Source organism: Erigeron canadensis, chromosome 5 (genome assembly GCF_010389155.1).
Source record: "Erigeron canadensis isolate Cc75 chromosome 5, C_canadensis_v1, whole genome shotgun sequence".
Lineage (NCBI taxonomy): Eukaryota > Viridiplantae > Streptophyta > Magnoliopsida > Asterales > Asteraceae > Erigeron > Erigeron canadensis.
The window spans coordinates 25,188,344-25,260,432 of NC_057765.1; the positions used below are offsets into that span (position 1 = coordinate 25,188,344).

The following is a 72,089-nucleotide window of genomic DNA, read 5'->3' on the forward strand; positions in this document are numbered from 1 at the left end:
GGTTCACTTCGTGTAGTGTTATAAACTGTTGGTTGAACCATTAAGAGATTTTATTACTGAAAACACAAGGAACATATTAATTGCTTATAAGAAAAAAACTTGATAACAATACGAATATGACCTTTGTTGACTTGCCATCATCTTCAGTTCTCTTAAGCATCACATGATCATCTTGTGGTTGTTGCACGTCATCCTTGTTTGAGTTTGATTTCAGGGATTGTTGAACATTTTCAGTAGTTTCAGTTTCTTCATGTTTCACCTGTTCAAAAGAAGACTTGTTATTAAAAAAAACAAAAAACATGAAATTGTGAAAGTAGAGAGTATTTTCAAGCTTACACTGTGAATGACTCGAAATTCAAGACCTTCAACATAGATGGCACCACTTCCACAATAGTATTGCGAAAAGCTCTCTAGAAGAGCCTCAAACTTGGTGTTTTTCTTGTTATTCAAAAATCGGAACAATTCAATTGTCATCCACTCTTCATCTCTCCATGTTGCAAAATATGCATGGAAGGTTTCATTCCCCATTTTATATGTTAAGTTCACATACAAAAATTTACTCAAAAATTTTCTCGGGCCACAAATTTTAAAGACTAGATGAACTCCATACTTGACACCCGGAGATAAAAACTGAGATCTTACTTTGATTTTGATATTCAAACTTGAAACATTCGACATCTCTGCTACCTTCTGAAATCTGCACTTCTCACATTAATATAGCTTTATTCACTCGAACAGAAATTTTATTTGTCCATACTTACTTTTAAATAACGTAAAGAAACTTTTTAATTTTTTTCATATTTAAATTTGTAAATAAAGAATGCCCATTTAAAAATGTGAAAAATATTAAAAATTTTAGTTTTATCACACTTATATATGTTGAAAAAAAAGTTCACACTTTTAAGTGTGTTAAAATATATTAATTGTTCACATTTAAATGTGTGAAAATTCAAATTGTAAAACCAATTTCTTCGCGCGAGGGGAGCGTGAAAAAGTTAGGTATTACAAATTAACTTTTACACATATAAGTGTAAAAATGTTTGAAATTTCTTCACACTTTTAAGTGTGAACAATTTGTTAATACACTATAAATGTATAAAAATTATGATTTTTAAAAATTATTCAAACTTCTAAATTTGAGATTTTTCTACACAATTCAAAATGAGAATAAATTAACAAGTTTTCAAACACTTCAATAAAAATGTGAAATAATATGTGTAAATAAATAACATTTTTGTATTGTGATCGGATGATCACACGTGTTTCCAGTAACTACAAAATAGGAGCATTACATTTTTACATAGGTAAATTAAAGTCAAAAGGAGCACTCTTGGGATAGTATTTTTCTACCAAAAAAGTTAAAGTATATTTTAATGCTTAAAGCCATTTATATTTGGAATCCTTGCGAAAAACAAGTTTATTAAAAAATAAAAGCCGGGAAAATCCAAGTAAATTTGGAGGGAAAATGGTCAGTGATTATGATTTAATTTGGATACGTATGAATGAGAAAAGAAAATTTTACTGAAATGTCCAAAATTGAAGATCAACTTTTAAAATTAATTTTCATGAAATTGCAAAGCTTAAACTTAATAGTAAACAACTCAAGTCAAAATATAAACAACTCAAAAATGAACTTACATGGAAAATCTCCAAAAGGAATATGATAATTTGCAAACAAAGCTTATTAAGTTAACAAATGATTTGGAAAAATTTAGTAACAAGCTTAATAAAAAGAGTAATTCTAGACCTACAAACATTTTACAAACAAATTTTTACAAACATAATTTCTACCAATCTAATCATGTTTATGTAACCTCTCTCTTCTTTCTCTCTCTTTGTTGATTGGACCAACTTCATACCACATGTGTTTGTAGATTTTTTGTTTGTAAAAAATTTGTCACCCTAACATTGCTTAAATAAAAAAGCATCAAGACATACTTCAAAAGAACTTATTTTGCATCAAAATATTAAGAAACGCGTCATGAAATAAAAAATAAGTCCATATTTTTGTAGTTAGAGCGAAACGGTTTTTGAAATTCATTAATTAAAAACAAGATTACATTTCTTTTTTATAATTTAAACTTGTCAAGTAATCTACTCTTATTTTTAAAATGAAATATATCTATTGAGTCCACCATTTCTTTTCTAGATTTAAATGTTTTAGTACTTGTCTCAAAAACTCAACAAAAAATAAAATCCCTTGAATTAATTTGTAATCATTAACATGTACATTATACAAATTCATCAAGGAATAAAGAAAAAAATTTAAACGACTGATAGATAGAATGCAAAGTTTTAAGTAGAGTTTGGTTAATGATTAAGGGATAAATGCGCTTATGGTTTTGTATGGTTACTTTAGAAGTTGTTGTTGAAAGATGAATATTGTGGCTACAAATAAAATATTCAAGATGATTTTAGTCTTTGAAAATTTGTTGTTATTTGTAGTTTGAGAAGTGAAAAGAATGATACTAAAGATTTTTTTTGCTTTGAAAGATACTTTGAGAAAGATAAATATGGAATTTATGAAAGTTTTAGTAAAAAAAATGGTATGTAATTGAATCAATGAACGTTGAAGATGTTTAATGGAGTACTTGAAAGAGATTGTTACATCAAGGGAAAAAATGATTAAGAAAAGGGGAGGTTGACTATAGTTAATGCTTCAAAGAAGATAAATTAAAATTGATGCTCAAGTTTCTTTTTAAATGTGTTTGATTGAAATTAAAGATTGATCAAGGTTTCATACTGATTACTTCGATAGTTGGATATCCGGACGTTTGTCCGTGAGGTCTCAGGTTCGATACTCTCGGGCGTGAGATTTACAGGCTTTAAGTTTCCTGGGCCTTCGTGGAGCATTTACCGGGTGGGGCGGGCAGGGGGACGAAAACGGGTCTTAGGTCCACAGTAACCAGTCCGGATACCCGTGGGCCGACCCTTGTTGTTCTAAAAAAAAAAAAGTTTAATAATGAGCAAAGATATCAAGAATTTTTGCCTCTAACAAGTTTTGTTAATTGTAGTTGTAAAAGACTTCAAGCAACGTTGGATTGAAATCTACAAATGCGTAAAAAAAGCCAAATACATGGAAAATGGAGCAAAATTTTTAAAAAAATTGTGAAGAGCGAGAGAGCGTCTAAAAAGGTTAGCGAGCAAGAGCAACATAGAGGTGCCAACGAGAAACAAGTGCACAATGTCGCTTATAAGTTGCACACAAGACAAACAAGTGGAAAAAAGTATTTATACGAGGAATGTTTTTAAATTCTCAAAGGTATGGGCGTATGACAAAGTTTTGGAATAACCACGGTGCATGTCATGAGAAAGCGGTTAGTTCCAGCAATTAATTTGTGTAAATCCCAAAAAAGATGGTTAAATCCGACTAGCAAGCATTTCCAATCTAGAATAACAAGTTCAGAATGCGATCTAGATGTGGATATAAACATTAAAGTAAATAACTGAAAGTAAATTGCAGGAAACAAAAGTGGTGAAACTATATAAATAATATATATAAGTCATGTATTTGATATTGAGACACGATGTACTTTTCAATGTATTTTATTTATTGATATAAACAAAAAACAAAGGTTGCTACGAAACAAAGATAAACACACAAGTGTAATATCTAAACAACCTTAAAATACAATTTTTCTAATAACTTAGAAATACTCTTAAGAATTACTTAGAGTATATCTCAAAAGTTGCAATGTCAAAGTTTTGAGCATTATGCAAGTTGTGAGAAGTCTTGTATTTATAGGCAAAGTCCATGATGAAGTGGACAAGGCCGTACAAATACGGTTGGGAACATTTAAGGATATGAATGACAAATTCTTAACATGCTTTAAGGTTAAGTGTGAAAGTCACTTGATGTGATTTGACATTTCTATTCCCAACCTTTTACTCAATCTATTACTTTACCAGGTATAATATTATTAACCGAGTAAAGAGAGATAAAGTCAAAAAGGTTTCCTCGTAATCAGTGTAAAGTGTTGTAAGTACTTTACACTGAGATGCTTCAGTCTTCGATCAGATAGAATCTTCTCTGGGCTCTACTTCTGAGATTATTCTCTTTCTTTGGTCTTCAGTCTTGACTTCAGAATGAATGCTTTCAGTTTGTGCTGATCTGAACTGAAGTGAAGCTTCAGTGAACTTATTCTAAAGTAGTTCAAAATTTTGTACAAGTATTCTACACTGAACTTCAACTAATTTTGAACAAATTATACTTGGTCGATTTTCGACCCAACAATTTGACTGCTGAAGAGTCGACACCAGGCGTTACTCCAGTCTGGTATAAGGAGGCTTTATTTCAATACATCATCGGGTTGCAACTTTGATGCGACATCCAGACGATCAACTGGTTCGAAAGCGACCAAAATTATTACGAGCTTTGTCAAACAACAATTCTAGGCGTTGGCGCGATTTAAAACTAAGGATGTCGTGAAGTTTCGAACGGAAAATCGAAAAAAATTTGTATAACGAGTTAGAGAAAGGCTTTTAAGTTACCGTAATGTCGTTGTTTTAGTACTGTAATGTTTTTTTAGGAACGTTGCTTTTTTAGTAGTGTAATGTTTTTTTCTATTAATGTAATGTTTTAATTTTTTTATAAAAATAGTTTTATTTAATTTTGTGTTAACAGAAAAAGGAAATAAAAAAAAGTAGAATATGAGGTGCAGATGAAGGCTTCTTTTAAGATAAAGAAACCGATGTGTGCACTAGTGAAGATAGGAAAGTTGTTGGAAGAGGTCTAAGTACCCTTGTCAACACTATGTGATTAAGCCTGGTAACCTTTAAAACCTCTAATCACATTTCACACACTACATCTTTTACAACACTTGAGCTTAATTTGTAAGTTTTAGCTTATAACAACCATCACATCTAAATGTGTACTCCCTGTAACTATTCTTTTTCCAGTTTTTTATGATGCATGAATATAGTCCTAAGTTAGACATAAAAATAGGGGTTAATATAATCATTAATTTATGTTGTCCCTATAAATAAGTCATAAAACCAAAAAGAAAAGAAATTTAGCATATAGCATTCAATTATATGTGTGCGGATGAGTATAGATCAAGGTAAATAATAGAAGAGAACCTTGACTGCGGAATAGATCGCCATGTATGTGCCCGTTTATTTTTGTATGACAATTTTTTTGAAGATATCATTTCATTTCTTTCTCCATTACTCCCGAGTAAAAACCACTGTAAAATAAACAAATCAAACCAGATTTTATTATGTGCAAATGCATGAACAAATCTTTCTGTGACGTATTTGGTGATTTTATATGAGATTTATTACCTATATATGTTTATTATTAAGTTCAACGTTATCGAGAAAATGATACAAACACTTAAACATTAACTTTGTAAGATCAAATAAAATAAGTATTATTTTGGTTTAGTTAAATAAGTAATTAAGTAAAACAAATAAAATAATCATACATAATCATATATACTTTATCAAAAATCATTGTGAATCATGAAAATCTTTCTAAATTAATATTTAAACTTGTTATCTATAAATCTTTATGCATCAGTTTTATTATTATCTAATGATCAAGATTTTAATCTTATTTTTTTTATTTTAATACTTATTCTATAATAAGCAATTTCTATATATATATATATATATATATATAAATTGCTTATATATATACCAATAAACTAAAATAGGATTAAAATATTTTTGAAACGACACGTGACGTAATCCTTGATCGACACATGTCCTTTTAATTTGAGTTTACGATCCGAAATCACAAGACTATTTTTCGTCATTCACTATACTTAGAGGTTCCAATTTTGATGTGATTCTAAAAATTTAAGGTAAATTTAAAAGTCTAACTAAAGATATGTTATATTTATCATTACTGTTTATTATAATTTAGTTTCGATTATCGGTTTACTTTAACCACAATTTATTTCATACTCACAAATCATGTATGAGGGATATTCGGATTTCTTATGATACAATCTATATAGCTACCGTACATCGTACGGGTATTAGAACTAGTATATATATATATATTATGTGTATAGATAAGGTTAATGTGAAAATCATTCACATATGACCACCAAGCTATAATTTAAAAGTTATAATGTTTGTTTTAATTCAAATAATTCTCATATATCAATAGTTATGGTGCCACTTGTGTTAAATTTTTATAATCTAGAGAAGAATAATTCTCATATATGAAAGATAGCCGATTTTGAATTTAGTATTTTTGAAAGAGCAAATTAAAGCAAACATTATTCCATGCAAAATACACAAAATAAAAGTGACCAGAGAGCAAGGTAATCACCAGCTTGCCTTCTTGAAGGAGGATTCCTTTGTTGAGAACGTCGTATATATCCTTTTTCTTTCCACCAAAATAAATCTCTGGATTTTTTGACATTGAGATTATTTCTTTGTAGTCTTTAGGCAATTTCGGCTCCCATATCTCATAATCCTCCTATTTTATAAAAGAAAGAAATCATTTTATGAGTTTTCACCTTTAGTTAAGTTAGCTTCAATTAAGATACATGATTACATGTAAGAAATAAGATAACTTTTTGGCTTTTGGTAATAACAATGGGTCGCGCATATAACTGTTGTACTTTTATTATAAAATTTAAAGAGTAAGCTTTTTATATAAAATGTAAAACTTTTTTATGCATATTATTGGCGGTCATTATAAAAATCCTAATTTCTTTGAAACAAATTAAAGAGTTTCTATAGATATGCATTGAAAGGATACCAAATCTTGTTTGAGAATACTTACTTGGAATTCGAGTGCCCGCTTTAGTTGTTTTACCACCATACTAGTTTCTAGTTTATAATGGTTGTTTAAGCATTTATAGGCAATCTGTTGGAATATAGAGAATGATTGGATACTAATTTGTTCCTTTATGCCCTGAAACACTATGTCATTAAGCTTATCTTCTTTACAGCACCTTGTAGCCAAAAGACCTAAAGACTCGCGACCCTTGCCTCCGTCAGTCCACGCTAAAATCCCACATAATATCTCAAACAACACCACCCCTAATGAATATATATCTGATGCCGCTCTTAAGTAACCATTAACTTTGTACTTTGGATCGACGTAGCACATCGATCTATAAGCATTATCAGTGATATGATCAGTTTCCCCAGCTTCCCAAAGTAAGGAACACAACTCCAAATTAGAAATTCTTGCAATCCAATCACCATCTAGTACAATGCTAGAACTTTTGATGTCTCTATGCATCATCCGAGTCCCTTCTTTTAAACCACCACTATGAAGAGATTCCAATCCTCTTGCAATATCAACGCATACGTTGAGGCGTTTCATCCATGTAAGATTAATATTGTCCAAATGCTTATCAAGTCTTCCATTCAATGCATACTCATAAACAATGATTTTTTCACCCTTTTCATTACAATAGCCTACTAGACTAACGATATTCTCGTATGTATGCTCAAAAAGAACTTTAAGCTCCACAACGAATTGTTGATTTCCTTTATCAGACTTGCTATCGAACCGCTTTGCAACAACATCAATACATCCATTAGCATTTGGAATTTTCCCTTCATATTGCTTCCAATATCTTCCTTCTTCGATGCACTTGGTATCACTGAAGTTTTGTGTCGCTAACTTAATCTCTTCAAGTGAAATTTGGAGGTTGTCTTTGCTATTTTTCTGTAAACAAAGACACTCACAACTTTGTAATTCAAAATATAGTTAACTTCTTGTCTAAAGTTTCATTAAATTGGAATGTTCATTAGTTATATACCAGTCCCAGATCCATGCCAACTTTTTTTTTTTTGGTAAACTGAACTGCATTATAAATATGACACAACTCAGCCATGGGTGGAAATGCAAAAAAATTGTAGGGATAGGAACTTTTTAATCCGAATGGTGTTTTTAGTGTTTTTTGGTAATACTTTTGTAAAACTAGGAACCTTTGGCGTTTAAAACGCCAGACTTCAATTACTTTTATGTACTAATAGAAATCTGATAAAATGTATGATTTTTTAGTTTATAACCATGTAATAGAATACCGGTGTCTAAGACGTCTCTCTTGCCTTAAAAAGTAAAGTTCGTTGTTTCAAACGCCGGGGTTCCTAGTTTTATAAATTGTTCCTTCCAAAAACACTAAAAACACAATTAGAACTCAAAAAGTTTTATTAGTACAATTTTGTCGTGGAAATGCAGCCGTATTACCTGATGCAAAAAAGCATCCTTAAGTATATATTGTGGGACCCCATAGCTAAACATTGAAATGGCGAAAAATTTGTACATATGGGACTAATTTCCCCTCAAATGGTGTAACTAGGAACTTCAACCAATATATTTGTAAACATAGGAAATTCGGTGTCTATACCACCGAACTTGGCCACGTGCACTGAAGTGCGGTATCTACACCACCAAACTTTGCCACGTACATTGAAGTCCGGTGGTGTAGACACCGAACTTGGTTGATTCTCCACACTCTTTGTCCTCATTATAATTTGTTTATCCATAAAATAGAGTAAATTAATGCACTGCAACAACAAGTACAGCCAAGGAAAAGGAAGTGCGGTATTGAAGATACCGAACTTAGGCTTTTTTATTGGACATGCCAAAATGTTCATGCTGTAGAAGTGCTACAATGTGGAAAAAAATAAAAAAAATAAATCAAGAACGGTATCCAAGTCACCGGACTTAATGTAACTCATGCCAAGTCCGGTGTTTATACAACCGAACTTCAAAATTCATAGACTAGTTCGGTTCCTCCACTACCGGACATGGTTTCTGACTGCCACCTAGACCAAGTTCGGTGGTGTAGATACCGCACTTCAGTGCACGTGGCCAAGTTCGGTGGTGTAGACACCAGACTTCCTATGTTTGCAAATATAATTGTTGAAGTTCCGAGTTACACAATTGGAGGGGAAATTAGTCCCATCCATACAAATTTTTCTTGAAATGGCATATACACACTAATATACATTAAATACAAACCGGATCAAACTTATAATACTAGTTACATGATTAATTTTTTTTATGGAAAGACATTAATATATTTTATACTTCTAAAATTTCAAATAACTTACGTTAGACGCGTTTTTATACATATATATACGATTAAGCTTATATAGTACCATTAAATCCATACTTATTACAGTACTAACTCATCAAACCTAAATTTTGCAGTATAGAAGTATGAGTTATGACTTACTTTATTATATGTCATTTTAAATACAAATCCTTAATTTAGTTTTTACAAATTTCAATAACATGGACATAAATATTGTTTCGGTTATAAAATGGTAATAGAGGATCATACTAGTCACTAGCAAAAATCATAAAAAAAAAGTTGCGTTGCTCGAAAATAGTTACTTACTTGAAAATTAAATGCTTTTGTCAGTTCTTTGATGATGATTTCGGTTGTTGGACGCTTTACTTGAGTTTCTGCCAAACATTGATACGCAATGTTGCAAAATGTGTCCAAAGAATCTTGATTGAGACCTCCATCAAGCCTAAAAATGTCCTCATCAGCTTCCCTTAATTTTGGATCTATAATTTCCTCCAATGTTCTATCATTGAAGCATCTTCTTGCTATTGATGGGAGCCCTTTTTCATTGTTGGCGAAGTAAATATTGTCATATGCCATCCTCCCACACATGATTTCACATAACACCACTCCAAAAGAGTATATATCTGATTCCTTTTTCAACTTACCTGTATTCATATATTCCGGATCCAAATACACTTCTGTCCCGGCAATATTGGAGGTAACGAGGGTGCTACCTTTTTGATCCACATGGTGTATTTTGGAGAGCCCAAAATCCCCAATCTTTGCCACCCAATTATCATCCAATAGAATGTTTGCGCTTTTAATATCACGGTGTACTATCATCTCTTTGCCCTTGGTACTAGAGTGGAGGTAATCTAGTCCATGGGCAATATCAAGGCATATTTGTATACGCTCAGCCCAACTAAGATTGGTCATCTTATCATAGTTCCCTAAATAGTCATCAAGGCTTCCATTAGAGACATACTCATAGACAAGTATCATTTCAGGACCCTCAACGCAAAATCCAAGAAGTGAGACAATATTTCGATGCTTACAATTACTAAGCATTTCAATTTCTGCAAAGAACCCTTGTTCTCCTTTCCCATCTAGTCTACTAGAAATGCGTTTAATAGCGACAGTGCTGTTTTTCTTAGGAAATTCACCATTATTCTTTTTTTCAATCGCCGATGAATTGTTTCCATCAAAATGATCAAGTTTTGCTTTATATACCATACCATATCCGCCTGACCCAATGCACTGATCAGCAGAAAACTTATTGGTGGCAAACTCTATATCGTTCCATTGTATTTTCAAATGATCCAAGTTTTTCCCCTAAAATGAAATGTGTCAAAAGAGAAAAAGAGAGTACTGTAGCATGTACATGCTAGTAAAGATGAGCATGCAATAATGAAACAAACTGCATCTTTGTTAATTTAATTACCTTCAAGTGGTCGTAGTTTGTAGCTTCAATTTCGGCTGTTGAATGTTCCTTTATTTTTAATTTCAACAATAAGAATTAAATTAACAAATTTATTGGCAATAAATGACAAAAAAAGATATGATAAAAGATTAAAAAGACAAGAAAAATTAAAGGAATGACAGGCTTACATGAATTTTGTCATGTTTTTGTTGAAGTTCCAACGCTCTCTCAAGTGTTTTAACAATCTGATCCATACTTGGACGTTGTGCTCGTAGCTCCTTCAAGCACCAATATGCTGTTTTTGAGAAAACGTTTAATGATTCCAAATCCATTTGTTTCAATAGATCAGGATCTATCATATCATCTAGTGTTCTGGCTTCATAATGTACTCTAGCCAATCGACTAAAATTACAATTATCGTCGTTGCCTTGAATATGATCAGATGCTTTTCTTCCGAATAGGACTTCAAATAAAACAACTCCAAAGGAGAACACGTCCGACTTAGTGGTCAGACCTCCCGTCTTTTCATATGCTGGATCCATATACTCTAATGTGCCACTATATTTACTAGTAAGATGAAGTTGATTCCTTTTAGCTCTCATAGCAAATCCAAAACCACATAACTTGGGTTCCCAGTTATGATCTAATAATATTTTGGAGCTCTTGATATTACCATGTATGACACTATGATTGACTTCTGCACCGTAATGAATGTAATGCAATGCATGCGCAACACCAACACATATCTTCAATCTTTGAATCCATGTGAGGGTTGAGCCACTTAGATGTTTGTCTAGACTTTCATTAGCCTGATGCTTGGTTACGTGAAATGCTTCATATGGAGTGTCATTTACCTTAAAAATAGAAACGATATTTTTGTGCTCTAGTATTTTGGACATTAACATCTCGTTGATTGCACCATTTACTTGTAGACATTCATGTACTACAACATTGATCGGCTCTCCGTGATGCAAGAGTTTTCCTTTGAACACCTTTGAATAAGTATCTTGTGAGATAAGATTTTCAATAGCGAAGTTGTTGGTGGCTGATGCTATCTCTTCCATTGGGATTGATAGGGTTTTAGCATAACGAGCTAGAGATGAATAACTTATGTCTTGGGAAGACGAAGCCATGATATTGGCGTTGATCAAGTAATTAGACTTGGCACCTTCGCACCTAAATTAAAAGAAAGGGGATTGGAAAAAGATAACAGAGTAAAAGAGAAGGTTCACTCAAGCAAGCAAAAAAGTAGTCTGTCATGTCATACACGACCTATACAACTTTGAAAGCTATTTCAAAAGAACCAAATTGCATGAGGTATAATCAACAAATTACAAATCGCTCGAACCAAAATCGTATTAGAAAGAGAAGCTTTGTCTAAAGAATCTCAATAGTCTTAAGAGCCGCTTATGGAAGCTCGAGCTTCATAAGATTTACCTGAGGGATGTGTCGTAAAAGTAGTCTTGACGTACGGCCTATTAATGGCCGCCTAGGAGCTTTGGTAAGACGTTTACACAATAAGCTACATTTACTTTTTGACAGGTGTACATTGCTTAAAAATGTCGACGCACTCATACCGTACTTAGCAAATGGGTGGTCGTTTGTTTGAACCGGATCCCAGTACATCATACTGGGTATCATGGAAAAAACCCGCCCCCCTTTGGCCACTGGAATTAATAAGGGCCGATCGTGCAAAGGCCCCTCCAGTGGATTTCAAATTGGGCCCTTTTAACATTAAAAGTAATCATTAATCTCAAAAAAGATAATGAGTATATAAAAAGGGATAAAAAACCCTAGCAGGGCTCTTAGACTCATATATTTAAATACATTAAAATTTGGGCTTTGTATGGTGCCAATCTTGATTTTGCAACTTAAAAAGTATATCTTCTGAAATTCTTAAACAACCAAATGTATCTATTAAATGTATAACTTAAATTAACTTAACCATATTCCTAGTCATGATATATCTCATTAGAGTCTTATTCATGAAATTTACCAGATTTAGTGTTCCTTATTGAAGATCTATAGAGCCTTCATTATATTAGCAATAAACATAAGAAGTCACAATCAAGATATGGTGTCTAACTCTAAAGAGATATATTAAGATTAGGATAGGATTAGGTTATATCGTATCAATATTTAAATTAACAGATTAACAACATTATTATTCTTAAAACACCAAAATACAATTATATATATGAAACTGAATAAACTATAAAAAGTGAGAAACTTAATATTAGTAATAGAAATTAAAAGACGTAAAGGTGTTAACCGGAAATATGTAACTACCAAGAAAAATGATTAAATAAAAATAGTTTGATTTATCTATACTTATATTATAAATAAAGCAAAATCTCATTTTCAACTCTCTAACATTAAACAGTTCATCAAAACCAAATTATATCAATAAACTACACTATTCGTCGTCGCCGTCACATCCACTAATCACCACCGCGCCGCCACCACCACCGCTATCGCAACCACCACCCATCGTCGTTGTCACTACCACCACGCCGCTACCGACATGCGCCACCAACACCCATCACCGTCACCACATCCCTAACAACCGCGGCCATTAAATCGCTACCTTCGGTGCCATTGCCACCATCGATACTACCACCACCCGACACCACAATCTGTCACCGTCACCACCACCGTATTACGCGTACATAACTATAGTTATTAACTGTGTGTAAGAATATAAAGCATAACAAACTAGTTGGGCACCAGTGTGTTTAGAGTCATTTAGAGAGGAGGTTTTACTTGAAAATTGTAACTTAATTTCTTTAATTCAAGTCTTAGACTTTTTTTTTATAGAGTTTAATTAAACGGATGCATTCATTGGTTAGGCTTTTTTAACGTGGGTCTCGTTTAAAATAACATACGTTAGATTTGCCGATATTTGCGAGTAATTAAAACCATTTAAAAACTATATGTATAAATATAGAAAAATATATATTTGAACTTTAAAAAAAAAAAAAAAACGTATCCTAGACCTTGCAACCTTCACGAGTAGTTTAAAACTTTCAAAAAAAAAGAATACTAAGCCGACTTCATAAGATGGCTGGCATAGTGGAATCTATATATTGCTTATGGGCTTTAAATTATTGGGCAAATATAGATACATGGATAAGATGTAGAACATATGGTACTCCATAACAAGATTGGGCCTAGCTCTGTTGGGCTGCCTGTCCTTAGCCAGGCTAAGTTAGCCTTCAGCCCTTCACAAAGCCAGATCTTGCATTTAGCAATAATCGAACACCGGCTTATTTAAGAGGAAATTAAAAAACCTCAAAAATACTTGAATAGCTTTTGAAAATTATTCGGAGCTTATAAAAAAAATATGCTTATCGAAAACTATGGATCGACAATTCCAAAATCCACGCAAGTCAAAACAAAAATTGTTAACATGGACTATTATTACTTACCTCTTTAAAATCCACCCAAATCCAAACCGGCTTACTTTGGATATAAGTTATGCAACTCACTGAAACATCCGTTGCTGGCATTAGTGATTTAGTGGGGACCTGAAGAATATTTGCTATTTTCTAATAAAGGATTACGTTTGTAAACTTTTGGGTATTTAAATGATTATATTTGCTATGATCATAAAAAAGATAGATATAACTATTTGTTCTCGGTTTGGATTTGTTTCCAGGGTTTATGTAGAAGGAAAAAAAAAGAGCGGAGTAGCGAAATAGCTATAGGAATAGGACACATGTAATTCGAGATTGCCAGTATTTTTAAAGAAAATAGAATGGCTTGGTGCCTTGGTGTGGGGCCAGAAAAAAAAGGGTTGGACAAGTACGTATTGTCGTATACACCTAAAAATAATTTAAATAACGATAGTGGCTTACAGGCGTAAAATAGAAGGAATAAAAAAAATAAGTAGGATAGGCAATTATATTTATTTTTCTTATCAGTAATATTATAAGGGATTGGTTATAATATCTCAATCATTACCTATTAAAGTATGAATGAATGTATGATTTTAATTTTCTACTCTTAAAATCTTAAAATTTAACTTTCATGTATTCACCATTTAATTTTATAGCTTGTAGATGTGAAAAATAACCTTGATAACCAAAAACTATCATAATATATCATAATATCCAGATTTTTTTAAAGTTTTTATGAGCATAATATCCGTGCAATGTGACGGCGATGACAATGACAGTCATGTGGTGGCATCGACAAAGTATGACGGCGGTGGCGACCGTTGGTGGTGGCAAATGCGTTTGGATATTTGATCTAAAGATATTTGATTTAAAAGAGTAGTGGATATCTTTTAGAAGATAATGGAATTATTGTGTAAGTTAATTCATTAAGGGTAAAATGGTAATTTCGCATGTCGCAAAAATCTTAAATTTTCAACGTGGGAGTATAATTTTTATATAGCAGTATAGAAGTATAGAAATATAGATATGTTATTAGATGGAAAAAAAGATAAAATGTCAAAGACAACTCTGGTAATTCAAAGACAGAAATTACTAAAAATAAAAAAGGATCTTTTACTTTATAAGGGAGTAAAGATAAGACCCATAAATTCGCAAATCATATTAGATAATCACAAAGAGGTCAAACTCATAAGCAAATCTGTTAGTGATTCTTAAGACAACTTTGTGATATTGACTTTTGGGATAGGAATTTTAGGTTTCCGATAAAAATTTTGAAATTTCATATTTCTGGTGTACATTAAAGAGATCTACCCTCCTTTGTAATGCAAAAACTGTGACACACGCCCCTCATTTTCTCATTTTTCTCCTCTGCCCACGTTGAACACACACACAAGCATATATGTCTCAACATAACCATTCACCATCGTCAATCATCACAGTTTATTACCACCGCATCCATAAATCATCAAAACCATTTTAACTGCCGCAACACATGGGCATCCATTTAGTATAAAATAATCAAGACATATTTTGTCAAAACTTTTTTTGAAAGATTTCCATTACATTTGAAGAGATGATCGTCTAAGATTTCTTTTGGCACAAATTCATAAATCATTTTCGAGAATATAATCTGCTTTTTTTTCCGCAACATCCAAAGAGTTTAGTCAGATATGAGAGGAATAGGAGATGAATAAATGTTGGAGACTCTTCAATTAACACGAAAAGTGGCTGTAGATTTCTACGATATGAGATGAGTGTGCCCTTTATTCCGTAGCCCAAAACAAAAGAGTACATTAAAAAAAGTCCAATAACTTATTATCGGCTTAATATATATGAAAATTTGGGGCTTAAGTTTTCGGGTGTTTTAGGCGATTGCCTAGCCCAAACTTGCTATTGGGCCTACCCTGGTTAATGATAACTAATCAATTCGAACATGCGAAAAAATATTTATCAAACGAAATAATAAAGTGGAAACTACCTTAACAAAAAATATTTTGTTCCTATACATCATAAAGCTGGCAAAAGATACCCAAATTGAATCAAATACTGGAAAATTTCAATAATCAAAGTATATAACTGGAAGTCATGGTTTATAATAGTCTTATGTTAATGATAAAGTGAAATTAACAACCAACAGCACCTATACATGTGAATGTGCTGAGTACAATAAGGAAACCGAAGGAGAAGGAGAAGGATTATTTGTTGACGATATTGGTTGCTCAAAGGAGTGCGTGTTAGAGATGTTACTAGATGATTGGTTTTGGTCTTTTCGGGTTATAGAGTTGGTGCCATATAATGAAAAAATGGGAGGTGACAAGTAGGATGCTACTGGCATCTTTGAGGGGAGAATAGGTAGGGATGCCTCAAAGTTCAATACTTGAATCACTTGTCTCATCGATGGGCGACGTTCAGAGTCAGGATGTACGCACCACAACCCTAATATCATCAAACGTGTTAGCTCTTCTTCCTTATAATCTAAAACTAGATGAGGATCAACTGCTTGTAAAAGACTCCCTTTTCCATATAGCTCCCAAACCCATTCTACTAGACGTATTTTCATTTTTTGAGCTTCGTATCTGATAGGCTTTCGACCACAAGTTATTTCGAGCGCAACAACTCCAAAGCTGTAGACATCGGATTTTTTGGTTGCCTTGCCGGTCACTATACATTCAGGAGCCATGTACCCCATGGTCCCAGCCAACATCGTTGTCTCCGAGTCTTTTACATGGTCAACCAATTTAGCTAACCCAAAATCACCAAGCTTTGCGTTGAAATTTGAGTCCAACATCACATTACTGGATTTGATATCTCTATGCAAAACACATTGCTCCCATTCGTCATGTAGATACAGCAAAGCAGAGGCCAGACCTTGTGCAATTTTGTATCTCGTTCCCCATGTTAACAAGCTCTTTGATTTAAAAAGATGTGAATCTAAGCTTCTATTTTCCATATACTCGTATACAAGTAAGAGTTCCCCTTTCTCGTGGCACCAACCCTTCAGTTCCACCAGATTTTTGTGCCTCAATCGGCTGATGATCCTGACTTCTGATGCGTACTCCTTGATCCCTTGTTTGGAATTCTTGGAGACCCTTTTCACTGCAACATATGTGTTCGAATCCTTCAAGAAACCTCTATAAACAGCCCCAAAACCTCCCTCCCCAAGTTTCTCATTATCAGAAAAGTCATCAGTTATCCGAGCTAATTCCTGGTATGAGAATCTTTTAGGTCCGGTGCCCGTTTCAAACTCATTATTCATCTCAACTTCAATATTATATACTTCAGCTTTGTCTTCCCTACTCTTCTTCTTCTTCCTCATCCACAAAACAAGTACGAGCACAAACACAGAAATAATGGTAACCGATGCTATTCCAGCTATAATTCCCACCTTGCTGCCTTTACTATTGCCTGAATCGGGTGCTGTGTTTGATGGAATCCCCTTTTCCTGCAAATCTGAGCTATTAAAGGCCCATGATCTCACGTTATTCTTCTGAAACGTAGCTCCCGTCGCGGCTGAAAAGCCAAAAATGACCCATTCAGGCAACTCGTTCCTGAGATCAACTGTGAAAAAAAGTCCATCTTGACGTACGACTCTGTTGTTTTGATAACCAGTGAACAAAACACTAAGATTTTTTGAATCTGAATCATAAGTTATCCAAGCTTGACACACACCCCCACCGGTTACATTACTTGACCACTTCTGAGACCTAACCGATATAAGAGAGTTAACGCTGATACCTACATGGTCACCTACGGATGTATTGCTAGAGTCTAATGGGTCCCAACTGTCCCACGATGTATCAAACTCTACTGCAACAAACCCGATCCTTTCTGCAGTTGTTGATTCAATTATTGGAAGACCCATGGCTCCATTATCAGCGGATATTACTGAGTTATTCCGAGCCAGAAAAAATGTAAGGCCATCACCGTAGGATTTATTTTTGTTTGAATCAATCACAAACGTAAAACTGGTAGAGAAGCTTGCTAGCTCGTCTGATCTGCTGTCCCAAAGATGAAGAGGTTTGTAGTATGTCGCCCGCCCTGCTTTCTGGCTCTGATCAGACGTAATAACATCTGGGGTCACCTGAATTCCATTTTCTGATACATAACCTCCATCTCCTTCGATATGTATCTCTTGATTCTCATTCTGTGGACGGATATTTGTAAAATTGAACGTTAATGAGGTTACATATGGGATGATCAGTATTAGTACAAATAATAAGCAACTAATGAAATGGATATTGAAGAATGCCATGATTGTAGGACGATGTTAGAAAAATTGCATATTTTGTTATTCTTTAAATTTCAAAGTTTGAAAATTATATGAACATGAGTCAACTAAGGAAGCCGTGTATGTTGAATGTTCTTCAAAGTCAACCTTTGCTGATATTTTGTATGCATTCATAGACATATATATATGCATGGTGTGGTATTTTCCACATAAAAGTCTTCTCGAATCGTAGTTTCTATGGACCGCAGTATATCTAGAGAAATGAAAAGGAAAACGAAAAGAAAAGTTAGTGTGAATACATATTGCGTAAAATAAGAACTTCTCAAGGTTAAGTTATTTGTGCAGGACTATATATGATCTGATCATGTTTAACGATAGATTTGCTCGTAGCCTCGATCACAATGTGTTGTATTCAGGATTAAGAGAAATTTATATATACCCGTGAAATTTTCCTGTCAATGACGAAGATCTACTCCACTCCTGAAGAAACCAAACACCTATGTAATGCACAAGCTGAGTCGTACAAGTGTGGCCTTCAACGGGTCGGCCTACTTGCACTTGTTATTTTTTTTTTAGATTATAGAAAGGAAGTACTAAACAAATTCATACATATTTACAAAGTGTCCACCATTACAACTTAGTTTCATGGGACATCACACATACCGCAAGCTAGAGTCAAAGCTCAAGGGACTTGCATATGGTTTTACTGTAAAATACTCTGTTTCGTGTACAGTAAAGTTGCAGATTTGTATTATTTCAGTCAATTGGTATCTAAATTATGCAAAAGGCACCTTAAAGGCTAGCATAGGGCCGGCTATTCATGTACAATCTTGAATGTAGGTATATTATTTGGTGTGTTAAGTAAATACAATGAAGTAAAGATATTAAAGCTGTTTTCTATTTACTTAACAGGACTTCAGATATATAGGGAAAAGTTAAATTAGGGACTATTTATTTTAGGGACTGTTAGGGACTCTTTCTATCTCCTTCTCTGGCCACCACCACTATCATCTCTGACCACCACCACCACCATGATCATCTCCGACCACCACCATGATCCTCCGGCGACGGCGACCATCTCCGGCGAGACTTACACATGTGTAAGTAACTTACACATGTTTTAAGTACAATTTTTATAGGTAGATCACCCATCACCGGTCACCCCCTATGACCTATCACCCTCAATGACCTATCACCCCCACCAGCTTTGGTTTATGAATATCCTTAAGGGTGAAGCCTACTCCGAATCATAATTTTTATTCAACTTACACATGTGTAAGTTGTACTTACACATGTGTAAGTCTCGCCGGAGATGATCAGTGGTGATTAGATCTGATTAAAATGGACAGTCTAGATCGAGTCCCTTACAGTCCCCTAAAATAAGGAGTCCCTAATCTAACTCACCCCTATATATATATATATATATATATTACGGAGTATTTAAGAATCAATAAGTATTAAAGATTTAAAGAAGTTAGGATGCTTTGTGGAAAATTCGATCTGATCTCTGCATAATAGACATATTCTCCTGTATAGCATTTTTTATCTTTGAATTCCATTGATAAGAGAAACGCATTATCCATATATGGTTTTATCTTTCGATAAGAAAGATGAAATATCATGAAGTAATACAATAAGAGACTATTCTATTTGTTATATAAACATAGAAATCGAAGCCCAATTTATGATCTGAATAATAGTCACCAAAAGGTATTCAACGACCATGAAAATAAGAGGAAGCTATTGATGATATCGATTGCTTTGAAAAATCTACATTTGAGACAGTAGTTAATAGTTGGTTTTGGAAGAAGGATGCGAGGTCAAATGCGGATGGCTTGAGAGGTATTGAGTAAGATGCCTCTGGCATCTTTAAGGGGAGTCTAGGCAAGTTAGCTTCAAAGTTCAATACCTGAATCACTTGTCTCATCGATGGGCGAAATTTGGAGTCAGGGTGCACGCACCACAACCCAACAATCATCAACTGTGTAATTTCTTCTTCCTCAAAATCTGAGCCTAGTCGTGGATCAACTGCTTCTAAAAGGGACTTGGTCCCATAAAGCTCCCAAACCCATTCCAATAACCATATTTTGTTTTCTCGAGCCTCGTCATGGTCAATGGGTTTTCTACCACACGCTATTTCTAATGCAACAACTCCAAAGCTATACACATCTGATTCTTTGCTAAAATTGCCCATCATTGCAAATTCAGGAGCCATGTAACCAAAGGTTCCAGCCAACATTGTTGTCTGAGAGCCATTCTCATGGTCAACTAACTTAGCCAACCCAAAATCGCCAAGTTTTGCGTTGAAATTCAAATCCAGCATCACATTACTTGATTTGATATCTCTATGCAAAACACATTGCTTTCCTTCTTCATGTAAATATAGCAAAGCAGACGCAAGGCCATGGGCTATTTTGTACCTAGTGTCCCATGTCAACAAGCTCTTTTGTTTGAAAAGATGTAAATCAAGGCTTCCATTTTCCATAAACTCATAAACTAATAGGAGTTCTCCTTTCTCGTGACACCAACCAGTGAGTTGCACCAGATTGCGATGCCTCAATCGGCTAATGATCCTTACTTCTGATGCATACTGCTTGATCCCTTGCATTGAAGTCTTTGACACCCTTTTCACTGCAACATATGTGCTCAAATCATTCAATAGACCTTTGTAGACTCCTCCGAAACCTCCCTCTCCAAGTTTATTATTCTCTGCAAAGCCATTAGTTGAACGGGCTAATTCAAGGTAAGAGAACCTTCGTGGGCCAGTGGCACCTATTTCAATTTCATTGCTCATCTCCTCGGAAAATCCATGGTCCTGATCCAGTTCAACTTCATTGTCTTTCCTCTTCTTCTTCATATAAAAAAATGCACCTGTAACAAAAAAGGTAACTAGAACCGATATTCCAACTATTAATCCCACCACACGTACTGTCTTGTTTGGTGGTGACGCATTATTTGTATCAACTTTTAAACCGGAGCTATTAAACACCCAAGATTTTACATTATTTTTCTCAAACAACACACCAGTTGAAGCAGAAAACCCGAAAAGAACCCACTCAGGCAACTCATCCCTGAGATCAATTGTGTAAACAAGTCCATCTTGACGTACGACTTTATTGTTTTGATAACCCGTGAAGGAAGCACTAAAATTTTTGGAAGCTGAATCATACTCAATCCAAGCGTGACACTCTCTTCCATGTGATATATTGTTTAACCATTTTTGATGCCTAACAGAAGCAAGAGAGTTAATGTTAATACCGACATGATCACACCCGGTAGTATTTTCCCAATGGTTGCAATAAGTATCAAACTCCACCGCTACAAACGGAATTGTACTAACATTGTTTGTATTAAATGGAAGACCCATGAATCCCCGGGGAGGTATAACTGAATTATTCTGAGCAAGAAAGAATGTTAGGCCGTCAGCTGGATGGAAACGATCATTTGGGTCCGATTCAATCATAAATGAGAAACTAGTAGAAAAGCTAGCTAGCTCATTAGAGACGTTGTCCCACAAATGAAACGGTTTTATATAAGTTGCTCGGCCCGTAAACATGCTGGAACTTTTTTCTGGAGTCACCTGGATTCCATCATCTGATATATGAGCTCCACCACCTAAAGTGAACATATTTTTGGAATTTGGATTAATATTTGTGAAATTGAAAGTTAGTGAAGCTGTATAAGGGATGATTATGATGAAAAACAAGCTGGTTAAGATAGCCATTATTATGTAAACTGCTAAAAAAAATGTTAATATAAATTATAGTTTATCAAGATAATCATTATTATGATCCGTATGTGGACAATATTTGAAGACAGACTTTTCTTCTGAGTCAACTTTCCGCTAGCACATTAAAAGTCAAATTTTAATATGGCATTTTGAAATGGGAGAAGTCGTGGACACTGACATGTCGATAGAAAAGTATCTGTATGTATATGTAATTTGTGACTAGCTACTATTGTATGAAAAAAACTTTAGTCGGATTCATTGTATATAAGTAACCTGTTTAAACTGAATGAATCGTGTAAACAAGCTGATGTGGAGGTCTCTCATTGGGCCATGTATCAGATGCCTGGTGGTGCCACGTTGATTTCTTACACGATTCGTTCAGTTTTAGCAGGTTACTTACATAGAACCCAACTAAAATTTCTTTCATATAATAGTAGTTGGTCACAAGTTACTTACACAGATACTTTTCCCTAAAAAAGGATATGTGTATAGTTGTTTGCCTACTTTTTCAAACCATTGGAAACTGAATTCCAATCAATTTCAATTTTAATTTTAATTTATTTTAAAGAAAGTCACTAGAAATTTCAAGTTTCCAATCAATTTCACTCTTGATTTTAATTTTGGCTTTTGTTCAAATAATGTTTTACTACACTAAAAGTTTAATTTGACATTTTCCACCAAAATTTGATCAATTTAGCTCTGAAACGTATTTTCTCTCCAAAATGAATTCCAAGAAAGATGAGAAAAATAAAAATTTAGCTATGTATTGTTTGAAAAATGATTAGAGCAATAGCTTTGTCCTGAAATCAGTTCTTTGGAAAACAAAAACCAATAGCAAACAATACCAACGAAGCCCACTAGGCTTTTACTGTAAAAGAAGCCCACTAAGTTATGTGGATTGTTGGGCTGCTGGGCTTAGCTTAGAAAAGAAAAAAAAACAATAGAAATCTTCCAAAAATCAAAACGAGGCTATATGCACAAACAAAACAGAAAGGGTGTTGTGAGAGTGGGTGACCTGGATAGAGATTCTCTCGAGTTCACCAACTTGATTAGTCAAGTTAGTAAAATCTTAACCTTTAGATTAAAATTAAGGGTCAAGATTTAAAGTTGTACTTTAAATTTTAACCATTAATTTTAATCCAAAGGTTAAGATGCCTCTAACTTGACCCCTCAGGTTAAAAACAACTTGAGGGAATCTCCGTCCGGGTGACCTACACTTTTATTATTTTGCTTTTGCACAATCCGAGTCGTCTCTTTTTCACTATGGTTAGATTCGTATTGTACCAGTTAAACGATGGTATTTATACTAGCTAATACTGGATATACATTGAAATATTACAAGAGTTAAAGATTTAAAGTACCCCTCATTATATGGATACAATCACCGAACTAAGTTCTAACAAACAAGGATATAATTAAAGTAGTAATCGAAATAATTAACGACCATATAAGTAAGATGAATCTAAGGACAAGGCCTTTTGGTTTGACAAATCCTCGTTAGAGACAACTAATATTGGCGACATGGCTGGTGTTAAGTAAGATGCAACTGGCATCTTTGAGGGTAGTATAGGCATGGAAGTTTCAGATTTCAGTACTTGAATTACTTGTCTCATCGTTGGCCGAAGTTCTGAATCAGGGTGAACACACCATAAACCAACCCTCAGCAAACATTTGATTTCTTCTTCATGGAAAGCCAACCCCAAACGTGAATCAGCTGCTTTTAGAAGACTCCCGGTTCCATAGAGCTCCCAAACCCATTCTATTAAGCGTGTTTGATTATCCTTGCCCATGTAGTCTATGGGTTTGCGTCCACAAGCTATTTCCAGTGCAACCACTCCAAAGCTATACACATCTGATTGTTTGCTCGCCATGCCAGTTGCTACACATTCAGGAGCCATGTAACCCAAGGTTCCAGCCAACATTGTCGCCTTTGGGCTTTTGTCATGGTCAACCAACTTAGCTAGCCCAAAATCACCAAGTTTCGCATTGAAATTTGAGTCTAACATCACATTACTAGATTTAATATCTCTATGCAAAACACAATGCTCCCATTCTTCATGTAGGTATAGCAAAGCAAAAGCAAGCCCATGTGCGATTTTGTATCGTGTGCCCCATGACAACAAGCTCTTTCCCTTGAAGAGATGTAAATCTAAGCTTCCATTTTCCATAAACTCGTAAACAAGCAAGAGTTCTCGTTTTTCGTGGCACCAACCTGTGAGTTTCACTAGATTTCTGTGCCTTAAACGGCTAATGATCTTTACTTCGGATGCATACTCTTTGATCCCCTGTTTTGAAGTCTTGGACACACGTTTCACTGCAACATATGTCTTCGTATCTCTCAAGAAACCTTTGTAAACCGCTCCAAAACCTCCCTCTGCAAGCTTCATATTATCTGAAAACCCGGCAGTGGACCGAGCTAACTCACCGTAAGAAAATCTTCTTGGGCCTGTGACACCCATTTCGAACTCATTGTTCATCTCAGCAGTAAATCCAAACTCCTCCTCTTCATCTAGATTCTTTTTGTTCTTCCTCCATAAGCAAAATAAAAGTAAAGTAAAAAAAGTAACCACAACCCATGGACCAGCTATTAATCCCAGCACACGTCCAGTCTTGTTTTTCTCCTTGGGTGGTGGCTCAAAAGATTTTGGGCTGTTAGTTGGTGGTAAAGCTTTCTCTTTATCAACTTGTAAACTAGAACTATTAAACATCCAAGATCTTACATTGTGTTTTTCAAAAAAATCCAAACTAGTTGAAGCTGAAAACCCAAAAATAACCCATTCGGGCAACACGTCCCTTAGGTCAACGGTGTAATCAAGTCGACCTTGCCTTACAAGTGTATTGTTTCGATAACCTGTAAAAGAGACACTGAGATTTTTTGAAGTGGAGTCATACTTGATCCAAGCTTCATATTCTTTCCCATTAGGGATGTCAGTCATCCATTTTTCAGACTTAACAGAGGTAAGAGAGTTAACATTGATACCTACATGATCATCCTGACTCGAACCTTGACATTGGTCGTCCCATACATCGTTACAAAAGGTATCAAACTCCACCGCAACAAATGGATTTGTATTTGAATATATTTTTGTATTGAATGGAAGTCCCATGGCTCCTTGGCCACTTATTACAGAATTATTTTCCGCTAGGAAGAATGTGAGCCCATCTGAGTAACGGTAAGGATCATCCGGGTCTGAAGCAATCACAAATGTAAAGCTAGTAGAGAAGCTAGCTAGCCCACTATAAGTATGGTCCCAAAGATGAAGTGGTCTGATGTATGTCACCCGACCCGCTAAACTGTTGTGAACTATACTTTTATTTTCTGATGTCACTTGAATTCCGCCGTCAGATATATTAGCAGCACCTGACAAAGTGTACATATCCTTGAATTTTGGAGTAATATTTGAGAAATTAAAAGTAATTGAAGTTGCATAAGGGATGAATAACGCAAGAAGAAAGCATGCTAAGATGCCCATGTTTCTGAATCCTTTTTATTTTTAATTTTTTTGCTTATAAAAGAAGTTGCACATTTTTTGGCAGCAGGTTGCTGGTTGGCAATTAGCATGAATAATGCTTATCATCACTATGAGGACAATATCTGAAGTTGATATTTGTAGTGCTTGACTCAACTGTGCCAAATCAAAAGTCTTCTCTCTGTCGACTTGCTTTTTCGATGTATAGTGCATGTAGGACATGGGCATTCTCTTTCACATGTTTTTTCTCTACAAATCTAGAGTATTATTCTTTCATGAGGTTGACTCTTTAGGAGGTTGACTTTAGCGTTGTTGACCCAACTTGAAACCGATAACCCGTCAACCCACTAACCTTATTTTTTCGGGTTAGGCTCGGGATCGGGCTGAACCTTTGGGTTAACAAGGTCGACCCGCCATGAAAATATTTCAAGTTTATATATTTGTTTTAATAGGTCAACTCACCAACCAATTTGACCTGCCAACCTGACAATATAACCCATTTGATTTGAAATCAGTCCACCAAACCCACAACCTGTTTGTAGTTTTACCTGAAATCAACCCGCCAACTCGCCAACCCAATTTTTTTTGCTGGTCGGTTAGGTTCGAGTTGACAAGTTGTAGGTCAGGGTTGAAATTTCTAACCCAAAACTTTTAATGGGTTGGGTTTACATGGGACTTATCATCTTTCACGACATGTTTTGGGTCACCATATGATGCAGATTCCCTTAATTAAGTATTTAATTATAATTCACATTTATGTTAATTTTTTTTCCTTACAAATGTTTAATCACAACAATTTTTCGACCCGAACGTTACAATAGGAAGATTGGCTACTGATCAACTTCATCGACAATTCGTTTGTAATTGATTAAACTGTCAATTTGAACACAGATCACATGAAATAAATTTAAAAATCCGTGAATATATGATCCATCATGCATGTATTTGTCCTCCGTTTACCTGAAATGAAGTATTTTACTTGTGAAGCGTAATTTAACCAGCAGGAACATAGTTGAAACACAGCTGAGAAGTGAATTTTCAGTAGGCTGATAAATGTTGATTACTAATTCTATTACTCCTAGAACAGTTACAAAGTGGGAGTATTTATTTTAAGCATCTTAAAATGATTCTTTTTATTTCAAGATATGAGTTAATTATATGATTACGAAAAAAGTAACATTATCATTTGGGAATACATTTAACTGTTACAATGGATATATAAACATTTAGAAGGTTATGCTCCAGAGAAGTTGCCAATACCAGTATTTAACGACCATTTAAGTAAGATTGTGACAAATCCGCATTAGACATGCTACTTGATGATTGGAATTCGACGTTTAACTTGACACCAAATGAGGACGACATGGAAGGTGTTAAGTAAGATGCCACCGGCATCTTAGAGGGAATCATAGGCATGGAAGCTTCACAATTCAGTACTTGAATTACCTGTCTCATCGATGGCCGATGTTCTGGGTCAGGGTGCACACACCATAACCCAACGATCATCAAACGCTTAATTTCTTCTTCTTTAAAATCCGTCCCTAGGTTTGGATCAACAGCTTCTAAAAGAGACCCGATCCCATAAAGCTCCCAAACCCATTCTAGTAACCTTATTTGGTTATCTTGAGACTTGTACTTAATGGGTTTTTGACCACAACAAATTTCCAGTACTACAACCCCAAAGCTATACACATCTGATTCTTTGCTTGCCTTGCCTGTCACCACACATTCTGGAGCTATGTAACCCAACGTTCCAGCCAACATCGTTGTATGCAAGCCTTTTTCATGGTCAACCAACTTTGCTAACCCGAAATCACCAAGTTTCGGATTAAAACTTGAATCCAACATCACATTACTTGATTTAATATCTCTATGCAAAACACATTGCTCCCATTCTTCATGTAAATACAGCAGAGCAGAGGCCAGACCTTGTGCAATTTTGTCTCTCAGGCCCCATGTTAACAAACTCTTAGGCTTAAAAAGATGTGTATCTAAGCTTCCGTTTTCCATATACTCATAAACAAGCAGCAGTTCACGTTTCTCGTGACACCAACCCTTGAGTTCCACCAGGTTTCTGTGTCTCAATTGGCTAATAATCCTGACTTCAGACGCATACTCCTTTAATCCTTGTTTGGAAGTTTTTGATACCTTTTTCACTGCAACGTACGTATTTAAATCTTTCAAGAAACCTCTGTAAACTCCGCCAAAGCCCCCCTCTCCAAGCTTCTCTTTATCTGCAAAGTCACAAGTTGCTCGACATATTTCTTGGTAGGAGAATCTTTTAGGCCCGGTGCCCATTTCAAACTCCTTGTTCATCTCAACATCAAATCCAAGTTCCTCCCCTTCATTTTCAGCATTTTTGGTCTTCTTCTTTTTCTTCCATCTCCACAAAACGAATGCAAGCACACTCATAATAATAATTGAAATTGATAATCCAACTATTAATCCCAACTTCCTGTTTTTTCCATTCCCTGAATCAGGGCTCGGGTTCAGTTTCAGCTTGCTATTTTTCAGGTCTGAACTATCAAAAGACCAAGATTTCACGATATTTTTCTCAAACAGAAATCCAGTTGCTGCTGAAAACCCAATGATAACCCATTCGGGCAACACTTGCCTAAGATCAACGATGTAGTAAAGCTCATCTTGACGAACTACAGTATTATTTCGAAAACCAGTAAAAGACACACTAAGATTCTTTAAAACCGAATCGTATGTGATCCAAGCGTGACAGACTGCACCGCCACTTACATTACTTAACCATTTCTGGGACCTAACAGATATAAGAGAGCTAATACTTATACCCACATGGTCACCCATGGATTTATTGCTAGAGTTCCTTGGATCCCAGTATGGGCTCCAAAAAGTATCAAACTCCACCGCAACAAATTGCTTTGTCGTATTTATTGTGCTACCATTAACCGGAAGCCCCATGGAACCACCGATATATATGTCAGAGTTATTCTGAGCTAGAAAGAATGTGAGGCCGTCACCATAGTATGAACGCCCTTGCGAATCAATGACAAAGGTGAAATTTGTAGTGAAGCTTGCTAGCTCACCAGATGTTCTGTCCCACAAATGAAGTGGTCTGAAGTATGTAGCCCGTCCGGCTTTATTGCTTCGGTTTGGTGTAAGTTGGATTCCTTCGTCAGATATATAAGCTCCATCACCTTGTGTAACAATTTCGTGATTCTGAATCTCCGGGCCAATATTTGTTAAGTTGATGGTGATTGAAGCTGCTGAATAAATCAAGATAAAAAAGATATATATGATAAGATGTATCCTAAAATATATCATTTTATTAATCAAATTAAACATTTTAATGAGCGTTGTACTATAGTTTGTTTACTGAGCTTATTATCCTGAAGGACAAGAATATTTATAGTACAGGTTGTCTTGTTTGTAATCTTCTCTTCTTATATATTTATGGAATTTTGTCGACGTTAATTATGAATAGCAAAACCCTTTATTTATTTATTTTTGTTTTTATGTTATTTACTTATTTTTATGGTTGACTTAAGTCAACGTCATATCAAAAGTCTTAGTTGTTTGTCGACATATCAATTTTTCATATTGGACAAAAGGTCGACTTGGAGTTTTTGTTTCCATTCAAATCATAAATAGCTTAAATGATACGTTTATATTGATGGTTGCTGAAGAAGCTAGTCAAAATAGTGATTCTTGTTAGTGCTCGACTAATGTCAATTAGATTAATTTCTATCTAAGATTTCTGATCTTATGCGTCCATGCGTATGTGATCCTTAACATTTCTCTCTGGTACATTACTAACAACGTACATGTACACTGATTAGTTAGTCCATCACCGGTTGCGATCTTAAATCGTAGTCCAAATTAACCTAGTCAAGACCTAGCTTTTATGTCAAAGAGAAACTAAAACCTTTACTGGTGCCCGATATGCTAGTTGAATAACGATAATACGTACCAACACTTAAACTTATATATCTTTTATCAACTAGAAGTAGATGATTTGTATGCTAAATGCCGTTTTTTTGAAAAAAAAAAAGTTAGTTTTGTTTTTTTGTAAAATTAGTTTCGATTCAGACGTGTTGGAGGCAATTTTAACCAGCGATTTGCTGGATCCCCAACCCCCTCTTCATGAAAAATACCTTGAGATGACACTTTTTATTAAAAATGTATATAGATTGGCAACATATTGCTTTGTCGTGTGAAAGTGTGGAGTCCTTTAGTGTATCTAAAAACATTGTGAGCTTGATGAAAAGCTAATTCTTCTTGTGTCATCATACACAACACACGGCAAACATACAACTATACCTTGGTATACGACCAACTACATTAGTACACCTGATAAATCAAGCACAATCCTATCTTGCAAACAAACTGATCAAACAAACTGCAAGTACCCAGAAGAGATTAAACATACAAACTCACAATTTGTAACTAAACAAAGCACTATTAAACACTTCAACCAAACAACATGTATTTTTCATTCAGGCATTTGATAAAACAGCTTATGTGCATACCAACAGATTGCAAAAAAATACAACAATCAAACTAGCAATTCTTCCTGAAACCATTCACTAGCAGATTCAGCTTAAAACCTATACGTTTCTGTATATATCCTCATAAAATTTCAGCTGAAATCAACAAACAATCAAAACCATATGAATATAATACCGAATCAACTTGATAATGAAGACAATAAATTAATCAATGTTATTCACAATTAAGCAATTAAGCATGTAGATACAAATTCTCAGTCAAGTTAATTTGAAATTACCTATCTGAAGCCTTTAATGGTTGGAATAAAACCGAAAGATTTCTTGCTTTTTTTGCATAGTTTTTGAGGGCTGTTTGGAAGTTGTATTAACGCTGTTTTGTTTTGTTTTGTTTTTGCTATTTTAGCAGCTGTTTGGGCGCTATTTGAAGGCTATTTTGTGTAGATTTTCGTGACTATTTTGAGGTTGTTTATTCGTTTTTGGCAGCAGTTTTAAGGCTCTTTTGTGCATATTTAGAGGCTGTTGACCACTACATAGAGAGATCCATATACCAGTCATGAGCAATAGCGAAGCCTAGAGAGGCGGAAGCAGTAGCTTCTAGGACGTTGAGACTAATTTTGCAACTGTTTTTTTTGCAGATTTGGAGATTGTTGAGTCCAATTTTGCTGCTGGTTGGAAGCTATCTTGCCATTGTTTTCGCTGCTCATAAGTCACCAAGTAAGTTTTTTTCCCTACTTGCACAAATTTCTAGATCCAACCCTGCTCGCGAATGTCAGTGGGTTTTGTAAACGTGCGTCCACTCTAGAAAGCCCCATCGACAAACAGATTCCCATATAAACCATCGAGGAAGGAAACCCTACATCGTCAAGAGTCGAACCTGAGACCTTAGAGAGTAAATCTCCCCCCAACCCCGGCCCACCCTAATTCAAACAAGTAGCCAACCAAGTGAGTTTGTTATTACCTCCAGTGATTTAGAGCATGAGAGATAGATTAGATAAAATGGATTGTGAAGGTGAAACATTCATTGACCTTAGAAATCGAGGGGTCATGGGTACAAGTTTCATATGGAACAAATTATTGAGGCTTTCCATATTGGACCGAAGTTTTTTCTCTCACTTATGACGGGTTTCCTATTGTTTGAAGTGGAGATGATTGGGTGCACTGATCCGTCAATGACCCAATCCAAATTTTCCTTCCAACAAGCCATTAAAAAAAAAAATGGGTTTACTCAATTTGTCATATGTGATGGAATGCTCAGTTGTTACAATGAGTTTTTGTGATGATTAATAAGCAGTAAAATACATGGGAATTTGTAAAAAATGCAGTTCGTGTATAAATTAATTCAATCACTAAAATATGTTACAACAATTATGGCTTTTGTGAGATGATTACAGGAAGTTATTAAAAAGGATTATAAAAAAGGATCCTATAAGAAAGCACTAGTTTGTGATTCAGAATAAAAATTGATGCAAGTATTTGAAGACCTATAACTTAAAGGTCATCCCATTGAATGCAACAATGATACAGAAGGTGAAGAAGATGATGACATAGTATTCATTGATGACTCTGTGTTAGAGTTGCTACTTGATGATTGCATTTTGATGATGGAAGTGACACCATATAACGAAGACATTTGAGGCGACAAGTAAGATGCCACCGGCATCTTTATGGGAAGTAAAGGTAGGGGAGCTTCAGAGTCTAGTACTTGAATTGCTTGTCTCATTGATGGGCGAGATTCTGAGTCAGGATGTGCGCACCATAACCCAACAATCATCAATCGTTGGATTTCATCTACATCAAACTCTGACCCTAAACAGGGATCAGCTGCCTCTAAGAGAGTCCCCAACCCGTAGAGCTCCCAAACCCGTGCTACTAAGCGAATTTGCTTTTCTTCAGCCTTGTACTCAATGGGTTTTTGTCCACATGCTATTTCCAGCGCAACAACTCCAAAACTGAACACATCTGATTCTTTACTTGCCTTGCCGGTCACAACACATTCAGGAGCCATGTAACCAAAAGTTCCAGCTATCATTGTAGTCTGAGAGCCTTTTTCATGGTCAACCAACTTGGCTAACCCGAAATCACCTAGTTTTGCATTAAAATTTGTATCCAACATCACATTACTGGATTTGATATCTCGATGCAAAACACATTGTTCCCATTCTTCATGTAGATATAGCAGAGCAGAAGCGACACCATGGGCAATTTTATACCTTGTGTCCCATGGCAACAAGCTCCTGGCCTTGAAAAGATGTGAATCTAGGCTTCCGTTTTCCATGTACTCATAAACAAGTAGGAGTTCACTTTTCTCATGACACCAACCGATGAGTTGTACTAGGTTTCTATGCCTTAATCGGCTAATTATCTTGACTTCTGAGGCATACTCCTTGATACCTTGTTTGGAACTCTTTGAAACCTTTTTGACTGCAACATACGTGCTCAAATCTTTCAAGAAACCTTTGTACACCCCACCAAAACCTCCTTCCCCAAGCTTATCACTTTCAGAAAAGTAACTAGTAGATCTAGCTAATTCATTGTAGGAAAATCTTTTTGGCCCGGTTCCTATTTCAAATTCGTTGTTCATCTCGACATCAAATCCAACATCTTGTGCTTCATCTTCACTGCTTTTCTTCTTCCACCTCCATAAAACATACAAAAAAAGACCAGCAAAAGCAACCCCAACCACTAATCCAATAACTAATCCTACCTTGCTATTTTTCCCTTTAACTGGGTCAACATTATGTATTCCAGAACTATTAAAAGACCACGATATCACGTTATTTTTCTGGAACAATAGTCCAGTTGCAGCTGAAAAACCAAAAATAACCGATTCAGGCAACTCATTTCTGAGATCAACAGTGTAAAAAAGTCCATCTTGACGCACGACTCTATTGTTTTGATAACCAGTGAAGGAGACACTAAGATTTTTGGAAACTGAATCATATGTAATCCAAGCTTCACACTCTCTTCCGCCAGTTATATTGCTAAACCAACGCTCAGTCCTTGAAGAATTAAGTGAGCTAATGCTGATACCCACATGATCGTGAGGAGACGGGTCCCACCCAGTATTATAAAAAGTATCAAACTCCACTGCAACAAATCTGTTTGTGGCGTTAAGGGCGATGGGATCAATGGGAAGTCCCATTGATCCACCCTTTGTGATCACAGAATTCTTTTCAGCAAGAAAGAATGTAAGGCCATCAGCATAACTTGTATTCCCATTTGAATCAATCACAAAAGTAAAATTGGTAGAAAAGCTTACTAACTCACGAGTACTACTGTCCCAAAGCCGAAGCTGTCTAAAGTATATGGCTTGTCCAGCTTTATCGCTTCGATCTGAACCAATCTCGTTTGGGGTCACCTGGATTCCACCATCAGAGACATAACTTCCATTAACTTCTATTTCACGGTTCAAATTCTGTGGACCGATATTTGTCAAGTTGAAGGATATTGAAATGGCGCAAGGAATGGACACAATAACTAAGTAAATGATGATCATATGGATGCTCATGATTTGTAAAAAACACTTGTACAAGACACAGTTGGGTTATCGAAGTTAGATATGAATTTCTTTGGTTGTTGAGATGAATGGTTATTTCATTGGCTTGTTTTATATAGGTTTAATACTCTACTTGTTTGAAAAGTTCAAAGAAAACCATATATACGAGTAATATGAATATTTCTGTACTTTCTGAGAAGTCAAACCACGAACTGGTTTTCGTCTTGCTTTTTTTTTTTTTTTTCTCTCGTGGTCAAATGAACATAATGGTCTTGTTTTGCCACAAATACAAATAGGGGCCATACAAATATGAGTAACACTTTTACAAGTGATGATCACATAACAATCAAGGTGATACGTATCTGACAATCAAGATAACAGAGTGAAAATTTTGTACTCCACCCGTATTTTTTTTAAGATACTATGGTGTTTCACGTATATCGGCCATGGAGATTTGTAAAACATGTATATATACCCGACATATTTGTTTCCAACACACGTATATATACTTGTGTTACAAATCTCCATTAGCCAATATACATGAAACACCATAGTATCATAAAAAATATATCGTCCGTAAAAAAAATTCTACAATAGTACCAAGGCATCCAACGTTTACAAATTCCTCCCAATTACAAGATGATGTTAGATTATGATATTTGTCAAAATCTGGAGATAAAATTAAGAATGAAATTTAGTTGAATCCAAATGTCAAATTTATATGGTTTTAAGAGAATCTTTAGACTAATTATTTACTTGATTGTTATCTTTTAAAAGTTTTAGGGTTTAATCACTGGGTGACTAACGAACTTTTCCTTTTGTAAATGGTTGCCCAGTAAACATTTTTATTGATATATATTCCCCACAAACTTGTAAAATTTGTACATGCTTCACCAAATTTTGACTTGTTACCATTAATAGTCGGTTAAATGCATTTTTCCTTTTTTAAAATTATGACGTGGATATTACGTGGAAAAATAATAAAGAATTTAATCACCAGATTACCAACGAACTTTTCCATTTGTACATGGTTGCCCAACAAACTTGTAAATTTGTACATGGTTCACCAATTGTTGAACGGTTTATTGGTTAATATCTTTTTAAGTGATCTGGCAATGACGTGAAATATTTAAAAATATGATAGATTACAAAGAAGACATATTTCATTTTAGGGTTCATGTCAACTGGGGAAAGGGGAACGAACATTTGATTCTTATATACAGCTTTGGTGATTTGGAATCCATATCTTTTCATTATTAGTCCACATCATTATCAACCAAGTGTCACATCACCTTAAAAGATAGTAATCGATAAACAGGTTATGAGTTGGTGAACCATATACAAATTTTATAAGTTTGTTGGGCAACCATGTACAAATGGAAAAGTTCATTGGTAAATTGGTGATTAAATTCTTTAATTTTTTTCCACTTAATTTCCACATCACAATTTTATTAAAAGAAAAATGTATTTAACTGAATGTTAAGGGTAACAGGTCAAAAATTGGTGAACCATGTACAAATTTTATAAGTTTGTGGAAAATATATGTTAATAAAAATGTTTATTGGGCAACCATGTACAAAAGAAAAAGTTCGTTGATCATCTTGTGATTAATCCTTTTTTTAAAAATGAAAAATTTACATGTCCATATTTATCAAAATAGAAAGGAAAAAAAAAGTGACTTTTTGATTCATGTGTTGTCACTCTAACCTCCGTGCGGTCTCGCATGGTTATTAATATCTTGGTTTATTAATAAAGTTTACTGATGTTACATCAATAAACACCAATAAAATTATTCATTATTTTCCTTTTATTCATTCTCTCTCCTCGTTTTATTGGTTGACTTAAGTTAGTAATCTTTGTTAGTAAAAGTCCAATACATATGAAAAGTAGCTAAATGATGTATGTTAATGTACTGTTACCGATATCTAAATGGAGACCCCTCATAGAAATCCGGTTTTCTAAAAGAATCGGTAGATCAGTTTTTAAGATAATATACATATGCATAGTTGTCAAACTCGTACGAGTCACGAGTTGAGTCAAAATCAAGTGAAAACGAGGCGAATCGGTGGATGCATGACTCATTTTTGCTCCTGACTCGTAACATGACTCGTGTTTTGTTTGCGAGTCGGTCTGAGTCGTGTTCCGAGTCACGAGTCGAGTCACGAGTCACAAAATAATTTTTTACTTTTAAATTTTTTTCTTTTTTTTAAACATAATATGTTTTTAAATCTGATTTTATTTCAATAATGTTTACTATATTTAGCGTAATATATCAATACAAACTATATTTCTACAATAAAAACTTATATATAATTATAAACTTATATGTTATTAAATATCCCAACTCTTACGATTCGAGTCACGTTTCGATTCACGAGTCAAAAAATCAGATTTCGAGTCGAGTCAAAAATATCGAGTCGATAACTGTGTACATATGTGACAAGTGCAGTGTAGTGTAGTTCCTATGGCAACAATCGTGTAATCTAAGCGTGATAAACTCTCGGCCTGCAACAAACTGATCAATTCTTTAACCTTTGGACTTTGGTTGCAACTTTCTTATAAGATAATTTACACAACATGTCTGATCAATTTGAAATAAAGTATTTTTACTTCAGAACAAGTTGTCAAATTAGATTCCATGTCAAATGTTTTTTAAATAAGATTTTAGGTGACTCGGTCTTTTTTACTATCATTAACTTTCTTAGACACCCAATCTAATTAATAAAATCACATATACTGGCAAGATATTAAAGAAGGTAGAGAAACCAAGTTACATCATATGACAGGGACTAGTAAGTCATCAAGGCCAAAAAATGGCCTATTGGAAAGGCAAAGATACCATACGATGATACGAAGATAATCGGCTGGAACACCTCACTAAGCGCAATCTTTGTTACTTTGAATAGTGTCGCGTTCATCAGTTCATGTGCTTCCAAAAACACTGTCACCAAACAAACAGATAACCTCCATCATAATTGTCGACTCGTAAATCTCGACTCGACTTGAAATCTAATTTTTTGAATCGTGACTCGAATCATAAGAGTCATGATATTTGTAAATATGGTATTTTTATAATTATGTGCAAAAGTATTTATTAAAGACATATTGTAATGTATTAAGCTAAAAATAGAAGATATTATTATAATCAAAACAAATTTAAAAGTATATAATAGAGTTATTATAAAATAAATTTAAAAAATAGAAAAATAAAAAAAATTATTTTGTGACTCGTGACTCGACTCGTGACTCGACTCGTGACTCGGAACATGACTCGTAACGACTCACACCACAAAACACGAGTCATGTTACGAGTCTAGAGTAAAGCGAGTCATCCTATCGAGTCGTCTCGTTTTCCCTTTGTTTTGACTCGATTCGTGACTCGTACGAGTTTGACAACTATGACCTCTATGATTACCTCAAAAAAGTAAACCCACTCATTATACCTCTGAAGGCGGGGTAGAAATGGAAACGAATGAGATAGTGTTTCGAGAAAAAAAAATTATGTTTCATAAAGACCCTTGAGGTGTGTTTCTGTAAAATGTTTTCTAATTCTTCATTTTTAATTTTTTAGAATGAGCGCTTAAAACATATAAAAATGTTTAAAATGTGCTCAAATTGGAAAATTCATTTGAGAAAGTTATAAAACATGTTAGAATAGGGGAAAATAGAATGGAAAATGGAAAACAAAAAGGAAGTGATTTGTAAAACACCAACTTTTAATCATACACCACTAAACATACATTAAGGTATTGTATAGTACAATAAGGTGAAACATGTTTGGTTGTGTGCGATCACAAAATTGTGGTGTATACACCACCCAAAACAAAAACATAAAACAATTAAAAAATGTTTTTAAAAAATCAAGATTTGAACATGTTTTGTATTTTCTGTATTTTATAAGAAAACATAAATAGAAAAAATTCATATTTTCCCAAATCAAAAAATCAAAGACTCCTTTAACATCAACTTGAAACCAAGTGCTGCACTTGACAAAATATGACTCGGTCTTGCATATTTACTTAAATTGAGCAACTACGTGGCCCATCTATTAATTTTATAATGTACTGTATATTGTACCAACTGCCTTTATGATTCTATTCATATATCGTATATCTAAGAGCATGGGGTATGGTGGTGTTATGCCGACCCGGATAGTGAGTTGGCAATCAGCGCCGAACACTTCACCATAAGAGGCAAGGATGTAGTTATAGGCAAGTTCTTTTGGCAAGGTTTGACAAATTGGCAAACCTATAGCATGTGTATTGGTTAGTTTTGGCAAATTGTATTGGCATGTACGATCGGCTAGTTTTGACCTATTGTAATAAAGAATTGGCAACAATATAAAGAGCAAGATTCCTTCTTATTTTGTTTGTATATAGTTTGTCTTTTTTTGTGACAAGCTTTGGCAAAAAATGTCATTACACCTTTGGTTTTGGCAAGTATTGACTAGCTATTGGCAAAAAAATGGCTTGGACACATAGCATTTTTTTAATGGTTCAAAACTTGCCAATTTGTCAAATTATTGGCACTACACTCTTGCCCCTAACACTTCATTCAACACCGATCAAGAATTCGGGGTTCTTCGTGGAGATGCCGATGTCCGGCGTTAGCATGTATCTTGGCATGTAGTGAGTGTGGCTAATAAAAAATTCATTTACTTCTTCTGAGGTGAGTAGTGTTATTATTATATTTGCAACTTGCAAAAGCCCCACCACTAGTTGTATGTTAAATCTTAAGTGACAAATGCGGTCCGCTAATTTCTTTGTCAGATTTACCATTATAGACATGGAGGCTCGCACTATTAACGACGACGTCGCCATTAATAGTCTTTCTGATGGTAGTACCCTTTTTGACCTGGTGGTGTTACGCTCCTCGTTATTTATAGCCAACTTTAGTAGATATGATATATATAACGAAATGCATGTAGACATGATTATTTTATTTTATTAATTATTTATTATTAATGTAATCTAAGTTGACTACTGTAAATGTTAATGTAATTTTAGTTTATTATTAAGTGTTATTCTGCTTTTATTATTAATATCTAATCTTTATTAGTAGTATTTTTTTATTAATATACAATTGAAACAACAATTAAACATAGTGTAATATATATATATATATTAAAAAATTGAAAAAAAATAGTGTTTCGCGTTCTGGATGGTTCTACGTGCATAACTGCTTAAAACTAATGAAATGGTGAAAGCTGATATGACACTGAGGTGACGTTCTGGATGGTTCTGCATGTCTTAACCATACCTGATGCTCTAAGTATCGAACCTACATAAACTCTTTCAACTTTCAAGTACTCTTTTGTTGATGGAGGTTATTATTATCATCAGTTTTTGACAATACACCATCAAATATGCTTTATTATATTGTACAATATAACTCTGTAAAGCATATTTAGTGATGTATCGTCAAAATTGGTGGTGTGCATATCGTTTTTCTTATCATGATTGCCAGTTTTGGTTGAATATTAATAAAGTTTCTAATCATATATATATATGATTACTAGATATTTTACCCCGCGCGATGCGCGGCTAGTTAAAAAAGTTATTTTATGCATTAGTAAATAGTTAATCTACAGGTTTATCTTGTGGAAATCAATTATGTTATAGTTCATACCTTCATGGTTAATTCCTGAAACATTCTGATCACCTTTTATCTTTTCTGACAACACAATCGATATCACAGTCACTTAACATGTTTTGGTGATTACACACCCTTAATAATCCTAAATACAATTAAGAAATAAGGTATTTTATCTCCGTTAATCTAAAACCCATTTGTAAAACTCAAGTAACTATTGTTATTATCATTATATTATAGACTTTGTTTTGTGGTTAGAATAACAACCAATTTGATTACTTTATTTTATGTGTTTCCGCCAAGAGAACAAAGGAGAGAAACAACACAATTGTGTTGGACGACTTTTTATTCTTAATTTAATATGAGTTTTGATTTTTTTTTATATCTTATGCATATAGTTTTGATTTAATATTTTTATATTATATTTAATAAAATAAATTATATTGGTTTGAGAAGAAGTATTATAAGATAAATATTATGAAAAATGTATAGAGATGCCAAATAGGATGAAATCCTATGTGGTAATTTAAAATTGATGTATTATCACAAACTTAATTAATAAACATATTCAAGAGTATTAAATTAGAAACCATAAAAAGATGGTATAAATGTATAACATACCAATACTAATACGTGAAGCCTAAACGGGGTTTCTACGGTTGAGTTAAGGGATGATGATGTTCGTGAATATATACAACACAATGGTTGTCCACTTCGACTACCACTAAGTCTACAGTCTGTAAAACCATGGACGGTTTGCTTTCAATTTTTGGTAAATTGCTTATAATATATTAATCGTTTGATTTAAGCTAGGTGATGAATAAATGATCATAACTCGTGGGTCTTTGAATGGTTATGCCAAAAATTATATACACATTATATATTTTAAGCAAATATTATCAAATAAGGATATTCATGAATTTTACGTTATATATAGCAAATATGTGATTGATCACAATCCATAAACAGTTTGTCAAATATGTTTACCAAATTTAGATCTAGTGGATCTAAATTTTCATACAAAGGGTGCTTCTTTTTTTATTTACATACGTAACTTATTTTTTTAAATATTGTATGTATATAGTTTCTATATATTTAAAATTTAGTAATTTATTTAATTTAAGATAAATATAGTAAAAAAATTATGAAGATGTCATGTAAGACAAAATCCTATGTGGCAATTTTTAAAGCTAGTGTTAAGTTGAAAGAATGCTTTAGAAGACCAGGATTCTTACTGTTTTAATCCTAGGTATTTTACCTGCGCGATGCGCAAGCTGTTATAATTAGTGTCCAAAAATACTTAAAAATAAAAGTTCAGATATACATGTATTCATGATTGGTTCATGATGTTTTGTTGTTTTATTGTTATATCACCATATTATACATAACCATTTGGTAGATATTTCTAAATTATACAAAATTCATAAGATAAAAAAAAGAAACATTAACGACAATCACTTGTATTCTGATTTTTTTTCTTTGTGGCTCCATCCTAGGATTGGTAAACAACTATCACTTGCAAATCACAAATAGTGATAAAGCTAGTCAACAAAAAGTTTCAAATCATACCAAGTCATTCTCACTCGTTACTCATATAAAATGTAAAAGATCAATAATATTATCAACAAAAGGCAACATACTCAATAAACTTATGGTTATGCAATTATATTTATAATGTATAATAAAACTATGTCAAGAAAGAGTTTTAAATTGTTGGTTTAGATTGATCTTAAATACTTTTACTACAATTCCATGGGGTGTTGCTCGTTCTTCTAGCATTCAAAATAATACATAAAAATTCGATAAACAAATATATAGTTTTTATATTAATGCAATTTGTAAATAATATCAACTACTAAAACTTGAAATATATAATTCTCTATAATCTTGAGATTTCATGATATAACTTCCAATATTGCATTTTTTTCCCATACACGTACGATGCTTTTTTTTTTAAATTAACAGGATTTCCATTGTTAATTTTGTATTATATAGTTTCATTTATTTATTTAATGTTTACTGTATTTGACTTTAAAGTAATAAGTTATTATTGTATCTAATATTTAATTTGATTAAAGATATATAAATATTGTCAAAAAAATTATAGAGATGCCATGTAGGTAAAATTCTATGTGGCAACTTTTTAGTATAAGTTTGGTTTTAAAGATGTTTTTAAAAAGCTTGGATAACTACTTTTTTAATAATTATATAGATGAGTTTTGTTGTTGGGCTATCAATAACATGCATTAAATACTTGTATTTTATTATGAAATTCAGACGGTACTTTTTTCATTTAAAAAAATACAACTTTTTATGAAAAAACGAACTTTAATAGATGAGGAAAAAACATTCTAATTGGACAAACTTTGCTTCATTCGGAAGAATTTCATGTATACTACTCATAAACTAGAAAATATAAATATGCCCAAAATACAAATTTATAATGCACCTTATACAATGACGACGTTAAAACGTGACTTATGAAGACAAATATGTGATAAATTAGTTTTATGCTGATTAATAAAAAGTTTTTCAGAAATGCCCATGATGAAACTTGCTTCTACTAAGGATACTTTAAAGTTGAGATAATGTTAAAAGTTAGAGGATTCTTAATCCTTGTCAAAATTTCAAGATACACAATGAATCAGATTTTTGATTTTAATAAAAATCTTTTGATTTTTCGTTTTTAAATAGGAACTAAAAAAAGTACCTGTGCTTCGCTGCGGAAGACGTGTGAGTTGGTTAGTGATTTGAACTTTAACAGTATCATTAAACTGGTCAGTATGATGGAGAATGGAAGTCGAATGACATCTCTGGAGACCAAGAGTTAGATAACTACGTTGCGCAGGAACTACAACCATTGGATAATAATTTATGGCCACCAGCTGCCATTTTGTAGAGAAGTCTTCAAATTGAGTCTTACTAAAGGTAAATTTGAGATTATCAGGAGATTATTAAGTGACTAGGAATCACCTTGACACTACTCCGAGTTTTCATCTAATTACCTTTAAAAAAAACATATGTTATTGGTAAGATTATTAGTTATATTAGGTTATCACAGTAAACAAACTATTAAATACGACGTTAATTATTAAATAACCTTATTAAATAACCTAAATTAGCAGATTATGGGATTTCTAAGTTTAAAGGTTAATTTTTTTATTTATATATTATATTTTATTGCTATGATAAAACTATATTAGTTACCTAGTTGATAAATTAAGAAATAAAAAGAAAAGAGAAAAAGCCATAAACCATAAGGGTGTGTTTGTTAAACAAGAATGAGACATGGAAAGGAAAACACAATTCCATTCAGTTACATAATTATTGTTTGTTTAGACCCATGGAAAAGAAACACCCATTACCTATTGAATCACATTTCAAAGTATGGATTTTTTATTCAGCCCAAACCGTGTGCTTGGTTTTCTGTCACTCTTTTGAGTTTTGACATCTTTATGAAAAGCCACCTCCAACTCCTGTTGACACCTCATGAAGCCACCTGCAACTTCATTTGCATTTTTGACAAACACTTCTCATTTTCTTATTAAACCGTTTTCTCTCATTTCAACTTTTTAACAGAAACATTTCTCTTTATCTTTTATCTATTTAAAAATATAAACCACGATTACAATTATTTGTTATTTATATCATAGTCATAACAATTTTAATTTCTTTGGAGTTCCCATAGAATCGATCTTCATGGTCACCTTTTAGCCATTATTAATGGGGTGGAAGAAATTTGGATCATAGTTAGGAAGAACAAAAGCATCAACCACTTGTACCAAATTTCCGACGGTTGTTCCTGTTGACCGTTACCTATGGTGATTTGTTCCCGTTGATTATTTGCAGATGTTGATGATAACTTTTATGCTGCTGGTAAATGGAGGCAAGAAGACCGGTGGTTGTTCTGGTTGCCGACGACGGGCGGTCATTACCGAAGATGGCAATTATGGAAGTTATCTTTGCTATGAAATAGTAAAGAAGAGAAAATAAAGTTTTGTGTCAAAGTAGGTGTGTTTGGTCACCGGTGTTATACATCTCGATACGGTGGCTGTTTTGGTGGTTGTTGTTTGTGGTGGGCGTTAGATGCGTTAGTTGATGAAAATCTGGTTGCCTATGTGTAGAAGTTGTATATGTTTTTGCCTAAGAAATTGTAAAGAAATGTATTATGAAGTTGTTTGCATTAATAAGTTGTACGAATTGCAGAAGGTTTAGTTTTATGCATAGAAGTTGTACGAAATGCAATAGAATAAGTAATAGTAACTTTGTGAGAGGAGCTGAACTTGCTTTTTAAAATATATAAATGTTCAATTACAGCCCATACTCATTCCTGTACCCAAAAAGTATGTAGAACAGTAAAAGGAATAAAGATAACATACTTAATTTATCATAGTCCATGGACATCAAATTTTTGAGTCCATTTTTATTTGGGCTACTACCATTGATATTTGAAAAGGTGTGTTGTGATAAAGCATGGGCCGGCAGGGTGTTTCAAAGAAAGGGCAAAGTTTTAAAAATTTCTAGGTCGGATCGACTAGACATCTAGATCACATTCAAATCAAATATGATAGGTACTCAGTCTAACTGTTTCATATTATGATTCCGCTCCATGTGCGGTCTAACATGTACAGTACTGATTAGATTAGTTTAGTCTAGTCCATTAATCATAGTCTAAAGTCCAAAACGTAGTCGATACCTTTTACGTCAAAGAGAAAACCTATACTGTTGACCGATATGCTAAATAAAATAACGATAAATCGAAATACGCAATATTTAAATGAAAAATTTTATATTAACTAAAAGAAGATCATTCATTAGTATGCCAACTGCCGTTTTACGCTTTTTACAATAAAATAAATAAATTTGGGTTCACTCGTGAATTTATGCTTGCAGTACACAAGAACCTGGAAAATAAATATCATTCCATATTTCACCAAAAAAGATGTAGGTAATAAGATGTGAGCTAGAAAGCATTTTAATGGGTTTTAGTTATTTACTAATTATCTTATCATCCTTATGAGGACAATACTTGTAGAGGAGTTTTTCATTCTTGGACTTGATTTTTCAAAGGTAGGATATGTCGATATGACATGAAGTTACCATTCATTTTCTGCTTATAATATGTTAAGCACATTTTAAAATAGATAATACAGGATTAAACCCGTACATCGTGCGAACTTACTAATATCGTGCAAACTTACTAAGAACATAAATAAAAAATACAATAACTGCTAGTTACATTATTATTCATAGTTTATGATAATATAAAAACATATCAGATTACGACTGATGCAAACAATAAAATTTTAGTTTATGAATATATAATATACGTCACATGTTAAAACATGAATAATAAAACATAAATATTCAAAAATCATAATAATATTTTTATCATTTATATTTATTAAATATAATATAATAATTATTTTTCAAAAAAATAAACATAATACAATAAATAATCTCATTTGAAAAAAATACTTATCATATGATTAATAAAAAAAACATAATATATATTATATAAACATATTTGTATTCCTAAAGAAATAGAAAGGGATATGATTGATGATTAGGATCAGAATTGATGATTAAGATCATACATGACAACATAAATATATCATTTTATGTGGAAAAAAAATTGACATCTCATCAAAAATCCAATGTGACAAAAAACTAAAAATGTCTCACAGAAAAAAAAAAAAAAACATATTTTCTTTTTAGTTATATAAAGAAAATTCTATGTCATGAAAATCAAAAAATATTTCTACTCAAATTAAGAAAGTCTTTGCGTTGGTGTCTGACTCATTTTATCTAAAATACTTTACACAAGTTATACAGATTTTGATATTAAGTTTGCTTAGGCTTTAGGAGTCGGACCAAATAAATTCTTGTGTGTGTTTTCTTTTCGCGATACTGTTTGCCTTTTTTTTTTTTTGTCGTTCTTCAAAAAACACATATCGATACCCTAGCAAGAGGATGATTGGATGCAATTAAGTTGTTCTGCCTTATGGCAATCATCAAAATATATGCATAAAAAATGCCATGAATCATGGCTTTTGTGCTAATTAGTAGAAGTTACTAAAAAATTAATATTATAAGAAATCACTAGTTTGTGATTTAAATAAATATTGATGAAAGTACTTAAAGAATAAAGACCAATAATTTAACAATGATACAGAAGTTGAAGCAGGAGATGATGGCATTGTTTTCTTTGGTGACTCTGTGTTGGAGTTGCAACAATAATGTCATTCCATTGAATGCAACAATAATGTCTACAACACCTTTCATTACAACCTTAGAATGAAAGAAGTAATTAACGACCATCTAAGTAAGATGAATCTATGGACAATGTCTTTTTCCTTGACAGGTCCTCGTTAGAGACAACAAATACTGGTGACATGGCTGCAGGTGTCAAGTAAGATGCCACCGGCATATTTGAGGGAAGTACAGGCAAGGAAGCTTCAGACTTTAGTACTTGAATTGCTTGCCTCATCGACGGGCGCGATTCTGAGTCAGGATGTGCGCACCATAACCCAACAATCATCAGTCGTTGGATTTCATCTTCGTCAAACTCTGACCTTAGAAGGGGATCAGCTGCCTCTAAAAGAATCCCAGACCCGTAGAGCTCCCAAACCCATTCTACTAACCGGATTTGCTTTTCTGGAGCCTTGTAATCAATGGGTTTTCGTCCACATGCTATTTCTAACGCAACAACTCCAAAACTAAACACATCTGATTCTTTACTTGCCTTTCCGGTCACTACACATTCAGGAGCCATGTAACCCAAGGTCCCAGCCATCATTGTAGTCTGCGAGCCTTTCTCATGATCAACTAACTTAGTTAACCCGAAATCACCTAGCTTTGCATTAAAATTTGAATCCAACATCACGTTACTGGATTTGATATCTCTATGAAGAACACATTGTTCCCATTCTTCATGTAGATACAACAAAGCAGAAGCCACACCATGGACAATTTTATGCCTTATGTCCCATGGCAACACGCTCCTCGCCTTGAAAAGATGTGAATCTAGGCTTCCATTTTCCATGTACTCATAGACAAGTAGAAGTTCCCGTTTCTCATGACACCAACCTATGAGTTGTACCAGGTTTCTATGCCTTAATCAGCTAATAATCCTGACTTCTGATGCGTACTCCTTGATACCTTGTTTGGAAGTCTTTGACACCTTTTTGACAGCAACATTCGTGCTCAAATCTTTCAAGACACCTCTGTACACCCCACCAAAACCTCCCTCCCCAAGTTTCTCACTCTCAGAAAAGTAACTCGTCGATCTAGCTAATTCATTGTATGAAAATCTTTTAGGTCCTGTTCCCATTTCAAATTCATTGTTCATCTCAACAAGAAATCCAACATCGTCGGCTTCATCTTCCCTGCTTTTCATCTTCCACCTCCATAAAACAAACAAAAAAAGACCAGTAAAAGATATTCCAGCCACTAATCCAATAACTAATCCCGCCTTTCTGATGTTCGCTTTAGCATTCTGTAAATCAGTACTATGGAAAGACCACGAGATCACGTTATTTCTCTGGAACCTTTCTCCAGTTGCAGCCGAAAAACCAAAAATAACCCATTCTGGCAGCTCATTTCTGAGATCAACTGTGTACACAAGTTCATCTTGACGTACGACTGTATTGTTTCGATAACCAGTGAAGGAAACACTAAAGTTTTTGGAAGCAGAATCATATGTAATCCAAGCTTGACACTCTCCTCCACCAGTTATATTGCTTAACCAACTCTGCGTCCTAACAGAAGTAAGTGAGCTAATGCTGATACCCACATGATCACCAACTGGAGAAGTGTAAGGGGGTAATGGGTCCCATGTATTATAAAAAGTATCAAACTCCACTGCCACAAATCTGTTTGTGGCGTTAATGGTGTTGGGGTCAACGGGAAGTCCCATTGCTCCACCCTTTGTTATCACAGAGTTCTTCTCAGCAAGAAAGAATACAAGGCCATCACCATATCTTGAATTCCCATTTGAATCAATCACAAATGTAAAGTTTGTAGCGAAGCTTGCTAAGTCACCATTGCTCTTGTCCCAAAGCCGAAGCTGTTCAAAGTATATGGCTTGTCCAGCTTTCTGGCTTCGATCTGAACCAATCTCATTTGGGGTCACCTGAATTCCACCTTCAGAGACATAACTTCCATTAACTTCTATTTCACGGTTCAAATTCTGTGGACCGATATTTGTTAAGTTGAATGTAATTGAAACGGCATAAGGGATGGATACAATAAGTAAGTAAGTGATCATGATATGGATCCTAGAGAAGCTCATGATTGTGTTAACCTGATAGCAACTTTTATTGTGACTTGATGATATGTCAAACACACTTCTACACACTGTTGGGTTATCGAAATTAGGTACAAGTTTCTTTTGGTTGTTGAGATGAGTGGCAGAGTGGGTCATTAGCTTGTTTTATAGGTTTAGATTTTCTAATTTTAAGAAAATTTCAAAAGAAAGCCATATATGTGAATATTTCTTGGGTACTTCCTGAGAAGTCAAACCACAAAGTGGGCTATTGTCTTACTTTATTTTTACAAATGACCATAAAGATATATGAAAAATTAAACTAAAAGTTATTATAATGGGTCTTATTAACCCATTGGAAAATAGAAAAAAATTGAGAGGGCTACAATGGTCACCCTCGTCACCTCTAAGGCTGGCAGCAAGTGTATATTATTTAACCGTATGACATTAGCTGCAGCTTTTTTATATAATACTGTAACTAATTTGATTCCAAGGAGACACCAGTAGTGTATCAATTTGCAATGCAAAGTGCATGCCATAGTGACTAGGTCTTGCAGATTTGTTTAAGTTGAGCAATTACCTTACCCATCTCTTAATTACATCATGCATTTTTACATTGTCTGTAATGGTTGTTTTGATTCATTCAACACTTACGAGTTATGACTCGTTCATATATCACATATCTATCCTTGTCCTGTTTTAAGTACTTTTTGGTTAATAGGTTATTATTGTTATTATTATTGCCAGTTTTAGTTAATCACCAATGATCAAGTACACGTTCATATCGTATGATTATATTCATTATTCAATCATCAACAGCAGAAGCAAAATCATTCTAATTGGACAAACTTTGTTGCATTTGATAAAATTTGGAATCTCATATATGAGTATTTATGGTACTTATGATGACATATACACTAGAAGTTAATGCATAAGTCTCACTTCTTTACAATGATAAGCCTGAAGGTTTTAAAAACAAGCCCCTTTTAAAATAATAACCTAGATTAGGATGACAATGTGAGAAAAATATTCATCCCCAAAAAGCATTCAAAAGCCCCTTAAAGGTCTTTAAAATAAATGTTTGTCTAAAGGGAGTTGAAAACAAAGCCTCGGCTTTTATAGCCCCAGCCTCAAGTCACGTCCCCTAGTTACAGCCTCGACTTGGAGTTTTTTTCCCAAACATACACTAAGTGTCCATAAAGTGATAAGACTCGCTTATAATTTTGAAAATACTTAAAGTACACCCCAAACTCATCCCTATACCCAAAAGTATATATGTATAAGGAATAAAGTTAACATACCCATTACTCAGCACGGGTCTAAACCCAGTCCGACCTGACCTGACTGAAAAATCCCAAAATTCGGCGATGAGCCAAAATCGAAACCAAAGCCTGGCCGTTAAGCTCTCGGGCGGATCGGGTCGGGTTCTGGCGAGCCTGGGCAGGGTCTTGGGTTGTCGCCTTTTTGGGTCATTTTACTTGGGCTATAAGCCTATAACAGTTATTTTTTACTATTTGAGAAAGTATTTTGTGATAAAGCATGGGCCTGTAGGTTGTTTAAAGTATTAACAAAACCTTTGTCAAAATATCCGGGTCATACAGATCAACTAGAAGCCTAGAACTTGAAAACATTCGATACTCCCTCAAAAAACACCATTCATATGCGGTTAAAAATGTCATTTAGATGATTAAAACGTTCATTTGTACTGTTCATTGGTGGTAGCCTGGTAATTATGATTAAAACCATTCACATATGAAGATGCATTTACAATTATATGTTTTACCACCGACTCCATCGCCGCCATTCTAGCGTCCACTAGATATCAACATGACAACATCCCTCTAAAAACCACTTTTAAGATCCACTCTGATAGTCGAACTACCACGTTTTGAAGACTAAAGAATCAAGACCAAGTCTTTAAAAAATTGTGAATGAATTTTCAAACTTTTCAACTTTAACAATAAACTCTGTAAAATTCACGTTATTTCTTTGGAACCTTTCACCAGTTGTAGCTGAAAATCCAAAAATAACCCATTCTGGCAACTCATTTCTGAGATCAACTGTGTAAACAAGTTCATCTTGGCGTATGACTGTATTGTTTCGATAACCAGTGAAGGAAACACTAAGATTTTTCGAAATAGAGTCATATGTAATCCAGGCTTGACACTCTCTTCCACCAGTGATATTGCTTAACCAACTCTGAGTCCTAACAGAAGTCAGTGAGCTAATGCTGATACCGACATGATCGGCAACTAGAGAAGTGTACGGGGGTAATGGGTCCCAAGTATTATAAAAAGTATCAAATTCCACCGCCACAAATCTGTTTGTGGCGTTAATGGTGTTGGGGTCAACGGGAAGTCCCATTGCTCCACCCTTTGTTATCACAGAGTTCTTCTCAGCAAGAAAGAATACAAGGCCATCACCATATCTTGAATTCCCATTTGAATCAATCACAAATGTAAAGTTTGTAGCGAAGCTTGCTAAGTCACCATTGCTCTTGTCCCAAAGCCGAAGCTGTTCAAAGTATATGGCTTGTCCAGCTTTCTGGCTTCGATCTGAACCAATCTCATTTGGGGTCACCTGAATTCCACCTTCAGAGACATAACTTCCATTAACTTTTATTTCACGGTTCAAATTCTGTGGACCGATATTAGTTAAGTTGAAGGATATTGAAACGGCATAAGGGATGGACACAATAAGTAAGTTAGTGATCATGATATGGATCCTAGAGATGCTCATGATTGTGTGAACCTGCTAGCAGTCTGCTAGCAAGTTTTTTATTGATTGTTGGGTTATTGAACTCAGCTATAAAGTTCTTTTTGGTTGTGGAGATGTGTGGGTCATTAGCTTTCCTTTATAGGTTTATATAGATATCCTAACTGTATGAAAAGTTCAAAGAAAGCCATATATATGAATATTTCTCGAGGACTTAATAAGAACCACGAACAGGTTTTTGCCTTACTTTAAATTTTCTCTTGTGTTCTGTTTGAAAAATAAAATAAAATTGAACATATATAGATGGGTCGTATTGACCAATTGAAAAACAAAAACAAATGAGTAATTAAACAAGTGATCACGTAATACTTAAGATATCCTACAAGAGTACGTATACACAAAGCCTCCAACATTTACTTTAACGCACAATGATCATTTAAATCTCAATGTTTTAAAAACCGGTTTGAACTAATGGGTTGCCCAGTTCTTTAGACGTGGTTTGTTTCTTGTTTCCAGCCCTCCGTTTTCCGGTTTTTTCCGGTTCAATCAATTTCGTAGATATTTTATGAAAAACAGTCGTACTTATTTTCATGATGATGTGTATAACGTAATGTTATTTTTTGTGAACTTGAAAACTTTTACTTACGTTTATAAGATTAACATTTGATATTGCTAGCAGGTACGGTGCTCGTGCAATGCGGCGGTATCCGTGGCGGCGACTGTGTGGTGGTGGGGGATGACTGTTGGTGGTTGAGGCGGCGTCGAGTAGTGTAGATAATTGATGTAAGGTAATTGATGTAGGAGGTTAATAAAGATATTTTAAAATATAAAGCACTCATATTGTAATAAAATCATTAAAGGTACTTTAGACATTTTTTTTCTTGTAACTTTCGATATATTCTTCCTTAATATGGTATAGATTTTTGATTAAAACTAAATCTGAAAATAATCGACTACTTTTGTTGGATTGTACCAAGCTTTTATAAATATAGAGAGAATTTCAAATATCCTCTCACTGACATATGTAAATATCAGAAATTAACTGATCAGTGTCACCTTCTGCGGGTTTTGAACCCCAATACTTCGACGGTGTATGTGGGAGGTTAAGATGTAGGCAGACCTTACCTCTACCTAAGTAGAAAGGCTACTTCCAGTTTCTACCTAAATGGTAGAAAAGGCCCTCCAACCTTTGCATGGGATGAGGATCGAACCCATGACCTCTGTCTCCAGAAGCAAGGGTGTTTATCACTGATCCAACCATGCTGCTTTGACATATGTAAATATCATGTATGCCCAAATCAAAATAAATATATCACATATCCCCTCTTCTAAAATTAAAATATCATATCTTCCCAAATCTCCATTTTAATCGAAATTAAATCTCATAAAATCCCGAATCATTATCTATAATTTATATTTTGACCACAATGCCCTCTAAATAGCGGTAACATTCCCACCAATTCTAATTCTCTTTACATATATAGCAGATCCTTGTATACATACCCTAATCATATCATCACTTCGTTTACAATCAAAGTTGTTATATGGTAATATTTTCCTCTAATTTTTTGATATTTTTTATTGTCATTATTGTGATTTGTTTAGATTGTTGTTTATTTTTCTTTCATTCTTTGCGAAGTTACATTCTTTCATATATTCTTTTTGAAGTTACAGATTCAATTAGTAGTTTATATGTGTGTATATATATATATGTATTTATTGTTTTTATACATATAAGAGTATTTACGGATCGTTAACCTTTATCCCAGAAACTAGTTACTAGACACTAGCACCAAAAATGGGTGATGAGATAGATATTACTACACATGAATATTCAAGACCGAGATGAGAATATATGGTGGAATCTCCTAAGGGTGTTTGGTAGGAAAGAATCATAGAGAATGGAAATGTAATAGAGAATGAAAATAGCGAGAAAGAGAATGAGTATTTGAAAAGAGAATGAAATTCGTTGTTTGGTACCCACACAGAATGGATATATAAAATAAAATAAATTTTTAAATAATAATACATTTATTACATATAACATCTTTAAAAAAAACAAATTCATTCTCACCCATTCTCTACAATTTGTAGAAAATGGAGAGAATGAAATCGATTCCCCTTTCTCCTTTATCATTCCCTTTCTCCTTCCCTTTCTCCATTGCAAACAAACAAGAAAAGTCTTTTCAGTTCCCTTTCTCCCCTTTCCATTCGATCATACCGAACACCCCCTATAATCGAGTATGTTCTGATTCTTTTATTACTGCAATAGTTATCTTATTTGAGTGATCTGTAAATATTTTTGTCTACTTAACTATAAATTTAGGCAAATACCATCCAAATACAAGTTGAAGTTGAAATACGGAGGCTTCTTTCGGTTAGCCAAGAATTCACATCGAAAAAGATATTGCTTTGGCTTTCAAAAGTCTATCTATATTAACACATACTCATATGAATGGAATCACTTACTTGAAGAAGTCATGAAGCATTATCCATCAAATGTCGACATGATTTTAAGTATTTCTTTTGTTGACAAGGACGCCGCATACCAGTCTTTTATTGAGCTTAGTTCTTATGAGGACTTCATGGTGATGCTAAACATGTATGACAAGGAGAAAGAAGTAACCATATACTTGACGTCAAATACTAATGATACAAATAACTCAAAACAGAGGTATAAACAACATATTTTACTTCGTATATTTTAGCTTTAAAGTTTTTGTAATTAAGCATGTAACTTTTTGATGAAGTGGTCAAAGTGAAGTCATCAACGATCAACACGTTGAGGATGAACCACATGGTGAGAATGATTCTGACTATTGCCCAAGTGAAGAAGGTTATCATAGTCATTTAAGTAGTGATAATGAAAATGAAAAGGAACCAGAAGGTTACACAAATATCAAGAAAAATCCCATCATGAAAATGAATTCAAAATTTCCAAATGTTGTTGAATTTAGAAGAGCTTTAAACCATCATGCTCTTTTAAATGAATTTGAGTACTTTATCGAGAAAAGTGAACCGAGGCGATTCACAGCAACATGTGTAAAGTTAGAGTGTCAATGGAGGATTCATGCTTCTGTCATGCAAGATGATATTACCTTTGAAGTAAGAATTTAAATTAAGAAATATGATACTCTTACTTATTTATATAAGCTTCCTTTGGTGTTTGGCTACATTTTGTCGTAGGTAGATTGTTTAGCTTGCTGGGAGGTTTAAGATTGTTTGATACTCTTACTCTTACTGGTTTAATTGTGACAACTTGAGCATTTTTCCTGATTACTTTATGTTGCTGGTTACAGTTGTTTTTGCCCATCTACCTCTCGCATCTTGACAGTAGTTTGGTTTGATAGCTAGACATTTTTGCTTACAATATATTATGTTGTGAAGGTTAAAACTTTAGTAGAAGTACACACGTGCATTCGTATCAATAAGGGGGGTAATAAGTGTGCCACTCAAGGATGGATTGCGGAAGTAGTTAAAGACAAATTAAAATCTGATGGTGATGTATCCCATGCAGATCTTAAGAAGTGGCTTATGAAAACTTATGGTGTTGATGTTCCATACCTTAAAGTTTATAGAGGGAAAGAGCAAGCTTACACTGATATGTATGGAAAGTGGGATGATTCTTTCATGCAGATGGATGTTTTCAAAGAGGAACTACGAAATAGGAATCCAGGAAGTGTTGTTGAAATAGAATTGCAAATGGATGGTGATAAAAAATGGTTCCTTCATTTTTTTATTTCATTAGCAGCTTGTCCTAAGGGATTTCTTTCTGGTTGTCGTCCCTATATTAGTCTTGATGCGTGTCACCTAAAAGGAAAGTTTAATGGAGTATTGGTCGCTGCTACTGGTATTGATGGTAACAATTCTATATTTCCAGTAGCATATAGCGTGCTTGAATCAGAGAATACAAACTCATGGACATGGTTTCTTGAGTCACTGAAAAAAGCAATTGGGACACCAGATGGTCTTGTTATCTTTTCGGATATGTAAAAAGGATTAGAAGTAGCTATTATGCAAGTTTATCCGACTCTTAAACATAGAGAATGCATAAGACACTTACATAGAAATTTTAAAACTAAATTTCGTGGTGACTTCTTCAACTTCAATCTGTGGGCTGCATCAGAAACATATTGCATCAGAAACATATTGTTAGTGAGGAGATATTTGAAATTCTCTCTTAAAAATAAATGGCTAAAACACACATTATATTAATTAATATCCTAGATTTGGTTAATACTTCTATTACCCTAAATCATTAAACATGTGAAATGGTTAACACTTCTATTACCTTAGACTCATGCAGTTAAGGCACATGACTACGTCCTGTTAAAAACTTATCAAGGACAAAGTAATCTTATCTAAAGTGTAAATTTATAAATCTTTAAGCCAAAAATTAAATTAAAAAAGAAATAAACTGTTTCCTCGTAATAAAAATTTGAAACCATTCATCCCTTTTTCCTATGAAATCCTACGCTTCGATTCAATTAGAAGCATAGTTACAGTTCTCACACACAAACACACACACACATAGGCACACAGCTATATAACATCCAATTTTAATTTCCTCTAAAACTTAATTATAAACCCAAATTGAATTTTTCTTATAACGCTAGCTGGTGTGTAGATGAGTGGATGAGCAATTGTGTCAGTTTGTTCAACGATATAATCTATATCGTGATGGTTCATTATTGAATACAAGTTGGCTCTTCTTTAATTGTAATTAACAAATATTTTTCGTTGATCTCACATTTCAATGTAAAGATGGCTCCTTTTCAAATGTAGTTAATGATGATTGCTTATGCAAGTTTCTAATCGGTTATGGACTTAATTATGGTGGATATGGCGTTAATTAAGGACTAGGTTATGGTGGAAGGACGTGAGTGGTTCCGGTTATGAGAATGGGAGTTTCGTATTTTATGTTTTTGGCTCGAAGAATTGTATATTTGCGTCTCATATGCGTTTGTTTGCTTCCGTCAATGACTCAAGTCACTTAACAGATTACAACACATGTTTGTTGCGTTGCATGCCCGAGTCAACTTAGTCAAGGGTCACAAATTTATCACATCTACAAGTTGAGAGTAACATTCTACAAATTTATCACATCTACAAACTTATCACATCTACAAATTTATCATATGCCCTTATAGCATGTTTGGTTACAGAATTTGATATAATTTGATGGAATTTGAATTAAATTTCATTTTTTAGTGTGTTTGGTTGTTCAAAGAAGGAAGAATCACATTCCGTAGGAATGTAAATATTCCATCATTTGATGGAATCTTCTTTCCTTAGGGATGGAGGAAGGAATCTCATTCCTTCACACACTTGAATTTGCAAAAAATCAAAAACATTCTGTCAAATTTCATTCTTTCAAATTCCAATTCCTTTTATATATTCCATTCCTTTCATAAACATTCTGTGAACTAAACAATTAATCAAATCTAAGGTATTAATAAATATCCCGTTTAACCAAAATAATACAAGATGGGTACCCGCGCAATATGGCGGCGGTGACAGCAACGGGTAGTGGTGATGACGTTGGTGGTAAGAATGTGGTTATTAATTTAAAAGTAATTAATGTAAATGGTAGTGTAGATATTTTATGGTTAAGTGATGTATCTTTTATAAATAAATTTATTCAGAGTATTATATATAGGGATATTAAATTGAAATATTTAAATTAATGAATAAACGATAGAGATAATTTTGATAAATATGGTTGAAAAATATTGTGTGGATATTTTGGGTATATTTAATGTGTGAGTTGAAAATGTGCAATAAATATATTTTGAGTATTTTAAAGATAAAAAGTTAAAAAGAAGTGAAAGATACGTAGTTTGTTTTATAATAGAGTATAAATTAAAAAAAAAACTTTTAAAAATACAAACAAGGACAGTTAACTAGTTCGACCTGGTCCTAGAAACTATTCCTCTTATATATATAAAAAAAAAGCTTTCAGAATGTTGTGAAATCCACCAAGCCTAAGGTTTCACTACAACAAAAATATCATTTGTTCACATTGATATTTTTATACTTTTGAAAAGTGTAAAAATATAGGTTAATTTGTTCACACAATATTGTGCAAAGAAATTTCACGTTTAATATTATGAAGGAATTTGTAAACTTATACTTATTCACAATTATAAATGTATAAATAAAATATTCATACTTAAAAGTGTGAACAAATTTTAAACATTTTCACACTTTAAGATGTTAAAATGAGTCTGTCACAACCAATTTCTTCACACTTCCTCTTATGTGAGGAAATTTGGTACCACAAAATAATTTTACATTTTTAAGTGTGAAAAATTATTTATTTTTTGAAACAGGGTATATATGTGGGAACCTTCTGATCCCATGTACCGTTTAATACTCGGATCCTACACCACATAGAACTCATGTCCGGTGACTCACTATTTTCATACATGGGTCAGAAGATATAATTTCCCCACTTGACTTTGGTGAGATTTAAACATGTGACTTGCATTATTCATCTATGACTCCATATTGTCCTATGATGGCGGTACCATTTGATCTAAAATCAATTGGTAACAATTATATATTTTTACATACCTATAAATGTCAACTTTTTGTTTCCACATATACAAATATGGAGAAATTATGACTTTTTAAATCTATTAATGCTTTTAAATACGAACTTTTTTTTAACACATTTATAAGTGTGATTAAATTAACAACTTTTTTCATACTTTTTAAAAGTGTGAAAAAATAACTTTGAACAAATTACATATCTGTTGTAGTACTTGTTGGTTTTTCTTCATTTTTAATTTTTTTTTTTAAAAGAAAATGTTTACATGCAAATATTTGTCTAAAACTCTAAATATTAGAACAAGATTTGCAACTATTTTTTCACCATTATATTAATTCTTGTACAATATTAATTTATGTACAAATCTTTTTTGTATACCTTTAACAATACCCCATTAAGCCACAATCGAGACTTTCACGTCGTGGTGCCACTCTAACCCTGATGTGGTCTCGGCATGGTGATCATCATGTTGATTTATACAGTATATGAGAGCTTCATTATGATAATTAAATTATAAATATCATTGTTGTGCAATACATATAAAAAGTAGGTAGATGATGTATGTTGATGTGACAAATGCAGTATGGCAATAAGCTTGTAAATCAAGCGTGACAAACTCTACGCCGAAAACAAAGTCTTCATCTAAGCTTAGGACTTCAGCGCCGTAATTTCTTACTGTATAAAAATAAGGGATTCCTAAAAATAATTTAGTCAACTTTAAAGTACATCTACCGTTAAACAATTTTTGTCAAATAGATTTCTAAGGAAAAATATTTTTAAATATGATTTAAGGTGACTTGGTCTCTATTATTACTATTACTTTTTTTCCTTAAATAATCAATTTTATTAATAACGAGATACGTTACTGAGACGTTGTTCTGGGAGACATTATATTTATTGTGTTTTGTACTATGTAAAAAATATTACATGCTTTTAGAAACATTATATAATTCAAAACCTTAGTTGATATTAATTTTTTTTATGAGTAAGCAGTCACAAATTAAAAAAAATCGACAGTATAATTTTATAACATATTATATAAAAACAAATTAATAATACAAACATAATTAAAGCTAACTTCTCAAATCATTGAAAATAGAAAGTGAAACAAAAATAATTCATAATAATAAAACATCAATCGAAGTAACATTGAAACTAATAAGTATTGCAAACAATTTTTTTGGAAATGGTTAGGTGTATATATTCAAAACATACACCATACTATTATGTGTATATATACTATGTAATAGTTCACTTGTAATAAGATGAGATAATCTTAAAAATGTTACAAACTTAAAAAATAATAATATACAATTAAAATAAATGATTTTTTTGCAAACAAATTGGAAGCAACTTAAAAGATCAAAACATAATTTGTCAAACCCAAAATTAAGAATACAAATTGGGTTCAAAAGAAAATAAAATGGCCCATTAAGAAAATAAAAACGGGCCCAAAGAAATAAAATGGCCCGATACTATTCTTTGCACATATTTTTGTATATTTGTTTTTAATTTCCCCTATATATATATATTGTAAAAACTAGATTATTGTCCCGCGTAATGCGCGAGTAAATATATTTTTATACTTATATATATCTAAAATACTATTTTCTTAATTAACAGTTAACAAATTAAAATATTCAATTTCACTTTATTAACATTTGTTTTTTTGACCTTGATAATTTCACAACACTTGTTGTGTTGCTCATTAAGTCTTATTGATTAAATAAATTTTTCAATGCTAAAAGTTATCATTTATCCATGTCATCACAAATATCTCGTTGTCATTCAGATTTTCATGTCATATCATAAAAAATATCAATCATGACACATTCTTTAGATGGTGTCAAGGCATACAACCTTCTAAACCGAGTTGCGAGCTTGCCACCATCAAGCCAATAATTATTCCAAAATCTTGTCTTATTTTCACTCTCAACTGTTCTTTAATAATATCTTAAGGAGGCTAGCAATTGAGTGTGTCTCAAAGAATGAGGAACATATATTTGCCTATATATTATTACCATTTGTTTTACACAGTAACACAGACTCAGAACCACGAATCACATTGATGATTTTAAACCTAATGTAATTCAGATTTTGAACCACATGTCATATTCATTTGTACATATCAATTGTCTTCTAGTAGATCCATTACATTTCATTTTCCGAGTTCGACCCCCGCTTCTCCTCCCTTACCCCTTTCACCAAAAAATGAAGTTGTGATCTTTATCAATCGATCGAAATAGAGAAAAATAATATATCCTAAATACTTTGAATTGATGAGTTAGAATCCATCATAAACAACGCATTAGTATTGAGATTAGATTTTATTCTACAATAACTTTACAAAATTTATGAAATATAACCATGGATGAAGTCTCCACTCCAATTTGGTGAATCTTGTTTTATTTTCACTCCCAACTGTTTTTTAATAACATCTTAAGGTGGCTAGCAATTGAGTGTGCCTCAGAGAATGAGGTTCCATATATTATTACTATTTGTTTTACACAAGAACGCAAACTCAGAACCATGAATCACATTGATGATTTTAAACCTAACGTAATTCAGATTTTGAACCACATGTCATATCCATTTGTACATATTAATGCTAAGTTAAGAGTATCTAAACCACGAAAACCTAAACCACCCACTTTTTTACCTGACAATCGCCTTCCAATAGATTTATTACATTTCATTTTTCGAGTTCGACCCCCCTCCTCCCTTACCCCTTCTAAAAAAAAAAATTGAAGTTGTGATATTTATCAATCGAAATAGAGAAAAATAATAGTATATCCTAAGTACTTTGAATTGCCGAGTTAGAATTCATCATAAATAACGCATTAGTATTGAGTTTAGATTTTATTATATAATAACTTTGCAATATTTATGAAGCATAACCATGGATGGAGTCCCCACTCCAATTTTGGTACAATGTAAACTTTTTTAAGGGTATTTTTGTAATTTGTTTCTACAAAGTATTAATAAATAAAGAATATATACAATCATTGGCTTTGTTGTCATAGGCCTCTTATTTGAAAGTATATCACTTGGTTGAAAACATTATTTTTGAGATAAACCCCTCTATTGGTAGAGTAAAAATTTTAAGTTGTTTTTATTTTTAATAGAATAGGGAAAAAAAGGGTTAGAAAAGGTTTTTTTTTGTTTGGGTAAATGTACACTACATTGATAATATAATTGTATGTAAAAATGTTATATTTTTTTTCAAATTCTTTTATATTAGTAATCACAATCGTCATGCATATTTAGAAGCTAAATTATATTTCATTAATTTCGATAATTTATTTTATGTTGTTTAATAGAGCGCAACTTTTTCGTCACCACATGCTCCAAAAAGTTACAGATCAATGTTAAAGGTTGACGTTTCCAAAGTTGTCACTCACCTAAGCTAAACTCGGTCTTCTCAACACTGTCGTTGATAATTTCTAAACCCGACATTATATATATATATATATTGTAGATATAGATTTTTACGACATTATTAATATTCAATTTTATTCAAATTTCGAACCAATAGTGCATGACAAAGTGACTAGGTCTTGCACATTAAAATAAGTAGAGCAACTACATGGCCAATCTCTTAATTACATCATGTATTTTTACAATGTCCCTAATGGTTGTTTTGATTCATTCAACACTTGTGAGTTATGACTCGGTTATGTCTCGTATATCTATCCTACGTGTTTCAAGTGATATGCGTTTTTGTTGATGAGTAGTTATTATGATTTATTATTGCCAACTTTAGTTGAACATTAATCAAGTTTTATTCATCATAGGGGCTCAACATTACAACGAGACTAGACGATTGCTTTAAGCTCCAAATATTTAAGGCCTCAATATTTTGATATTAGACTTAATCTTTGGACTAAGTACTATTAGATAACTTGCATTGTAAGGACACCCTTATTGGTTTTTACATTAACATATGCATCTTTTTATTACTAGTAGTTTAATAACATAATTCGAACTAAATTTTTTTTGTTTTTATGTTCACTTTAAGTTATATGCTATTAAAATAGGCCGATCTCGTTTAAGGCTTCTAAAAACGTTAAACTGCCACTTCGGAGCATATATGATAATATTTATTAAAACTTATTCTAATTAGGCTCACTTGGCTTCAATTTAATTAATTGATACCTAAATTAAATTTCTTACAGATCGATACACATTAAGTGGGATTGAGATCTTTTAAAGTTATTTATAATTTTATTGGTAAAGTTGTTAATCCTAACCCTTAAATTAAAATCAAGGGTCAAGATGATCTTTGAATCTTGACATTTGATTTCAATCCAAAGGTCAGGATGCGTTGAAAGCAACTTTAGAAGATCTCCATGCAAGTGATAAAACTTTACTGATAATTTTGAAATAATTCAATTACAGCCCAAACTCATTCCTATACCCAAAAGTATGTATATGTATAAGAAATAACTAGATTAGTGTTCGCGCAATGAAGCGACGGTAATGGTGTGGTTATTAACGTAATACTAATTTCATTGCGGTTAGAATTGTGATAAATTGTTGTGTGGGATATGAAAGAGGGGAGGGGCGGGGGATGAATTTTGATTTATGGTTTTTGTTATGTGTTTCTGCGTAAAGGAGAGATAGATGTTGAATTTTTTTAAGACATTTTAGTCATAGTTTATAAAATAGAAATAAGAATGTATTAAGATGAAGGGTAAATGTGTCATTTTAATTAGGTTTTTAAAATTAAGGAGGAGAATGAGGAGTTTATTTTATAAAGGAGTATAGAAGATAACACACCCATATATAAGTCCATGGACATCATCTTTTATAGTCCATATATATTTGGGCTATAAGTATTTTGATTGTTGAGAAACTGTGTTGTGATTAAGCATGGGCCTATAGGCTGACTTAAGAATGAACATTTTCTTTTTGCAGAATACGCAGGTCATATATGTAGATCGACTATAACACTTCAAATCAAATACGATAGGTAATCCGTATAATTGTTTTATAATTTTGATCCTATTCGTCCATGTGTGGTTGTTAACTATTAACCATGTACATGTACGCTGATTATTCTAATCCGTTATATCTTGTAAATCATGATCCAAATCGTAGTTTGGCCACGCCCAGCCGATGACTAAAATGTCCATTTCTTTTGTATTTCCTAACAAGAAAAGAAAGGTTTGCAAATGTACGTGTAGGTTTTCAATCACTAAATCAAATTCACATTCAGATATATAAGATTTAACAGAATTTTGCAATCCTGTTGTTGATCTTGAGAATTATGATCCTAACCATAAACATGGCTGGAGATCAGTTATTTCTAAATAGTGAATCTATATCTATATCTATACTATATTATAAAGCAGATTCCTTTCAGATTTTCAACATTGAGTTAAAATTTTCAATATTGATTTTAAGTACATCTTCAAAATACCGCTCTCATCTATTTTATATTTATCTAAAATAACCATAATACCCTTTCTATCTCCTCAAATCTCAACCAATAATCTTTTTTCTCTCTCCTCCATAAATCATTTATTCCTCCAATTCATTCAAAATCTTTTATCTCAAAAATTATACGTCGATAAATTATAAAAATTGTATGGGTGTTCTTAAAATTTCATGCTCTTTCATTAGAGATGTCATTCGATATACTTTCGACGAATTTTTAAATCCGAGGGCGGAGGGCAGAGGCCGTAGGCATTTGACTATCACACTCTCTGACCTAGCTATCACCCCCACCATCTCACCGCCGCAACGCGCGGGTACTTACTCTCGTTATATTATAAAGGAAAAAGCCTATAGATTTTCAACATTTAACTTAAATTTTCAATATTGATTTTAAGTACTTTCCCAAAATATCCCCTTATCAATTCTATATTTACCTAAAATAACTATATTACCCTTTCTCACTCCTCAAATCTCAACCAATCATTTTTTTCTCTCCCCCATAAATCATTTATTCCTCCAATTCATTCAAAATCTTTATCTCAATAACTGTACATTGATAAATTATAAAAATTATATGGGTGTGCTTAAAATTTCATGTTCTTTCATTAGAGATGTCATTCGATATACTTTCGACGAATTTTTAAATCTGAGACGGAGCCCGTACGACTAAGCCATTTGGTTATCACACTCTATGACCTATTACTTTCTATGACCTATCACACTCTATAACCTATCATCCCATCATTCCACCGCCGCAACACGCGGGTACTTCTTCTCGAAACAACTAACGTGTGTGGGGGTGTTTATTCCTTGATGTATGCCTATCCAACGACGATAACAAGGACTAGTTAGGCTATCCGGACTGGTATTGCCGGGGGTTGGACTACTTTCACCACGTCACGTCATGTGGCATCCTGTGTTGTTGGGGTTGCCTACTTGCATGAGAAAAAGAGGGGGCCCTGGAAGATAGGGTAGGGTAATGATTGATTTGTTTCTTATTTTTTTTATTTGTGTTTGACTTTATTTTTTAAATAAAACACATTTTTATTTATATAAAATTTAAAAATACAACACATTACATTAAAGAACATTAAAAACATAAAAAAAAAACATTAAAATATTTAAAAAAACAACATTAAAACCACATTTTTATTTAGATGAAATTTAAAAATACAACACATTACATTAAAGAACATTAAAATTTCGTAAAAAAAAACATTAAAAAAAAAAACATTAAAACATAAAAAACAAACATTAAAATATTTAAAAAAACAACATTAAAACATAAAAAAAACATTAAAACATAAAAAAAAATTAAAAATAAACACACATTTAAAAACAAATAAAAGTCTAGTCGTCATCACTAAAATAAGCTTCCACAACAGGCGGCACATATTCTTCCACAAGTGCATGGCGGTTCTCCCATAATTGATCAACCAAATCCGTTAATAGTATGTTGTGTGTTTCCCTGCTCCTGACGACGTTTGAGTTTATAATTTGTTGATCCATTGGAGTTTGTTGCGTCCCGTTTTTCAGGTCCATAGTCGGGTCGTAATCGTTGAAGTCTTGACAATACGCTTTATCTTCATCCTCCAAAATCATATCATGCAAAATAATACAAGTATATATCACGTCATGCATTCTCTCCTTGTCCCAATATCGCGATGGGAAACTAAGAACTTTCCACTTTTCTTCAAAACCCCAAAAGCTCTCTCGATATCCTTGCGAGCCGACTCCTGTTTCTTCTTAAAATACTTTTTCTTTTCATCAATCGGATCGGTGAATGTAACACCCGTCATTTTAAAATCTGGATTTTCAAAAACTTTTTCCTAACGACGTTTAGAAATGTGGAAAACAGAATCATTAAAACATAACTAACCCTTAACGGATATTTCATTTATAAAAGTGGTGTTACAACATACATATCATTAAAATAGTATAAGATAATCCAGATTTGGCACCAACATAAATGCCAACATAAACAACACATAAGTCATATTAAAAGTAACCAATCATCTTTAAGGCTAACATAAATGACTAGGCGGGGAAACTAATATGTCTTCTTCATAGCAACTACCTGCCTCACCAAGCTAAGTATTTCACTAGCTCAACCCATTTAACCTGAGGGAACAATGCTTTTCAAAATAACAAGTGTTAGTTTTAAAAGATAAGTAAGATAACATGGGTTTAAGAAATCATTTGCCAATTCTTTATATATCAACAAAAACATTTCATCATTGTTAATATCACATAATCGTCATAGCACATGTCATATTACATTAAAGTTATCACCTACACAACATAAAATATAACACATTAGGATTCATCATATTCCTAATTGTGCCTATTTTTTCATACTTTACTTTCTTTCTTTACTTTTCTTTTGCCTAGACGTAGGCTACGTGACATAAGCCACATATACTTAGGGATGTAGGGTGGTATGTTGGCGGCCATAAGACCTTACATGGAGTCCTCACACCCGACTTAATGGGCAGACCTTACGGTGGTCCATCGTCGTCATTAAGGAAAGACAAAGTCAATCCAACTGAGTATACCGTTTGAACTTTGTGCATGTAGTGGTTGGTTACTCCACCCGGATACACTCAAACATAACTATGCCACGGGGAGGTATCTAGATTCCCACACCACGTGACCACGTACACACTAGGGCCAAAGAACTAGCATGGGTTAAGCTTAACACAAGACTTTACATATGCTCGAGACTTCTTTATTATATTAGCTTAGGTTACACTTTCACCTAAACTAATCACGTGTATCTTTGTTTAATCTATATTAGCTTAGACTACACTTTCACCTAAATCAATCACATACATCTTTCTTTACTTTAAGGCCCTTAATCGTGCACGTGTCATGACAAACCTATAGAAGTTTAGTGACTAGGTGTTCAAGCCATGCAATCAATCATAAGACATATAAGCATCAACATATCGTCATCACATATTAACATCATATCGTCAAATCATAAAAATCCGTATCAACATGTCACTCATATCATTATATCGTTATAGCATAATGACATCGTATCATCATGTTATATTAGCATCATTTCATCTTAATATGAGAGCAACGCTTTATCATATCGTTTCATAATCATTTCGTCATATCATCGTGGTAATGCGTCATTATATCATCAATTGCATTATAACATCATATCACATTATATCATATCACATGATAAGTGAATGGCATTAACTCCACTATACAAACAGATTTGTTACCCGTTACCCTCTAACACTTCTCGAGATGCCGATCATGTGGGTATTAGCATTAGCTCACTTACTTCTGTTAGGACTCAAAGTTGGTTTAGCGATATAACTCGTGGAAGAGAGTGTAAAATTGGAAGTCCCATTGCTCGACCCTTACGACTGTTTAGATATACACCCACTCTTAGCCTGTCACAAAAAATGTGCTTAAAGATTTCTTCGTCGTGTTAATAATGTTGGAGTGTGATCATGTTAAAAAATAAACGCATGTTCGGAAATAATTTAAGCCTACGGGGTCACACGAAATGACACGGTAACTCTGTACCATTAGTTATTATATTAATATAATATTATAATTAATTGATCACGAAATAATTAATTTAAATAAATTAAACGAAATAATTAATTTAAATAAATTAAAGAGTTAGTTGTATTTAATTAATTAAAAAAATGATTAAATGTGAAATAAAGAAATTAGAGTTGCGCTCTAATTCCTAATGGGCCCCGAAATTTTAAGGCTTTGGAAAGCCTTAAAGATTACTTGCCTACCAAATTAAAATCCCTAATAATTAAGCCTATATATAAATGGCTAATTCTAAGGGTTTTATTCATTCATTTACACAAGCAAAACTCTCCTCTTCTTTTCTTATTTGTTTCGGCCAAAAACACCCTTTAAAAGGGTTTTGGTTTGTGCCGTTCGAAAAACCAACATGGAACATATAATATATACTTACAATTAATGTTAAGTATTATTTTATGGGATTAATAGTTAGTCGACAACTATAGTTTTAGAGCTATGGGATTTTTGGTTGAAGATGTTTAATAAACAAAGGGTTGTTTGGTTCGTGATCGGGGTACTAGCATACGGTATAGGGGTATCTAGTGTGCGATCATAGAGGGGTTTCACTTTAAATCCTAAATAATAATAATAATAATCTTATTATTAATATTATTGGAAGCTTTGCGCAAAGGTACACATTTTAATTCTCTCTTTGTTAATTAGTAGTATTGCATATACGTTTCTTTCCGTTGCGTACTCGTGATTATATGTGTTTATATATGTCATATTCTGACAGTGGTATCACGAGCCACATATGTGATCTATTAATTACAAAGATCAAAACTTGAAGGGGGTTAAGAGTTTGTTTATATTTAATTAATTGTTAAATAATTAAAAGAGTTTTCTTATTTACTTATTTTTTTTAATTAAATCGATTTTAAGTAAATAAAATCTAGGGGTTTTTTTAATTAATTTAACCTAATTCAATGGAAGATTGAAACCCTCATGGCAAGTTTTGAGTTTGTGAATTGACATGATTTATGTGTTATAAATTGCATGTTACGTGTTTCTTAATTATTCAAAGTTGTTAAATAATAGTAAAATCAAAAGGAATTCTTGCAAAATTAATTGTGATTTTACTGAATATATAGAGATATATATATTGCAAAGCATGATGATCAAATAATTAGGGTTAATTATTAGATAATTGTGTGACTATGTGAATTTATCATGTGATTTTTCTGATTTGCGACAGTTCACTAAAATATTCATATCTTTTAACCGGTAATCAGTTAGAAGTCGAAACTGTAGATTCTAGACTCATAGGGCTACAACTTTGTAGTTTTGGTTGAAAGCTGATTCGGACCAGAAACAGGCTTAAACTGGTCGTCAAGCTACTGGAAATTGCCAGTCAGCAAGTTTATGTGTTTATGTGATATTACTTGGTAAATTAAATTTTTTAAAGTCTTACGCAATCAAGGTAACTTGATGTATGTGGTCCTCTTCTTTGGAAGGGGGAGCCGGGATTTAAACATATGCATGAACCATAGTGATCATGTTTAGGTGGCCTACCTTAACTTGTTGCTTGATTAAAGTAGTTCGGTAATTAGTAAGTTTATTATTTTTTGTATTGTTTATAAGTTGTATAAAGGTGATGCAAAAATTGTTTTCTTGGAAAAATATAAAATTAACTAAGAACTATCGAAATAGAGATTTCATTAATAAAATTGGAGTATTACAACCTTGAGATACACCGGCTCACCCATTTGAACAAACTTTAAGAGATGTATAAGCCGGAGTACGCTAGCCTTCTAAAAGGGCGGGTTTTTAATTGCGTCCATCGCAAACCTTTGCCCTTGCGCTTCTTTGTGTGTTCAAATGGAGCTACCGAGCTCTCTTGTGTTGTTAAGACTATACAAATGATTTTATTAAATATTATGTTATGAAGATTATGCATGAGTCTTCATACATAAACTTTTGATTCACATCAAATGCATTGCCCATTTAAAGTTAAGTTATTGCCACCCACTTTGATTAGAACACTTGTCAGTGCTTTTCGCTCTGTGTGAGACCGTAGGCGAATTGTATCTCTTCAAAGTAGATTACCACTCATTGTGAGACAGCGGTGGACTATCTACATGTTCTTAATTGGGCGACTTAAAACGAGTATAAGGTGAGATCCTTGACCCGTGGCATAAGATGGGACAAAACATGTTTACAAAACACTTGATACCCCTTTAAAGTGTTGTTGTAAGTCCCATAACTCTAGGAGTTGCATGAATGTAATTATCGATTCTTGATTACCTTATGAATACCGTCATTTCTAGTAGATCAACTAATGAAATGATTGTATGTCAAGTTGGATCCTAGCCTTAGTGAAAGTAATTTGTTAGATGAATTTAACAAGGGTAAATTACATTTCTTAAGGATTAATTATCGAAAATACCGATAATTGAACTTTTATCTGTTTTGAAGATGGCAACAACAAATCCTTCTCAAAACATACTCCAATCGGCTTTCAGGTCGATGCTAGAAAGGGAAAGATTTTCTGGAACCAAACTTCAATGACTGGTTTCAAGTCATTGATGAACAGACACCATTGTTTTGGGAGCGAATGCTACAACTACTGAGTTGACTGCATACAATGCTCGGTTCGATAGACATAATGAGGTTGTTTGTTTGATGTTGGGTAGCAAGACTCCCAAGCTCTAACAATCAATTTGGATTGCACAATCCAAGTGATATTATCAAAGAACTCAAGTCTATCTATAGATAGCAAGCCGGGGTGGAGTTATTCGACCTAGTTGATCAACTTCATGACTTGCGACATGAGCTAGGAACACCGGTTAGTCCTCATGTCCTCTAGTTGAAGAGATATTTTGAGCAATTGGAAAGGTTGAACTATGCTTATCATCTGCCTATTACTATTAGCATGAACATAACAAGAGAATTTTTTTTAGGAGTTCATGTGCATATATAATATGCACAGCATGAGTAAAACCATAGCTAAACTTCATTTTAGTTGAGTAGGAGAAAGAGCTTCCAAAGAAATCTGCTACACCCCAAGTTCTAATGATCAAGGGGGGGGGGGAGGGAAGGTTCAGAAAGCAAAACAACCATAAGCTAAGGGCAAGAATTTTGGCTAGAGAAAACAAGTTGTGTTAGTCTCAAAACCTTAAAGGACCCTTCCAGAAAAAGGAGCATACGGCTAAAGTATCTAGCTGGGTTGAATGCGAAGAAGAAGCAAGATGGTTCGACCAATGCTTCAAGTATCTTCACAATTGAATTATATGTGTTGTTATACAAATAATAATTCAATAGCAAAAGAGTCAAGTTTAATTTGGACATTAACTATCTTTGACATTGTCATCTTGTTTAATTTTGTCAATAAAAGCATTTAAAGACTTCAAAGGGACGGTGTCTTAAATTCATATGATGAATCATTTGATAAGTGCATGTTTTTGACATTATCGTTAGCAAGAAACGCATTGGAAATCTTCATTATGAAGAGATCTTGGAATCAAATGTTGTATCATTTGATAAAATGAGTGTTTTTGGAATTGTCGTTGACAAGAAACGCGTTGAAAGATTTCAAAGTGAAGAAATCTTACAATCAAATGATGAATCATTTGATAAATGGGTTGTTAGAAAGAAATTCATACTTCAAATTGAAGGGATCTTAAAACCAAATGATGAATCATTTGACAAGAGATCATTAAAACAAATGATGAATCATTTGACAAATGCATGTCTTGTGTTTTTGGCAAGATGACAAGAATACCTTTTCCGCATAAAACCGGAGAGGGCTAAAGAACTACCTGGGCTAATACATACGAATGTATGTGGCCCATTTAGACATGTGTCTAGGAGAGGTGCTAGATACTTCATCACTTTTACGGTTCAGTCGTTATGGTTATGTTTATTTAATTAAGCATAAACATGAAGTCTTCGAAACATTTAAGGAATTTAAAAGTGAAGTAGAGAATCAACTCAGTAAAACCATCAAGATTCTTCATTCAGATTAAGATGGGAAATACTTAAGAAAAAAAGTTTAAGGATCATCTAAAGCTTGTGGATTTATTCAAGAGCTTACTCCTATATAAGGGTATATGAGAAAGAAGAAATCGAACCTTGTTGAACATGGTGAGATAAACGATGAACCTTAAAACTCTCCCATTTCATTTTTGGGATTATGCTCTAGAGATTGCTACATGCATTCTCAATATGGTTCCAACCAAGAAGGTTGACAAGACACCGCATGAATTGTGGTGTTAAGTGCATCTTAGTAGGATACCAAAAAAAAACGATGGGTTACTAATTCTACTTTCCTACCGAAAACACTGTCAAAGTATTTTTGATTTGCTAAGTTCCTTGAAAGGAAACTCATATCTCAAGAAGAAAGTGGGAGGATTGTTGAACTTGATGAGGCTCAAGAAGATGTGTCAACTTCTGAAAGTACTAGCAATCTTCAACTTGGGGAGAATATGTTCAAAGAGATGAATCTCAAGATGAACTTTAAGTTGAAGATGAAGCGATTCCACTTTGTAGGTCCTCAAGGACAATACGTGCTCATGAAAGATCAAGCCTTATGGTTGAATCTGAAGAACACGTATTAGGAGATTTGAATGAACCTCCTAATTTCAAAGCCGCATTATCGGATCCAGAGTCTGACAAATGGCTTGAAGCTGCAAATGTGAAAATGAAATCCATGAAAGATAATCAAGTCTGGAGCTTGGTTGATCTTCCACCAAATGGTAGAACCGTTGGGTGTAAATGGATCTTCAATAAGAAGACCGACATGGATGGAAATGTACACACCTATAAAGCTCGTCTTGTGGCGAAAGGTTATACTCAACTTTATGGAATTGATTATGAGGAAACCTTTTCTTCCATTGCGGACATTAGAGCTATTAGGATCATTTTAGCCATAACAACGTACTATGACTATGAGATATGGCGAATGGATGTCAAAACCGCTTTCTTAAATGGTTTTCTAGACGAGGAAGTCTATATGGTACAACCAGAAGGTTTTGTCGATCCAAAACATCCCGGAAAAGTGTGCAAACTTCGAAGGTCCATTTATGGATTGAAGCAAGCATCAAGGAGTTGGAATAAAAGGTTTGATGAGGAAATCAAGAAGTTTGGTTTTGCTCAAAATCCTGATGAGCCATGTGTATATCGCAAAGCTAGTGGGAGTAATGTTACTTTCCTTGTCTTGTATGTAGATGACATATTGATAGTAGGAAATCACATTCCAATGTTGAAAGACGTTAAATTTTATCTTGGAAAGTGTTTTGCTATGAAAGACTTGGGTGAAGCGGCATTTATACCTGGAATCAAGATCTATGGAGATAGAAGTAAACGGTTGATTGGTTTAAGTCAAAGTGCTTATATAGATAAGATCTTGAGGAGATTCAAGATGGAGAATTCTAAGCGCGGGAATTTGCCTATGCAAGAAGGACTTAATTTATCTAGCAAGAAAGGTGCTTCTACACCTGAAGAGGTAGAGTGTATGAAAAGAATTCCTTATGCTTCGGCGGTGGGTTCTATCATGTATGCAATAAGATGCACTAGACCTGAAGTTGTGTTCGCTCAAAATTTTGTTAGCCGATATCAGCAAAATCCCAGAGTGGATCAGTGAACTGCTGTGAAAAATATTCTTAAGTACATGCGGGCTACTAAAGAATTATTATTGGTCTATGGTTGAAATCCCGATCAAAATTCAAATGGTAATAGAATTTGTGATGTTGGATTTTGATGAGCGTCCATTTTGTGATAAAAACCCCTAAAGAAAGGCTTCATTTCTATGCTTAAATGAGTTATTATTCCGGAACTATTGGTACTTAATGAATGATGTGATTATGCAGGTTCCCGGAAGATGTGAGAGAGGGTAAATGACATCATGTGACTCAAGAAGGAAGCCTATAAAGTTACAACACATAAAGAAGTGGTTCGAGCCAAACGAAGACACAAGTGCAAGACAGCAGCCACCAGCGGCCGTTGGCCACCTAACCAGCGCCGCTGGTACTCACTAGCGTCCGCTCCCCAGCCAACCAGCGCTGCTATTCGTTCACCAGCGACCGCTCCTCGACCAACCAGCGCTGCTAGCCTAAGGAAGCCCAGGACCAGCGCCGCTGGTCAGCCCACCAGCGCCGCTGGTCGGCCCAGATCTGAAACCGACTTTAACACCTATTTAAGTCGACCTAACCCTCAAAACCCTCAAAGAGAGCCGATTCAGTAGCCCTAACTCCTGTAACGGGCAGTTACAAGGGAGAAGAAAACTAACAGCCATTTAGCTGACTAACGGCCGGCACACGTTGTTTTTGTATACATAGACAATTAGGGTTCAGTTTTTGTGACGAATTTTTGCATAAAAGTTCTTTAGTTTTCTCATAATTCTAAGCTTTTGGAGCAAACAAGTTGTTAGGGTTTTACATCTTTGCACCTTTGGATTGTAATCATCATTGCTACCGGATTATCTTCAATCATTTCGGTATAATATGATTTCTTCTCTATTCTTTTGTTATTGTGTTTTAATTATGAGTAGCTAAATCTCTTGCACCCGCTTGGGTAGTAATCATGTCATAGGGTCGAATTAATGTTGCTTGTGAGTGTTGAACAAGGTTTATATGTTTAATCGAAGATCCACATTTATTTGGATTTAAATATTGTTTTCAACTTTTATATTAATTGATTGATAATTGTAATTAGAAGTTCGGGAAAAATCTATGTTATTGTCAATTGATTTATGAAACGGTTAATCGGTCTATAATTAACCTAAAATCGTTGGAGTTCGGGAGAAAC

At 33.6% G+C, this 72,089-nt stretch overlaps 9 protein-coding genes and 1 pseudogene across 9 annotated transcripts in view; 1 reads left to right on the plus strand and 9 right to left on the minus strand.

Annotated features, from left to right (window-relative positions):
* LOC122602421 (F-box protein At2g02240-like) overlaps positions 1-707 on the minus strand; it is a 1,403-nt gene extending 696 nt beyond the window's left edge. Inside the window, exons 1-3 of the mRNA XM_043775105.1 lie at positions 337-707; positions 122-259; positions 1-25 (exon numbers count right to left, since the gene is read on the minus strand). The exon at positions 1-25 is cut by the window's left edge and continues 91 nt beyond it. Coding sequence (XP_043631040.1) covers positions 1-25; positions 122-259; positions 337-678 — 505 coding nt within the window. The 5' untranslated portion in view covers positions 679-707. The remainder of the gene's footprint in view (positions 26-121; positions 260-336) is intronic.
* A 4,275-nt stretch (positions 708-4,982) lies between these two features.
* On the minus strand, positions 4,983-9,877 carry LOC122602420 (receptor-like protein kinase ANXUR1). Its single transcript, XM_043775104.1, has 4 exons — positions 9,324-9,877; positions 6,743-7,639; positions 6,284-6,433; positions 4,983-5,186 (listed from the first exon to the last, which is right to left on the minus strand). Exons 1-4 carry the CDS (start codon positions 9,837-9,839, stop codon positions 5,031-5,033), a joined length of 1,719 nt encoding a protein of 572 aa, XP_043631039.1. The 5' UTR covers positions 9,840-9,877; the 3' UTR covers positions 4,983-5,030.
* Positions 9,856-11,549, minus strand: LOC122601407 (probable serine/threonine-protein kinase PBL25). Its single transcript, XM_043774171.1, has 4 exons — positions 10,605-11,549; positions 10,438-10,485; positions 9,982-10,328; positions 9,856-9,871 (listed from the first exon to the last, which is right to left on the minus strand). The coding sequence occupies exons 1-4, from the start codon at positions 11,547-11,549 to the stop codon at positions 9,856-9,858; spliced, it is 1,356 nt and encodes a 451-aa protein (XP_043630106.1).
* Positions 11,550-15,848: 4,299 nt separating this feature from the next.
* LOC122600890 (L-type lectin-domain containing receptor kinase IX.1-like) lies at positions 15,849-18,085 on the minus strand. The gene has a single exon (XM_043773668.1). It carries the CDS (start codon positions 18,064-18,066, stop codon positions 15,955-15,957), a length of 2,112 nt encoding a protein of 703 aa, XP_043629603.1. The 5' UTR covers positions 18,067-18,085; the 3' UTR covers positions 15,849-15,954.
* Positions 18,086-19,620: 1,535 nt separating this feature from the next.
* Positions 19,621-21,773, minus strand: LOC122600677 (L-type lectin-domain containing receptor kinase IX.1-like). The gene has a single exon (XM_043773431.1). It carries the CDS (start codon positions 21,764-21,766, stop codon positions 19,757-19,759), a length of 2,010 nt encoding a protein of 669 aa, XP_043629366.1. The 5' UTR covers positions 21,767-21,773; the 3' UTR covers positions 19,621-19,756.
* A 1,299-nt stretch (positions 21,774-23,072) lies between these two features.
* Positions 23,073-25,327, minus strand: LOC122600463 (L-type lectin-domain containing receptor kinase IX.1-like). The gene has a single exon (XM_043773180.1). It carries the CDS (start codon positions 25,243-25,245, stop codon positions 23,209-23,211), a length of 2,037 nt encoding a protein of 678 aa, XP_043629115.1. The 5' UTR covers positions 25,246-25,327; the 3' UTR covers positions 23,073-23,208.
* Positions 25,328-26,021: 694 nt separating this feature from the next.
* Positions 26,022-28,554, minus strand: LOC122600704 (L-type lectin-domain containing receptor kinase IX.1-like). The gene is made up of 2 exons (XM_043773458.1): positions 26,689-28,554; positions 26,022-26,202 (listed from the first exon to the last, which is right to left on the minus strand). The coding sequence occupies exons 1-2, from the start codon at positions 28,534-28,536 to the stop codon at positions 26,176-26,178; spliced, it is 1,875 nt and encodes a 624-aa protein (XP_043629393.1). The 5' UTR covers positions 28,537-28,554; the 3' UTR covers positions 26,022-26,175.
* Positions 28,555-31,190: 2,636 nt separating this feature from the next.
* Positions 31,191-33,264, minus strand: LOC122600530 (L-type lectin-domain containing receptor kinase IX.1-like). Its single transcript, XM_043773258.1, has one exon. It carries the CDS (start codon positions 33,226-33,228, stop codon positions 31,216-31,218), a length of 2,013 nt encoding a protein of 670 aa, XP_043629193.1. The 5' UTR covers positions 33,229-33,264; the 3' UTR covers positions 31,191-31,215.
* An 11,854-nt stretch (positions 33,265-45,118) lies between these two features.
* On the minus strand, positions 45,119-49,813 carry LOC122601408 (annotated as a pseudogene).
* Positions 49,814-52,269: 2,456 nt separating this feature from the next.
* Positions 52,270-53,782, plus strand: LOC122601410. Its single transcript, XM_043774172.1, has 3 exons — positions 52,270-52,463; positions 52,540-52,894; positions 53,177-53,782. Exons 1-3 carry the CDS (start codon positions 52,270-52,272, stop codon positions 53,780-53,782), a joined length of 1,155 nt encoding a protein of 384 aa, XP_043630107.1.
* Positions 53,783-72,089: the final 18,307 nt, after the last annotated feature.

Coding starts and splice junctions, on each gene's coding strand:
- LOC122602420 (XM_043775104.1), bottom strand. CDS start 9,839: ATGATAGTACACCGTGATATTAAAAGCGCAAACATTCTATTGGATGAT. Junction 7,640..9,323: donor CAAAAGCATTTAATTTTCAA/GTAAGTAACTAT, acceptor CTTTGTTTACAG/AAAAATAGCAAAGACAACCT. Junction 5,187..6,283: donor TCCTTCAAGAAGGCAAGCTG/GTGATTACCTTG, acceptor TTTATTTTACAG/TGGTTTTTACTCGGGAGTAA.
- LOC122601407 (XM_043774171.1), bottom strand. CDS start 11,549: ATGGCTTCGTCTTCCCAAGACATAAGTTATTCATCTCTAGCTCGTTAT. Junction 10,486..10,604: donor AAAAACATGACAAAATTCAT/GTAAGCCTGTCA, acceptor TTAAAAATAAAG/GAACATTCAACAGCCGAAAT. Junction 10,329..10,437: donor CAAACTACGACCACTTGAAG/GTAATTAAATTA, acceptor ATTTCATTTTAG/GGGAAAAACTTGGATCATTT.
- LOC122600890 (XM_043773668.1), bottom strand. CDS start 18,066: ATGGCATTCTTCAATATCCATTTCATTAGTTGCTTATTATTTGTACTA.
- LOC122600677 (XM_043773431.1), bottom strand. CDS start 21,766: ATGGCTATCTTAACCAGCTTGTTTTTCATCATAATCATCCCTTATACA.
- LOC122600463 (XM_043773180.1), bottom strand. CDS start 25,245: ATGGGCATCTTAGCATGCTTTCTTCTTGCGTTATTCATCCCTTATGCA.
- LOC122600704 (XM_043773458.1), bottom strand. CDS start 28,536: ATGATATATTTTAGGATACATCTTATCATATATATCTTTTTTATCTTG. Junction 26,203..26,688: donor ATCGGCCATCGATGAGACAG/GTAATTCAAGTA, acceptor ACTTCATTTCAG/GTAAACGGAGGACAAATACA.
- LOC122600530 (XM_043773258.1), bottom strand. CDS start 33,228: ATGAGCATCCATATGATCATCATTTACTTAGTTATTGTGTCCATTCCT.
- LOC122601410 (XM_043774172.1), top strand. CDS start 52,270: ATGAAGCATTATCCATCAAATGTCGACATGATTTTAAGTATTTCTTTT. Junction 52,464..52,539: donor ACAAATAACTCAAAACAGAG/GTATAAACAACA, acceptor TTTTTGATGAAG/TGGTCAAAGTGAAGTCATCA. Junction 52,895..53,176: donor AAGATGATATTACCTTTGAA/GTAAGAATTTAA, acceptor TATGTTGTGAAG/GTTAAAACTTTAGTAGAAGT.